At 35.8% G+C, this 72089-nt stretch overlaps 4 protein-coding genes across 10 annotated transcripts; 2 read left to right on the plus strand and 2 right to left on the minus strand.

Annotated features, from left to right (window-relative positions):
- Positions 1–1799: 1799 nt before the first annotated feature.
- Positions 1800–30711, minus strand: LOC128548435 (uncharacterized). Its single transcript, XM_053523223.1, has 5 exons — positions 30587–30711; positions 17557–19632; positions 17008–17172; positions 15599–15708; positions 1800–14234 (listed from the first exon to the last, which is right to left on the minus strand). Exons 2-5 carry the CDS (start codon positions 19586–19588, stop codon positions 13713–13715), a joined length of 2829 nt encoding a protein of 942 aa, XP_053379198.1. The 5' UTR covers positions 19589–19632; positions 30587–30711; the 3' UTR covers positions 1800–13712.
- A 1024-nt stretch (positions 30712–31735) lies between these two features.
- On the plus strand, positions 31736–48600 carry LOC123526758 (endoglucanase F-like). 6 transcript variants are annotated; one of them, XR_008367040.1, is made up of 14 exons: positions 34165–34242; positions 36074–36256; positions 36648–36762; positions 37269–37361; positions 37746–37916; positions 38813–38997; positions 39468–39627; positions 39809–39920; positions 40852–41002; positions 41636–41780; positions 42226–42391; positions 42874–43064; positions 45071–45176; positions 48570–48600. XR_008367040.1 is itself a non-coding variant. In XM_053523227.1 (13 exons), exons 1-13 carry the CDS (start codon positions 31894–31896, stop codon positions 43521–43523), a joined length of 1740 nt encoding a protein of 579 aa, XP_053379202.1. In that variant the 5' UTR covers positions 31736–31893; the 3' UTR covers positions 43524–43574. The 6 variants fall into 6 exon arrangements, 5 of the variants coding, with proteins under 5 accessions (XP_053379202.1, XP_053379200.1, XP_053379201.1 ...); XM_053523227.1 differs by lacking the exons at positions 34165–34242; positions 45071–45176; positions 48570–48600 and adding exons at positions 31736–31923; positions 43486–43574; XM_053523225.1 differs by lacking the exons at positions 34165–34242; positions 45071–45176; positions 48570–48600 and adding exons at positions 31749–31847; positions 43486–43574.
- Positions 45445–49924, minus strand: LOC123527207 (uncharacterized). The gene is made up of 2 exons (XM_045306534.2): positions 49806–49924; positions 45445–48494 (listed from the first exon to the last, which is right to left on the minus strand). Exon 2 carries the CDS (start codon positions 48472–48474, stop codon positions 47359–47361), a length of 1116 nt encoding a protein of 371 aa, XP_045162469.2. The 5' UTR covers positions 48475–48494; positions 49806–49924; the 3' UTR covers positions 45445–47358.
- Positions 49905–60290, plus strand: LOC123527206 (uncharacterized). 2 transcript variants are annotated; one of them, XM_045306531.2, is made up of 5 exons: positions 49905–50192; positions 50985–51324; positions 53356–53473; positions 55342–55534; positions 57046–60290. In XM_045306531.2, exons 1-5 carry the CDS (start codon positions 50062–50064, stop codon positions 57866–57868), a joined length of 1605 nt encoding a protein of 534 aa, XP_045162466.2. In that variant the 5' UTR covers positions 49905–50061; the 3' UTR covers positions 57869–60290. The 2 variants fall into 2 exon arrangements, with proteins under 2 accessions (XP_045162466.2, XP_045162467.2); XM_045306532.2 differs by having other exon boundaries at positions 49905–50017.
- Positions 60291–72089: the final 11799 nt, after the last annotated feature.

Below are 72089 nucleotides of genomic sequence, written 5' to 3' on the forward strand. Positions count from 1 at the left end.
TCATTGTCCTGGCAAGGTATTTGTTCATTTTCCTGGCAAGGTAATTGTTCATTGTCCTGTCAAGGAAATTGTTCACTGTCCTGGCAAGGTAATTGTTCACTGTCCTGGAAAGGTAATTGTTCATTTTCCTGGCAAGGTAATTGTTCACTGTCCTGGCAAGGTAATTGTTCACTGTCCTGGCAAGGTAATTGTTCATTTTCCTGGCAAGGTAATTGTTCACTGTCCTAGCAAGGTAATTGTTCATTTTCCTGGCAAGGTAATTGTTCACTGTCCTGGCAAGGTAATTGTTCATTTTCCTGGCAAGGTAATTGTTCACTGTCCTAGCAAGGTAATTGTTCACTTTCCTGGCAAGGTAATTGTTTATTTTCCTAGCAAGGTAACTGTTCATTGTCCTAGCAAGGTAATTGTTCACTGTCCTGGCAAGGTAATTGTTCACTGTCCTGGCAAGGTAATTGTTCATTGTCCTGGCAAGGTAACTGTTCATTGTCCTGGCAAGGTAATTGTTCATTATCCTGGCCAGGACATTGTTCATTGTCCTTGCAAGGTCATTGTTCGTTGTCCTGACAAGAAAATTTTTCATTGTCGTGGCAAGGTAATTGTTCACTGTTCTGGCAAGGTAATTGTTCATTGTCCTGGCAAGGTCATTGTTCATTATTCTGGCAAGGTAATTGTTCATTGTCCTGGCAAGGTCATTGTTCATTATTCTGGCAAGGTAATTGTTCATTGTCCTGGCAAGGTCATTGTTCATTTTTTCATTATTCTGGCAAGGTAATTGTTCATTGTCCTGGCAAGGTCATTGTTCATTATTCTGGCAAGGTCATTGTTCATTATTCTGGCAAGGTAATTGTTTATTGTCCTGGCAAGGTGTTTGTTCACTGTTCTGGCAAGGTAACTGTTCATTGTCCTGGCAAGGTCATTGTTCATTATTCTGGCAAGGTAATTGTTTATTGTCCTGGCAAGGTCATTGTTCATTTTTTCATTATTCTGGCAAAGTAATTGTTCATTGTCCTGGCAAGGTCATTGTTCATTATTCTGGCAAGGTCATTGTTCATCATTCTGGCAAGGTAATTGTTTATTGTCCTGGCAAGGTGTTTGTTCACTGTTCTGGCAAGGTAACTGTTCATTGTCCTGGCAAGGTCATTGTTCATTATTCTGGCAAGGTAATTGTTTATTGTCCTGGCAAGGTCATTGTTTATTGTCCTTGCAAGGTCACTGTTATGGCCCTTAATACTCGTGTAGTTTTTTTTTCTATTCCATTTTCTTTCTTTTTGAGTCAGATCTGATATGGTATGTATGTAATAATTTAAGTAAGGATTGAGACAATGGGGTCAAACTGACATCCATTTTGAAAATAAGGTCATTTTTGTAGACAGGTAATGCCTTTTCAAGGGTAAAACCTCCGTTCCACTCGGCAAGGGAAACCAAGTAACTGAATCTGCTTGTTTGATACCAGCAAGGTGTCGTGGCAAGGTGACTGTTTATTGACCTTGAGGTTGATTGTTCACTATTCCTGCAAAGTGACTGTTCATTGGGCCAGGCAAGGCAATTTTCATTGTACTGGCAAGGTGTTTGCCCATTGTCTAGCAAGACATGTGCTCATTATGTCCTGGCAAGGCCATTTTCATTTACCTGGCAAAATGTTCCTGTTTGTATATTCTCGAAAGAAAGTATGTCCAGTCAGATGCCCTCTGCCTCCCAATTCATCTGCAAGTTTGTAATGCTTGGAATAAGGCAGTTCTGCTAGTACAGAATCTAAATTCATAAGAATGTTAAACTGTTCATATCACAACTACAACAACCTGTATTACACTTGTTTTACTCTGCGCATGTACAGGTATACAACATGATAACATGATTTCTGTGTTAAATTTGCCAAACATTTATAACAATATTCTGCCATTTAAAACCAGTGAATACTACAAGTCCTACTTGGCATTTTGAACAACAAAAAGCACTGTACTTAACAATGACTAAAAAACATGATAGAATATTAAATATAAAACAATACTTCAATAAATTAAATAGATAAAAAAAGACTACATGTTATATACCATAAATGTTCACCAATATTTAATGTCTTTTACAAACAAAAGCTATACAGGTAATGTCTCGTTAAAAAAGATATATGTTGAAAAGGCAGAAAGGTGTGGTGTCACATGACTGGCCAATAAAAGTCATAAATGCTCACCAATATTTAATGTCTTTACAAACAAAAGCTATAATGTCTTGTTAAAAAAACATATGTTGAAAAGGCAGAAAGGTGTGGTGTCACATGACTGGACAAAAAGAGTATCAAATTATGGAAGAAGACCTTGCAGTAGTAATTTTTTTTTAATTTATTTTATTTGGGTTTTACGGGGCACCAACACAGTTTAGAAAGTTTGAATACAATCCGACAAAACATCAAAACATTTATGAGTACATGAAAAGAAGTCCCATACCTCTAATAAAGAACAATCAACAAGAGGGCCATGATGGCCCTATATCGCTCACCTGTTATCATTGCACTTGAGGACAAGAAGGTCCTCAGAAAAAATATCTAAGTCCAAAGGACATTAACAACAAAGGGAAGAAATTTAACCAAAAAGAAAAAAAATTCTTACAAGGTACAGATATGTCAAAATACACCTACAAATTGGAGGTACCATCCATGTTGTACCACAGAAAAGTGGTCTCGGTTTTTCCTTATGGCCAATAATAAAAAAGTTACTAAAAATAAGCCATTTATAGTAACGTAAAAGGGAAGTAATTAAAAACAAAAAAAATTATTGTAAGTGAAGAAAAGAAGGATCTGCCGAATAAATCTGTTGACATAAATGAAATTTCAGATCAGTATCTTCATTAGTTACGAAGATATACCCATTTTAATTTGAAATAAAGGGAGGTAATTTGACATAAAATCAGTCCATAGTTATCTACCCTGACTGGCTCAGTCCAACTAATGACAATAATGAAATTTCAAATAAGTACTATAAGTACTTACTGATATAAATCCATTCTGATTACAATCAGGGGAGGTAATCAGATATAAAATAACTCTGAACCTACGCTTGGATCTGATTTGTCATGGAATCAAAGAATTATTGTTGTTGAAGTTATTTTGGAAGTTTGTATCAAATAAAACCATAAATGAAGTCTCTATATGGCTGCAAAAGCCAAACTAGCCAATTTTGGACCTTTAAGGGGCCATAACTCTGGAACCCATGAAGAAATCTGGCCAGTTCAAGAAAAGAACCAAGATCTTGTGGTGATACAAGTTGTGTGCAAGTTTGGTTAAAATCGAATCATAAATGAAGCTGCTACTGTGCAGACAAGGTCAAAATAGCTAACTTTGGCCCTTTCAGGGGCCATAACTCTGGAACCCATAATGGAATCTCGCCAGTTCCAGAAAGAAAACCAAGATCTTATGATGATACAAGTTGTATGCCAGTTTGGTTAAAATCAAATCATAAATGAAGCTGCTATTGTGCAGACAAGGTCAAAATAGCTCATTTTGGCCCTTTCAGGGGCCATAACTCTGGAACCCATAATTGAATCTGGCCAGTTCAAGAAAGGAACCGAGATCTTATGATGATACAAGTTGTGTGCCAGTTTGGTAAAAATCAAATCATAAATAAAGCTGCTGCTGTGCAGACAAGGTCAAAATTGCTAATTTTGGCCCTTTCAGGGGCCATAACTCTGGAACCCATAACGGAATCTGGCCAGTTCAAGAAAGGAACCGAGATCTTATGGTGATACAAGTTGTGTGCAAGTTTGGTAAAAATCAAATCATAAATGAAGCTGCTATTATGCAGACAAGGTCAAAATAGCTGATTCTGGCCCTTTCAGGGGCCATAACTTTGGAACCCATAATGGGATCTGGCCAGTTCAAGAAAGGAACCGAGATCTTATGGTAATACAAGTTGGGTGCATGTTTGGTTAAAATAAAATCATAAATGAAACCTCTATCGTGCAGACAAGAAATTGTGGACGGACGACGGACGAAGGGCGATCACAAAAGCTCACCCTGTCACTATGTGACAGGTGAGCTAAAAAGAACTGGCAGACTGATGCACAAATGTGACTCGACAATTATCTGTACCACTTTTTAACAAAATACGACAAGAAACACAAAGACAGAAATCTAAGACCCACAACTGCATAAAAATCAGTTTATTATAAATGAATATATCTTTATTTTGAAAAAAAAGACCTGATATTGATAATTCCTTGGCTACCATGTTTAAAAAAAAATCAGCTGTGTTCTCAAAAAAATACATATACATATAGTTAAGGCCAGTAACTCTGACAAAGATCAGCTGACCAGAATATGCCATAAAACAAATCTAAACAAAATCAATGAAGTTCTAAATGAATCAAACAGATATTCTGATGACAGGCAAAATGCCTGATACTGATCATTCCTTTCACAAGTGCTCAAAACGATTCAAACCACAGAAGTTACCTGGAAATGGAATGTGTGTACACCTTACAGACTGACATAAAAATGGACAACACAAATAACAGGTAAAGCCCCCTTCCTTGATTTTTAGTGACAAAATAAAGTATCTAGACGTAATCCACTCTCCGGTTAAAAGAAGCAAATCGTAGAAAGAACAATTTCACTTTATATGAGAGTACATGTATAATTATTAAGTAAAGACATGATTTACTGCAGTTGCTCGGTGACTAAATATGAGGGTAAAGACAACATATTCACTGTCTGATTCATACACACTTATAAAATCTGGAAAAACTTAAATGAATACAATATTTAATGTAATACAAACATAAATAACCTGAAAATGCACATTTCTCAAAGTTTCTTCTTATCAAATGGTATTACACTATTACCATTTCTATCAGGAGGCAAATGCAGAAAGTGCGAAGCTACATATCTATAAAACTGACTTTTAATGACCAAGACACGACTAATAAAATTCAGAGAGAGAGAGAGTTGTGCTCCTCTCGTAAGGTACCATAACTGCCAGAGAAAGAACTAAAGTTGTTTGCATGCCCCAGTGACAGCCTGTTAGAGATAACTATATATGTTACCAACTGTCCTTGCAATTGCAAGTGATTTAACAGTTTTTGATTAATGCAAATAATGATTGACCTCCCATCTAAAAAAAGGAAAACAAAGGATCAACTACTGACCACATTTAATCCTCATAAAAAGTTGAATGTGATTCCCATCATTTTAATCAGTAATGTCAATATGACACTGAACTTCTGACCCCACACACAACAGGGGTCATCTACTGACCACGGGTAGTCTTCCCAATAAGCTCAACTTAAGGGCAATATGTACATGTAACTGCATTCTCTGGCTTTTGACTGACCTCAACCGAATGGTCTACTCAAGAGACCTAAACGAAGCAATATATTCCTGTTCTACATAAAAGAAAGCTCAACCTAGGAGTCCAGCTCCAACGAAGTCAAGTCTTAAAACGAATGACTTTCCAAATTCTAGTTGTCCGTCGTTACAACTTGTACATATAAAATCTATGCACTAATTCAAAGGTTTCTAAATAAAATATTCAAATAAAATGGCATTTACACAAAACAATAAGATTTAATATTGCATACACAATAAATATAATATATACAGAGCATATATCAACTTTTAAACAAAATATACAAAACAATGAACCTAACGACAAAAAAAAAAATATAACATTTTAGTTTTAAAAATAATGACAAAACACAATATCCTGGTATGTGCTTCATCTACTGCAAGTTTCTCAGTTTTATAGAGATTAAAGAAGACCAGTTATTTAGTGTATTCATGCCATAATTTGTATGACATTCCCTGTCTGCTACCTATCCTAAAAGAAAATCTATACAGTGCAACCTCTGTAGAGCAACACCCTTTAGGAGATACAAATATTGACTGTTATGTAGAGGTTGTTGTTCTGGAGAGGTAAATTTGATAATATATTTCAGCTTAGGGATATTTTGATCATGTTGTTATAGAGGGTTTTGGTTAAGAGAGGGCCGCTCTGGAGAGGTTGTACTGTATTTCTGAAAGTTATTTTAAATCATTTTTTAAGTAACAGTAAATATTTTGATTTAACATACATAGTAGTAACCCAATTGCTGTAACAGCTCTATTTTAGTAAATATATAGAGGATATTTGTTTGTTTTGAGTGAATATGGAATATATCTTACTGAGAAGTGAGAAAATTTCAAATATTTTCACGAGCACGTAGCTCGAGTGAAAATGTGAAAATTTTCTCACTTCGAGGTGAGATATATTCCATATTCACGAAAAACAAACAAATTTCCTTTTTACCTTATGCTCAATTACGTTGAGAAATGCATTTTGCAACTGTTTTAATCTCAGCGCGGGAAACAAACGCGCGTAAACAGACATGACGTCAGACGTGCTGTGACGTTATAAAGACGCATGCAACATAAAGTTCCATTTTGTTTTATATTTTGCTGCGTAACAGTATGAAATTCTCTTTCAGTAAAATAATTTGAATCGAGAAATATATTATAAAGAACAAAGTGCGACTATACTTTTCATCCTGTTTTAAGCAAATAATTTAAAATTCATACACAATGTATGAGGGGGCGGAGCTCATATCTCTCACAGTGTGAAAATAAAGATTTCATATTTTCACAGTGTGAGCGATGAGATATGAAAATATTTAACTGATAGAATACGGTATTTCATTAGTTAGCATAAAATAAATTATTGTAAATGTACAAAATAACAAGAGCTGTCTGTAAGACAGCAAACTCTACAATTTGGCAATTTGACAGTAAAATGAATTTATGTCTAAATTCAAAAAAAAAAAATTAAGTATGAAAGGGGCATAATTTGGTCAAAAATACAAATCAGTTATGGGGATTGTTACCACACATGCAGATGATTGATGATAAAGATACATTTTAAGTTTCAACTCATTTATCTTATATTGTACTAAAGTTATATCCAGAAAGCGAAGATTTCCAAAAAACTTTAAGAACAAAAGGGTCATAATTCTGTCAAAAATACAATTAGAGATATGGGGATTGCAACCACACATGCAGATGATGATTATAAAGAAATATTTTTAATTTCAAGTCATTATCTTTTAAAGTACCAAAGATATGTCTATAAACGAAGCTTTTGAAAAAATTCAACATGAAAATAATTCCAAGTATAGCAACTTGGTGACCTTGACCTTGGATATAATGGGCCCAGCCCCTGAACATACTTTGTTTGTATGCTGGACAATGTTTATGTGAACTTACAGTAAGATACAAGCAATAGTAACAAACATACGACAGAAAAACAAAGGTTGCCGAAAAACTTTAACCAAGAAAGTGACACGCCGACTCCGGGGCGAGTAGAATAGCACCCCTATCTTCCGAATAGTGGAACTAAAAATGAAAGAGCCGGATACTTCTATATAATCAGCTGATATCTGGTACACATGTTTTAATACAAACACCAGATTCTTGTTGCATTTCAACATTCCTTAATTTTGATTTGTGGGAAAGATTCACACGCCCTGAATCTGTTTGCTATAACATTTGATTTTTCTGTCGCTTTCGGACCGAAACACAACTTCCTTATGAATTTTCACTATAACTGCTTTTGTTGTAGCTGTTGATACCAGGTATTGTAACAAAATAGAAATGGGAAAAAGTCAGTGACTAAAAAAAATGTTCTTTATATCTGTGTTTTCACTTAAACTGCATTAACTATACCCCAGTTTTACCGTGCTCTTGTTAGAAATATAAGGCTATAATATTATGTACAAAAGCATGTAAATGAATTTGAAATGAAAATTCAAAGCACATTTCTGTATTTGTAAAACTGCATACCGAAAATAATTTTAAAAAAATTAAAACAAAGTTAAAACATTTCAATTAAATCAATGTAAACATTATCATGCACACAGAAACCATTTATTTGCACAATAATCTGCCTTTATTTATGGTTGAAAAATTAATGAAACAAAAGCTGTTCATGAAACATGTATGCCCAGCATTGTGGCTTGTCCCGTTTTCAGTCCCCCGAGATCACTCTGACCTTGACCTTTAGCAAAATGACTCCCAAACAATAAAAGAGGTCATCAACTGACCATAAGCCATTATCCTATGAAAACTGACCATCGTGAAACCTGAGCTTCTCTAGTTATTATCATGAAACCAAATGGTAAACCGACCGACCCACAGGTGGACAATAAGCAACAAATGAACCCCTGTTCTGGGCAAAACTACAGCATAATTCAAACATACTAGAATTTGAAAATCTCTTAAGTCTCAACAAAATCTAAGACAAACCTAACAAATTAAAATTTACAAAGACAGTAACCTAATGTTCTATTTATCCTAACTTCTGATTTTAAATCATTTTTTTAAAGTAAAATTTACCACAAACTAGGTATGTGTCTGCCTTATAATAAATTGCACATTTTTCAAAAAACAAAATCTTTTCTACCTACAAAATTTGTAACTAAAAAAATTACACAATATCAAACAACTGTTTAGGACATGAAAAGAAGTCCAAATATATTACCTGTATTCTATATGAGAAAATAGACATTGAATATCAAGAAACAGAATAGAATAGAATAGAAGTGTCAGAAAACAAGATTCTTATATAGTGCCCTGGCCTATGTAAAATAATTTTCTATAATACAAAGTAAGTTACACCAATATTTCATGCATATGTTAACATAATGCATACTATACTTTAGATGTCACTACTAGATGACTTCTTCTTATTTAAATGGCCAGTCCATAGTTTGTACTACTGACCCCTCTAAATTCAACACTTTCTAACTGCGCTAGTAAGCCAAAAATTTAAAAATAAAACTATGAAAGATAATTTCCCAGTTTGGATCTCTGGCAACAGCTTTGACTACTGACTGGACAATCATCTTACAGTCAGGGGTGTAACTGTTTCAAGTTATCGCAGTTTATAACCCATTTGAGTTATTGCTTAAACTTTATTAACTTGTTTCAGTTATCATAAAATATTACAAAGCCCTGCTGTGCCAATTCTTCATTTTGAATGAGACTAATGCAATTATTTCCTGAATCCTTGACCTTTTATCTTTCCAGCTATGCAGTAAAATTTTTTACACAAGGCTGATCAAGTTTTACGCAAATGTTTTAAGGTTATAAAACTCTTAATGCTTATCCGGTCATGCTCACACTAAAAGAGAATTTGATCAACCAGTTTGCTAATAATTTCACTTTAAAGGTCACTTTGTGAGAACAGCAAAAAGACTTTTTTTGAATAACTTACCCGAGTTAACTATATTTTATAACTAATACAGGTTATAAAATGCTTGAAAAAGTAACTGAAATAGGTTACATAACTTAAAACAGTTACACCCCTGACTGGTAAAATACACATATCTTTGGGTTTTACTTTGTTTGAAAAATATGTTTAATAGTCTATACATTTCCATTTGCGTCTATAACTAGTGAAAGATTTTAATATGTTATGTGGTTATTTTTCATTTCTTCTGTAAAATCCTTATCATTTAAGAAATGACTTTTTTTTTTCAGAGTAAATTCATGGATTTGTCGTTTCTATTCTGTCATTCATTTGGCATGAACTGTGGAAAAAAGAAATTCATGTCTAACATTTACATTATATTTTCTTTCCATTTGTAAACAAGGTTATATTATAAATTGCACACATTTTGTTGCATATAACATTTAAAATCAGCCATTCTGTTCTAAGAAACATTCTTCCTGACTGTAAGCAGACATTGTCTAAACAGCAGCAAGTTATCACTAAGCAGGGCCTAAAGTTCTTTTTGCTGTTCATACAAAATGAACGTTATAATTTTCAACGGAAAAGAATAAGGTGAATGTAAATGTAAATAAGTTTTGGCTGGATGTAGCAGAAATTCTACAAAAGCAATACTAGAAGATTAAAACAAGAGGGCCAAGATGGCCCTAGGTCGATCACCTGAGAAACACATCATAACAGTGTAAACATGTTTCCCAGATGACCCATATTTGAACTTGGCCTAGATTTCATCAAGGCAATCATTCTGACTAAATTTTATAAATATCCAGTGTAAAATGCAGCCCCCATTGCATAAACAAGAGGACCATGATGGTCCTGAATCGCTCACCTCTTCCCACATGACCCAGTTTTGAGTATGACGTCGTTTTTTCTATTATTTGACATAGTGACCTAGTTTTTGAGCTCATGTGACCCAGTTTTGAAATTGACCTAGATATTATCAAGATAAAAATTCTGACCAATTTTCATGAAGATCCATTGAAAAATATGGTCTCTAGAGAGGTCACAAGGTTTTTCTATTATTTGACCTAGTTTTCGAAGATATGTGACCCTGTTTTGAACTTAACCTAGATATCAAGGTGAACATTCTCACTAATTTTCATGAAGATCTCATGAAAAATATGGCCTCTAGAGAGGTCACGAGGTTTTTCTATTTTTATACCTACTGGCCTAGTTTCTGACCGCACGTGACCCAGTTTCGAAACTGACCTAGATATCATCAAGGTGAAAATTCAGATCAATTTTCATGAAGATCCTTGAAAAATATGGCCTCTAGAGAGGTCAAAAGATTTTTCTAATTTTAGACCTACTGACCTAGTTTTTGACCGCAGTTGACCCAGTTTCAAATCTGACCTAGATATCATCAAGATGAACATTCAGACCAACTTTCATACAGATCCCATGAAAAGTATGGCCTCTAGAGAGGTCACAAGGTTTTTTTATTATCTGACCTACTGACCTAGTTTTTTAAGGCACGTGACAAAGTTTCAAACCTGACCTAGATATCATCAAGGTGAACATTCTGACCAATTTTCATAAAGATCCATTCAAGGGTATGGCCTCTAGAGAGGTCACAAGGTTTTTCTATTTCAAGACCTACTGACCTAGTTTTTGATCGCAGTTGACCCAGTTTTCAAACCTGACCTATATATCATCAAGATAAACATTCAGACCAACTTTCATACAGATCCCATGAAAAATATGGCCTCTAGAGAGGTCACAACGTTTTTTCATTATTTGACCTACTGACCTACTTTTTCAAGGCACGTGACCCACTTTCGAACTTGACCTAGATATATGATCAAGATAAACATTCTGACCAATTTTTATGGAGATACATTCACAAGTATGGCCTCTAGAGAGGTCACAAGGTTTTTCTATTTTTAGACCTACTGACCTAGTTTTTGACTGCACATGACCCAGTTTCGAACTTGACCTAGATATCATCAAGATGAACATTCAGACCAACTTTCATACAGATCCCATGAAAAATATGGCCTCTAGAGAGGTCACAAGGTTTTTCTATTATTTGACCTACTGACCTAGTTTTTGAAGGCACGTGACCCACTTTCGAACTTGACCTAGACATCATCAAGATGAACATTCAGACCAATTTTCATACAGATCCCATGAAAAATATGGCCTCTAGAGAGGTCACAAGGTTTTTCTATTATTTGACCTAATGACCTAGTTTTTGATGGCACGTGACCCACTTTCGAACTTGACCTAGATATCATCAAGGTGAACATTCTGACCAATTTTCATGATGATCTCATGAAATATATGGCCTCTAGAGAGGTCACACGGTTTTTCTATTTTTAGACCTACTGACCTAGTTTTTGATGGCACGTGACCCAGTTTCGAAGATGACCTAGATATCATCAAGGTGAACGTTCTGACCAATTTTCATGAAGATCTTGTGAAATATATGGCCTCTAGAGAGGTCACAAGGTTTTTCTATTTTTAGACCTTCTGACCTAGTTTTTGAAGGCACGTGACCCAGTTTCGAAGATGACCTAGATATCATCAAGGTGAACGTTCTGACCAATTTTCATTAAGATCTTGTGAAATATATGGCCTCTAGAGAGGTCACAAGGTTTTTCTATTTTTAGACCTACTGACCTAGTTTTTGAAGGCACGTGACCCATTTCGAACTTGACCTAGATATCATCAAGATGAACATTCTGACCAACTTTCATAAAGATCCCACAAAAAGTACGACCTCCAGAGTGGTCACAAGCAAAAGTTTACAGACGGACGGACGGTTAGACGGACGCACGGACTGACGGACGACAGACGCTGCGTGATCACAAAAGCTCACCTTGTCACTATGTGACAGGTGAGCTAACAAGGTTTTTCTTTAATTTGACCAAGTGACCTAGTTTTTGACCCTAGATGACCCATATTCAAACTCAACCTTGATTTCATCCAAACAAATACTCTGATCAAATGTCATGAAGATCCGGTGTAAAATGCAGCCCCTACTGCACACACAAGGTTTTCCTTTGATTTGACCTAGTGGCCTAGTTTTTGATCCAAGATGACCCACATTCAAACTTGACCTAGATTTCATCAAGGTAATCATTCTGACCAAAATTCATGAAGATCAATTGAAAAATACAGCCTCTATCACATACACAAGGTTTTTCTTTAATTTGACCTAGTGACCTAATTTTTGACCACAGATGACCCATTTTCAAACTTGGCCTAGATTTCATCAAGGTAATCATTCTGACAAAATTTCATGAAGATCAGTTGAAAAATACAGCCTCTTTCGCATAGACAAGGTTTTTCTTTGATCTGACCTGGTGACATAGTTTTTGATCCCAGATGACCCGTTTTCGAAACTGACTAGATTTCATCAAGGTAATCATTCTGACAAAATTTCATGAAGATCAGTTGAAAAATACAGCCTCTATCGCATACACAAGGTTTTTCTTTGATTTGACCTGGTGACCTAGTTTTTGACCCCAGATGACCCATTTGCGAACTTGGCCTAGATTTCATCAAGGTTATCATTCTGACCAAAATTCATGAAGATCAATTGAAAAATACAGCCTCTATCGCATACACAAGGTTTTTCTTTAATTTGACCTAGTGACCTAGTTTTTGACCCTAGATGACCCATTTTCGAACTTGGCCTAGATTTCATCAAGATAATCATTCTGACCAAAATTCATGAAGATCAATTGAAAAATACAGCCTCTATCGCATACACAAGGTTTTTCTTTAATTTGACCTAGTTTTTGACCCCAGATGACCCATTTTCAAACTTGGCCTAGATTTCATCGAGGTAATCATTCTGACAAAATTTCATGAAGATCAGTTGAAAAATACAGCCTCTATTGCATATACAAGGTTTTTCTTTGATTTGACCTAATGACCTAGTTTTTGACCCCAGATAACCCATTTTCAAACTTGGCCTGGACTTCATCAAGGTTATCACTCTGACAAAAATTCATGAAAATCAATTGAAAAATACAGCCTCTATCACATACACAAGGTTTTTCTTTAATTTGACCTAGTGACCTAGTTTTTGACCCAAGATGACCCATTTTCGAACTTGGCCTAGATTTCATCAAGGTAATTATTCTGACCAAAATTCATGAAGATCAATTGAAAAATACAGCCTCTATGGCATACACAAGGTTTTTCTTTGATTTGACCTAGTGACCTAGTTTTTGACCCCAGATGACCCATTTTCGAACTTGGCCTGGATTTCATCAAGGTAATCATTCTGACCAATTTCATGAAGATCAGTTGAAAAATACAGCCTCCATCACATACACAAGCTAAATGTTGACAGACTACAGACAGACGCCGGACATTGAGCGATCACAAAAACTCCCCCGAGCATTGCATTACTCAGGTGAGCTAAAAATATGAGTATGACTAACATGTAAAATATTCCACTATACTCTCTTATAACTTTAACAACTATATATATTCTAAACTAGGTATTTTTCAAAGTTGATCAAAAGCTGTTGTTTGAAGTCTGTCGAAGTTTTGTTGAAAAGCTGCTGTACCTTGTATATCATCGATACTGGCCACAGCTGCTGCCGTACTTAACGGGTCTATGGACAACCGCGCTGTATTATAATTATCCATTATCATTGATGACGAAGCAGCAAAACTGATCACATCCATCGGTTTTATCTCCGCCATTGACAAATATGGCATACTCGAGATCTGACTAGCAGACGGTACAGACACCTGCGTTGGTAATCCGGGATCTTCTTCATGGTGAACTTTCTCATATAACTGATGGAAATCAATATCTGGTTCACTATCATAGTCGTAACCAGAAGCCATGTTGTTTTTATTCTTCTTCTTCAGTTTGATACCATGACTCTCTATATGAAGTTTCATACGATCTGTTCGTGATGTCTGATACTCGCACTGTTTACATTTGAACAGTTTTTCCTTCAAATGAATCCTCTCGTGCCGCAATAATTTACCTCTCACGACAAATGATTTTCCACACACCTGTGAAATTAACAATATCTCGTAAACATAATTTATTTCAGGCAATTACATACAAGAGTTAGGAAATTAATAAATGTTAAAAGATTTAGGTTATCATGCAGATTTAAGTTACTAATTCTTAAACCCCAAATATTGGTATCTTTGAAGACTAAAAATCTAACCTGAAGTTCTAAGTAAAAAGGGCTCATTGTTCATGAAATACTGGTGCGAGAGTTATGGCCTTGAATCATACCACGTCGGTGATGATGAGGAACACTTTAAATATTAAGGTTTAGCAGTATATCACAAAATAACAGATCTGTTTAGTAAGTGAACAGCACCTTAACGCACAACTTATCTGTCCAATACATGCTTTACTGTTCTGTCCCACACAGTTGAATACTTAAAATATTCTTAATGAGTTGTCCCCCTTTGAATAAGAATGTCATTTGTAAAGAAATAAATGTAAACAATTGTCAAAAACGATGTTTTACCTAGTTATGTAAAGTTTAAACACTCGCACGATGTTGCAAATGCATCAAAACGAAGACATGTAACAGCTTTTTCAAAATGGTGAGTTTTTAAAGGCGCTGAACTGTCCAGAAGTGTGGCCCCTTCATGCAGTCCCTTTCCGGAATTCAATACATACATGAATAAATTGACAATGGTTTTGTTGAATAATATAAATGTTTTATATGCTGTTAAATTTTCATGTAAAACAACGCTTTCTTTCTATGATTTGATGACGTTCGAACTTTTTTCTCCTAAATATGGACCTATACCTTAAGCGAATCCATAAATTAATAACAGAGATAAAATGAAAGTGCATCAAAACTTTAGATAAGCTGTGGAAGCTGATGCAGAGGCAAGTAGGAGAGTTCTCCATATATTTTGTAGTCCAGTTAAAAATTATCTTCACTTTTTTGAACAGGTAATTCATAAAAAAAACTAGAGATGCTTTTGAGAAAAGCTCATGTCTCCCACAACTGCCTAATCATCTAAATAGTAAGTCAGTCTTTATATACCGTTTACTTAATCCACATGTGCATGCGCTTTCTTGACACCAAAAGGACACCTATACTACTAGTAGTATTGGCGCCGGTTTAGGGGTAAAACTGCGCAAGAAATCTGAGTATTTTGGTTAATCAAGGGTCATAATTCCCAAGTGCCTAGGCCGATTTGGCTAGTTATCGAACTTGGCCGAGCAGTTATTGGCAGACACATTTTGTTGAAGTTTGGTGAAGATCGGATGAGAAATGTTTGATTTAGAGTGCGGACAAGCTTTGTGACAGACAGACAGACACACACACAGACAGACACACAGACTGGAGTAAATCAATATGTCTCCCACACCATTGTGTGGTGGGAGACATAACTCTGCCTACCTGACAGATATGATTACGTATGTTGAGATGTGAGTTCATATGCTGCGTCATATGCGCTGACTTAGGTGTGGAGTAGTTACAGTTCGGGAATGTACATCGCTTTACGTCTCCTGAAAAAGGCAATTATAGAATGATACACAATTTTAAATATTGAAATACATGTATGTAAAAAAATTTCCTTCTATGAAAACCTACTTTAAAGGACAAGGAAAGCCGATAAGTTAATTTCATAGGACAGCCATACTCAAGTCTTTCATAACGCTGAAAGAATTTTTAAAATGGGACCACTATTGAAAAAGATATGGCAGTTCGAAATTTAAGAAAATTACTGATCATGGAGGCAGCCATTTTGTGTGTTTATGACATCATTTACACACTGCTGAATTCTTTTTTAGCAAATAACCCTTTAAATAGATTAATTTTACATGTTTCTTCAGTGTAAGATGTAAATCATGATAATTTCTTTCATTATAGCTGGAAAAATTAGAGAAAATATTTTATAGAAATAAATAAATTCAATTCAAATATGTGTCTAGCAATTTAATAAATCTGCCTTTTTCTTTTTTTGTTGCCATGGAAACAAAATGGCCACCATTTTGATCAAATATTTAAATGCTCATAACTTCCTCATTTTTAAGTTGATTTTAAAAATTCTTTCACTTCTTTAAATGATTACAGAAATCCCAGCAGATGGAAAATTAACATCAAAACAACATTGCCTTTCCCTTTAATACTGTGCAAAGTGCCTTTTATCTTAAAACTTCAGTTTTCTAAAATAATACAATACAATCAGTTTGTATGTCTCCCTCAGAAACACTAGAATCACTTTTACATTTGTACCTCATGCATTCCACAAGTGCAATGTTTTCAGATAATTCCACATATAATAAAGCTGTGGACATTTTTTCTCTACATATAGACCTGGCAATCATTAAAAGCACCAAAAATGCACTTTCATAAACAAAATAACTGGGATATAACAATATGCGTTGTAAATCTGGTAGCAAAGGTATAAAACAGTCTTATATCTGTGTATGAGGTAAAAAACATTAATTTACATGTGTAACAGGAAGAAATATCTTTGTCTAAAGTAGATTTTTTTTTCTCTGTGTGAGGTTGAAAACAGTTTAATATTTGTGTGCAAGGTAGAAACAGCAATATATCTGTGAATGAAGTAGAAAACAGTGTTACACATACTGTGCATGAGGTAAAGAACATGTATGTTAGGTAGAAAACAGTATTATGCATACTGTGCATGACTTAGAAAAGTTTTGTCTTGGTAAGAGACAGAAGAGACAGAAAACCATATTTTTTTTGTTGTTTATTTTTTTGTGGGGGGGGGGGGTTTAACATAAAAAAACAATATTATACCTCTTTACCAGTGTGCCAAGTTAAAAAACAATGTATACCTGTGTGTATTTTCCTGTGAGATATAAGGTGTGACTGATGTTTGGTCGAAAACCCACACAAGTCACACAGATAAGGCTTGTTATCAAAGTGTATCGCCCTGTGTTGCTGCATTACACCCTTTGTGCCAAACTTTTTGAAGCAAACATCACACTCAAACTGACGTCCTGAAATACCAAAATATTCTATAGTCATCCAAAATCTATTCTCGCAATAATGCTCTACATCCTATGTAACACATTCCTGTAAAGTTTGTCTTACAAAAAATGCCCATCTAACTTTAAGAAGAAGTACTAAACATACCGGTATATGTATCTACCCGGCCTCTCTATTAATTCAATATATAAATGCCTTCCTCATGATATTTGTTGTATATTCAATTAAAATCAATTAAATAATCCTTTACTTTGCTTAAATCCTACTTTACACACTTGCTCACGTCATACATTAGAAAGTAACCTAAAACAGATAAAGCTCATGGCTCAAGAAATAAAAAATCTTTTAAATAGGATTTTTATAACTTAACATATTTCATTATAAACATGTATTACCTTCATGCAATTTCTTATGACAGCTCAGCTGGTTGTATGTTGCGAAAGACTTCATGCAGAAATCACACTGATATGGCTTCTGTTTCATATGTGACATGTGGTGGCGCACAAAGAGGCCCAGCCTCAAGAACCTCATGGTGCAAGGCTCAACATCACAAACAAATGGAGCCTTTGGGAAATGATCCTTCAAATGTTGGCACAGATCCCTCATTTCCCTGGCTGTAAAATCACATTTCCAGCATCTCAAATTAACATTTATCATGTGAACACGCTCAACGTGTTTTTCAAGAACATCTGGTGCTTTAGCAGTGAAGTCGCAGTTCTCGTATGTGCAATGTACCCTTTGTAGACTAGATTCTGATAACTTTCTTGACTGTCTTGGTGCTACAGCTTTTTTAGGCTTACTGGCCTTGACATGACTTTTTGTATTTCTACCCTTTTTTAGTATACCCCTTTTTAAAGTGATTTTTAACCTTGTTTTCTTTATTTCAGATTTTTCAAGTTCACCTTCATCATCTATGTGTTCACCTTCAGGTTCATTTATTTCATTCTCCCCTTTACCAGGTTCAGTTGTATTTCCTAAGATATAGTCAACTGTGTTTTCTTCTTTTTCATCAACTCTAAACAACACTTCAGTCTCCTTTGCATCGTTAGTACCATTTACTTCACCCATCTGCTCGATATTTTTGTCTTCCTCTGGTTCCTTCAAAGCAAATTTCCTCGATTTTCTCCTTCTCTCTTTTGGCTCCTTGTTAGCATTTTTTACTGGTAATTTCCTTGGAAGACTTTTCCTCCTATGTTTGACACTTAACTGAGAATTTTCTATAGCAGTAGTATCAACTTGTACACCTTCAAGCATTGCTGAACTTGCAGCCACTTCCGTATCAATATCACAAGTCTTTTTCAGATCTTCCAGGTTACATGCCTCTGCGCTTAGTTCTTTACTTTCTGGAGAGGTAACTGAAGCTTGGAATGCTGACAGATCAAATTCAAAATCAGTATTTACTGCAGCATCTTTTGTGTCTTTTGGCATCTGTTTGGTTACTTTATTAAGCACTTGGCTGATAGTGATTGGTGCAAGCTCTTGGTGATACTGACCAGCAGCAAGGAAAGCATTTGGGTGAGTGAGATCTTCTAACATGTGTGAGTAGATAGAGAATAAGCGAGGATAGGCTGTTATAAATGGCCCAAGATGATGACCTATAGCTGAGACTAGACTGTGTAGAAGCTGAAACAGGCAAAACTCATTTGTTGTGAAAATATTCTGTGTACAGCTTATCTGAATAAGAAGGTCATTCACTGAATGGGTCCAGTTTACAAGATCAAATAAGTACAAAAGGTATTTGTCCCGCTCTGGAATGTTGAATCCAACCCAGCTAATTATCAAAGAGAACTTCACTTCTTGTTTAACGCTGCCCATCTTCCCTGAGATTAAGAAAGTCCTGAAGTCAGGAGGCTGTAGGTTCAATAGATCAGTCTGTTCTATTACTGTAGCAATATTTGTTTCTATGAAATCCACTACGATTTCTTCCAAAACTTTAAGATCATACTTTAAACTCATAAAATATTTGGTTACAAAATCCTGCAGGCAGACACTTTTTTGAAGGTAACTTTCACAAGCTGCGACTAAACCGTCAATCATTAGTCCCCTTCCAAGTTCCAACAGTGGTAGTACATTAGTTTCATTTGGCGAGCACAGTCCTGAGTACATGTATTCTAAACAGTCCGAAAAAGCTTTGTCATGTTCGAACTGAATAAGAAGTTCCGAAGTTGCATCATCTTGTCCTACCAACAAACTAGCTAACTTAGGACTCCATGCAGCCACAATAACTCTATGAACACTAAACTGAGCACCGTTAACATGCAGTTTCAGGTTGCAGAATATGTCTTCATCTCTAAGTTTCTTCAAATTAGAGAGAACACTGAAAACATCATGAGTTTCTTTGTTAGAGGTCACACCAAATTTATGACTAGGTATGGGCAGGCCGCTCTGGTTTCTCATAAAAGATTCATCAGTAAGGTTCCATGCCATTTTCACTTAATTTTCTCCTAAGATTTTCGGTCTCACCACTTTTCCTGAAAGAACAGAATAAAATTAAAATCAATTTGATACAATTATCTTTTAAAGATCCGCAAATAATAATTATAGGTTATTAGCTTTGTATCGGGAAATATGCACGAGTTCTTCAGCGGAAATATTGCGCGACTTTAGGAGCGCAATATTCTTCCGCTGAAGAACGAGTGCATATTTCACGATGCAAAGATAATAACCTTTTTATTACATACGCATCTACACGTATAAATATAATGGAAATATCATAAATTTGTTCAATAGCCTGAATAGGATTGACAATACTGTACTAAAAAGAAAAACATAGTGCAACAACAAACACTGAATTACGTCACCCACCCAATATGAAATTCAGGCGTCAGTGTATGGAAAAATATTGACGTTCCGGTACCAGTGTAACTTAACGGGGAATAGAAACGAGTATGTAATAATACCTTATATATTCCCCCTGAGTTATAAATCAAAGCTAGGTCACACTGTAAAAGAGGCAAGTGTATGAACAAAAACATATTTTGAGATAATTTTTCATATGGGCAATTTGAAAAACCAATATAGTGGAGGAAATTTCCGACGAAATTTTCATCGCTGCCAAAGCTTTACATACTATAGCTTTAAATGACTATTATGTCACAAATTGGCCATAAATTTAAAAAACAACAACAAGAGATCACAGAGTGATCTTGGCGCCCACCAATGAGCCATTTTTGAATGTTTCCAAATTTCAAGACTAGCTCAAGGTCAAAATCAAGGTCAAATTTCATTTCGGTTCCCAACACTGTGCATGTGGTCCATGCCTGTGGTCCAAAGTAGGTCACTAGATCAATTTCAAGGTCAAATTTCATTTCGGTACACAAAACTATGCATGTGTTTCAAATCTGAAGGCTGTAGCTTGAGAAATGTGCAAGTAGGTACTAGGTAACAATCAATGTCAAATTTCAATTCAGAACACAAAACTACGCATGTGGTCCAAATTTGAAGCCTGTAGCTTCAGAAATGTGAAAGTAGGTCACTAGGTCAATCTCAAGGTCAAAGTTCATTTCGGTACAAAAAACTATGCATGTGGTCCAAATTTGAAGGCTGTAGCTTGAGAAATGTGAAAGTAGGTCACTAGGTCAAAATCAAGGTCAAATTTCATTTTGGAACACAGAACTATGCAGCCATGTGGTCCAAATTTGAAGCCTGTACCTTCAAAAATGTGAAAGTAGGTCACTTGGTCAATATCAAGGTCAAAGTTTGTTTCGGTACACAAATCTATGCATGTGGTCCAAATTTGAAGGCTGTAGCTACAGAAATGTGAAAGAAGGCCACTAGGTCAAGATCAAGGTCAACTCATGTCAAGGTTCATCTTGCCACACAAAACTATACATGTGGTCTAAATTTGAATGTTGTAGGTTATGGACAAGAAGATTTTCAAAGTTTTTCCCTATAATATGAGTCTATATGATCCATGTGACCCCTGGGGCGGGGCCATATTTGACCCTAGGGGAATGATTTGAATAAACTTGGTAGAGAACCACTAGATGATGCTACATTACAAATATCAAAGCCCTAGGCTTTGTGGTTTGGACCAGAAGATTTTCAAAGTTTTTCCCTATATAAGTCTATGTAAACTATGTGACCCCAGGCCAGGGCCATATTTGACCCTAGGGCAATAATTTGAACAATCTTAGTAGATGACCACTAGATGATCTCGCATACAAAATATCAAAGCCCTAGGCCCTGTGGTTTTGGACAAGAGGTTTTTCAAAGTTTTTCCCTATATAAGTCTTTATAAAACATGTGTCCCCCAGGGCGGGGCCATATTTGACCCCAGGGAAATAATTTGAACAATCTTTGTAGAGGACCACTAGATGATACTACATACCAAATATCAAAGCCCTAGGCCCTGTGGTTTTGGACAAGAAGATTCTCAAAGTTTTTCCCTATATAAATCTATGTAATTTATAAAAATAAACAAAGGGCCATTACTCACTCAAAAACTGTTGAACCAGTCTGATTTTCAGGGGGACACAACTAGGGTACCAATGCATCATTCTGACAAAGTTTGGTCAAAATATCCCCAGTAGTTTCTGAGGAGATGCAATAACGAGAAATAACGGAAGGATGGACGGAAGAATGACGGATGCAGTGATTTGAATAGCCCACCATCTGATGATGGTGGGCTAAAAAAAACTTACATGTATCAAAAGGGGATTCAATGCCTCATTGTTTGATGTAAAAGTTATCAAATCATTTCCAAAATTACGAATTTTCTGGTAATTTAATTGGTACGTTTTCCGCATCTACACAGAATTATGTGCAAGCCATAAAACCAGTAACTTTACATGACTGTGTATTGGCAATCGGTAATCGCAAAGTACCTTCTCATTTGAAACGGGCTAGAAGAAAATTATCATTCTCCTGTAAGATTAATGAAGTGTCTGGGTTTCTCCGTTCAATCATATTTTCACTGTCCTCATTCTATTTTGAAGCCTGGCATTATAAATATATTTTAAAATGTCAGGTTAGTATTATGTTTTATGGTGTAAAAGTTGATTTAATCAACACCAAATTTAATTAAATCGACACCTTTAATAAAGGTTAAATCTTAATTCATCCTTGTAAGATTTAACAAGAGCTCGCAGAACAAGAAATGCCCCTCTTGATGCATTCAGTACTTGCACAAGGAACAGAAATGACTTGGTCTCTGTGTTCTTGGTCAACATGACCCCGACCTTTGTCCTACTGACCTAAAAATCAATAGGGGTCATCTGCTGGTCATGATCAACCTCCCTATTAAGTTTCGTCATTTTAGGCCTTCTCAAGTTATCATCTCGCCTCAGTCACAATCAAATGCATTTTTTTGTTTCACTTGGGGTCAAAAATAAAAGTTTGTAAAACTCTTTTATTTTGAAATGTTAATTTACCATATACCTTGGTTCTACAAAAACAATGGTAGTTGTCGTTGTCTGATAGTTCGACAATATTTTTTTTTCGATATTAAGATGAATCTTCAGGGAAAAAATAAAACAGACATGACCATTTTTAAAGGACCGTTTTATTCAAATAACTCTTTGAGACCCAACAAAATTGTTACCACATGATAAGGTACATAAAAGTAATGCAGAAAACCCAAAAAAAACTAATAAATTACACAAAGATTTGTAGTTATTATCTTCTTTTGAAGTTCAAAATTCTAGAAATTTTTGTTTTCTACTTGCTTTCAGTTTTTGCATACCTTTTGAAATGCATTTATTCAACTCAAATATGTTATTTTCTAAAAATTCAGTCATTTCTCTTTAAATAATGGTCTCATTTTTGTGATTACGACTATGTTTGGCAGAGATATCGCAATTTTAAAATGAAAGCCGAAATTTACCCAAAAAGTCTACGGACAAGACATCATCGCCAAGTGCTTTCTACATAGGTATTAGAAGACAGTCTTTTAGTTCTGTTGAACTTTTTATGTTTAAAATGACCAAGAACAAGTAAATAACAAACAAATTTATGAAAAGAAGTATAATTGACGGTCTTCGGAATGTGTCTTCGAATAATTGAAGGATTTGAACAACTGTGACTAAATCAAAATGTCATTATGTGACAAGTTCTGTGCTATTGCTTACATAAATTAGGACTAATTGTTTTCATATTTCACTATATACTAAAAATAATGATACTTGGAAGGATCCTCACTGAAATAGGCTGTTAAAAATCTCCTTCAGCTTGGTGTCTACGGACAAGACATTTGATCATAATTTCTGTCTAAAAGACAGATAAGAGTAATAATGTTTCTGATCAATGCTCATGCATTTAATGGGCTGAAGAACTGACCTTGCAGCCTGTTATGTACACCATTTAGACTATGTTTATTTATCTGTAATAACTTTTAACCTCAACTAAACAAAATAAACCACAATCTTCCTGAAATTGGATGGTGGAAGAAACCACCTGACTAGACTTTGTTGAGGCAAATATATTTACATGCTGTTATCAACCATATCAGTCAAGAAATGGTAAAAAAGTATAAACACAAAGTTTAACATGAAGAACTCTATGAGTTCATCTAAACATGTTCATTAAAGTAGAAACATTAAAAAAGTAGGAAGAACTTGTTAAACTTATAGCTCACGAACAACAGCTTAAAAAGATTACAACTGTGTCTTAAATGGAAAACTAATGAAACAAACTCCCTTGCTGACTGCTTAAATAGCTGTATGTTGTAAAATACTCATGACATTTATTCTGTGAGATCCATTTATGTTATAACTCATACTAATATTTTAAGTAGTCCTGCAAAATAAAATTCCTGTGAATTTTAACCTGTTTACAGAATAATTAAATGTTCACTGTGATAAGTTTTTATCACTTAGTTTTGAGTCAGCTAATGACTTACATATTATGCTTTTTTCTTAAAATTTCCAAGATACATTATCTTTTTCTAGCCAGTAATATTTTTGATTAATATTGACCTTTTTCCATTATGTAAGATAGTATGACTGGAGACAAAGTTTTTTAACTGTCTTTTTATCACATTTACTTCTTTTTTTCATGTTATCACCTATATTAATATTATTTTCTTAAAAAAAATACTGGAACAAATGTTATTAAATCAAATCGTAAATCAAACTATGATTTCAAAATTCTAGACCTCTGCCTCTGATGCATGTGGGGAAGTTGGCAGTTACTTGCAGAGAACATGTTTGTACAGTACAGAATCAATTAACAATTGTTAAGTTACATAACTGAAATTCTGTTTAAAAAGGGCATTAAAACCCCCAAAAACAAACAAATCTAAATAGCTCTCATTTTTGAAAGGGAGAAAGCTGCTAGGAGACTACGTTAATCACATAGTAAATTGCTTGTAATTTCTTTTTTAAGATGTTTTAAACTGCTTCAATTTTATGTGATTTCAGTCAGTTACAGAATAAAAGTTGATCGGCAAATGAATAGAATGAAATCTTGAAAACCAATCACCATTATATCTTGGCCCTGAAGAGCACAGAAATATGCCATATTGAGTGGATTATAACAAAATGTTTAAGTTGAAAGTGGACAGCCCACACCATGTCTAACAATAGATCATACTCCACTAGAATATGACCAAATGTCAAATGATTTTGCTTCTATCTTCTCATTCCTTCTGTTTTACTACTAACTTGTAAAAGATTGGGGTTTTTTTGCATTTCAGAGTCTCTTGATTTATTTCAAAGAACTCTTGATATATTTCTAAGGTCCATTGCTGGATTTTATTGAAAACAGAAAATATATTGAATAGTATTTGCGTAATGTCTTGTCCGTAGACACCATCATTGCATGCCTTGTTTTTGCCATAACAAAGGGAGGGTTAGAAAGAAATGTATTATTCCTTTTTTGATAGCTTTTAACATATATATAAGTCATGTATAAGATTAAAACATATTCTATATCCATTGTACTTCTCAGATTCAGATTGTACACACAAGAATAAATGGGTAACATTTTGCATTTGGAAGAAGTAAGTTTCATTAGAAATATATTTATTCTATATTTTGTATAAACATTAAGTGTGGTGTATCATTGAAACTTGATAAATAGCTCCAGTATGATTTTATAAATGATATTTGTCAAAAAACCTTCGTTTCTTTAGTGTCTACGGACAAGACATGTGTCTACGGACAAGACATTTTGCAATTCAACAACTATTTATATCTATATAACCCAGTTTAATTCCGTCTAATGTTTATCAACTTAGACACTATCCTAGCAGCTTTCATAGCAACAGTGATTAAACTCTAATATTGCATCCTTCACAAAGAAAATAGGTGTCTACGGACAGGACAAAAAAATTGGCGCATTTATCATTGTCTGTTCAGAGTCAAACTTGAGGAGATAAGAAACTTCCACCTGAAAGAATGCTATTATTTTCAGAAGAAGGTAGACTGAAGTTCACACAGAGACAAATAAGACAGTAAAAAAAGAATTATTTTGTAATGAAATCACATATCTGATATGAGGAAGAGTAAAAAGGCAAAATATATAACAAAACGGTCATGTCAGTCTTCAGTACATAGCTTCTGTTGTGGGTGACATAGACAGTTGAAATAACTTGCAGCTGAAAGAAGACGAATTTTCCTGTAAACCAAACAGCACAAAAAGGTCTTGTTGGTTCAGGTTTTATTTAAAATGAAAAGACAAAAAGCACATTTTTTAAGGTGAAACAATATAACGCTGAATGTTGGCCTTTTTTCTGTTATTGGACAGCATGGCGTTCGTTTTATATGTACATCAGCTACCTGATAGTAGTTTTACCTGCAACTGGGTAGTGATATGTAACTCCTGAAGTGCTGAAGACAGAATATATAAACATGCACTTTTAAATTTGGGTGTATAACATGGAGCACCTAAAAAGTATGCATTTGATTGTGACTGAGGCGTCTGGAAATGGTTTAACTGTTCCTGGTCAGTGACCTTGACCTTTGACCTCAAAATCAAAAGGGGTCATGCGGGTCATGATCAACACCCTATAAAGTTTCGTGATCCTAGGCCCAAGTGTTCTCAAGTTATCTGTTTATCGTCTGGAAATGGTTTACTGTTCAATTTCACTGTGAACTTGACCATGATTGATCTACTGACCTCAAAATCAATAGGGGTCATCTGCTGTTCATGACCGACCTCCTTATCAACTTTTATGATCCTAGGCCCAAGCGTTCTAGAGTTATCATCTGGAAATGGTTTCACTGTTCTGGGTCTCTGTGACCTTGACCGTAACTTACTGATCTCAAATTCAATAGGGGTCATTTGCTGGTCATGACCAACCTCCCTATCAACTTTCATGATCCTAAGCCAAAGCGTTCTTGAGTTATCATCCAGAAACGGATTGGTCTACGGGCAGACAGACCAACCGACATCTGCAAAACAATATACCCCATCTTCTTCGAAGGGGGCATAATAACAGGTGTCATAAACCTTAATTAGTCAATACAAAATGAGTTAAAATAAAAATAACAGGGATTTTTTCTCCCTGGCAGTATATCAGAGAATTTTTATATAACAGGCCTTAGATCATAATAGTAGGACAACTGCATAAATTTATGGTATCAAGTGATTTTTTCTAAGTAACAACGATTTTGAAATAATTAACCTTTAGCCTGCTAAACTTCTAAAATGGACTGGTCCATCATTCAATTTGAGCAGTACCACTTATTATCAAAGGGGTGTTAACTGAAAATTTACTGTCTGAATAGCAAACAGTGCAGACCATGTTTATCCTGCACGGATGTGCAGGCTGACATTGGTCTGCACTGGCTGCAAAGGCAAAATCAATTGCCACAATCAGGCTAAGGGTTAATGGCTTAAAAATTATAATTATATACGCAAGAACTTATATTCCATTTGACACCGTAAAACGTTTCATTGAAATAATTTTTGACTCAATGTATAAAAAGTATAAAATTTCAACTTTATTCCTTTGATTTCCAAACTAAATGTAAATTGACATTGATATTAACAGACAAATATAAAAGATGCGAGTTTAGTGAATGGCAACCATCTTGAGCATTTGGAAAAAAATCAGCTTAAGAAATTTCTTAGAATCATTATATGTGATTCATTGTTGTTGCTTTTAAATAGAGTAGTTGGTCTGGTTGTTCAAGATTCCAACAAAAAGATTTTCTCTGAGAAATAATAGAAACAACCACTACAAGTACTATAGGCCAAAAAGTTTTTATAAACAATTAAATAAAATAATGTGATGTCATCAGGTATTTGATGTGATCTATATTCCTCGAGTTGCCCTCATATTTGCGTAACTCTTTTAAAAATGTATTTATCTCATGTTTTTGTAAGTATATGTGCAAACTGAGAAAATGTTGAATAAAATTGGAAACTTGGAAAACATTATCCGAAACGCCGATGAACATGATGAACTTACAATACACTTCTACCAGACCATTTAAACGTTTTGACATGTTAATAAATCAGTAATTTCCCGTGTAATCTGGCAAAAACTTTAAAAATATATACCATAGGGACCACAGATAATAAATTCAACTAAATTAACAAAGTATTACTATTATGGTTTGTTTTAATGGAAAAATCATCACAATCCATACCACTAGTTTAATCGCTACAGGTCGCTAGGTTCTACTTTCACCTCCGCTACTTGTATTATCGGCTGCTATGGAAGTGACGTCATGCCAACCTGATCAATCCTCCATTATTTTGGTCCTTTGAAGTTTTGACGTTTAAACTGCCATGTCACAAATACAAAACAATCTAAACATCAAATTATACGTCTAGGGTACAGGTCCGTACCTCTAGAATCAGATTCTAGATGTACCAATCCATACCCCTAGACACTTCCTATGTTACATTATATTATCCAAAAGGACGCTCATATCCGAAAATGTAATACTTAAGTTTTTGGAAGTGTCTATTGGCACGACCGTCATGCTGATTATTTTTCTTATCCGCACGGCGGTCGTGCCGGTTAGTATTCTTATCCGCACGACGGGTGTTTCGGTAGCATTTCTAATTTTGGCGTAAGCTGTAACAGCATCACGTTCATTGTTTAAGATATCAAATCAATAGACTTTGATCGGATATTAAAACAACCATTATTAGTAAAAATAATTGAATAATCATCCATTGCAAATAAATCAAAAGAATGCAAAGGACACATATTCTTGCATAATTTATAATACACTGGGACCCCGTTATAACGCTGTCATCGGGGTCCAAGGTTCGAGAGCCGCGGATCTAGCGGGGTTAAATTTATAACGCGGGTTGATCGTATCAGCGGTAAATGCAATACCCCACCCATCGGTAATGTATTAGACGTATTTTGGACGCTGTTTTATGTTAATAAGAAATAAGAATCGTATAAACGGGACATTTATTTACCTTAAATGCTACTGAAAAATACATTAAAAGAATTATAACGCTGTGTCATCTTCTCATTTTGTCGTGATTCTAAAAGAAAGTTGAAATTGTTTATCCCGGAAGTAAACATGTATAACGCTGTGTGAGGAATGCGCTGTCATGGGAATTACATACGCACTGCAATTGCAGTGGGGGTTTATGTAACTAAAAGAGAAAAAACGCGGACAGTCTTAAAAAAAATAATTTTGAATACATGAAGAAAATCGATAAATAAGATAGAAAATTGTTAAATCGCCGTCGTTAATATACGATATTAAAAAGGGAGAACATTCTCAATATGGCTTTCAGTGCGTCGAATCTTCGCAAATTCCGACGCACCGAGAATGATCATTATGAAAAACGGCTGCATTTTATTACAGAACTGGGCCTGTTGTTCGGTTTTTATTCACTCGAGTGTTAATGTCATCCACTTAATTGGTGCAAACTTAAACGGTTTGATAGTTGACTGACCGATCTTCCACGCTTGTTAATGCAAACAATCTAATTTTGACACGGTACTGATTGCCTAATTGTCACAGGTCTACATGTATTGAAACTTTAACAAAGGCGATACGCAAACAAGTAAGCTAGCAGACGATTATTGATAAAAATCAATAATCGTCACAGTTGTCATGGAAAGGTGTTAAGGTACACGTACATGTTGTTTTAACGCTGGTTATGATCAAATTAAATAACATCCGCGGATTTTTTTTTTTTGATTTTTTTTTACCCTCTAAAATTTGGGAGCCAAGACGATACAGCGTTATAACGAATACCGCGGTATATCGAGAAGCGTTATAACGGGTTTCGAGTGTAGTTAGTTAGCATACCTTCATGCAGTTATTTTACTTGTCATGTTATGTTTTTAATTCAATAAATTGTGCGTAAGTGATTCAACATAATGCGGGTAGGTTAGGGCTGTCATTGATTGGGTCTTTGTCATATCGACGATACTGATATATCGGAAGACAGATATCGACGATACATCGATATATCGATTATTAAGTTAGTGTAACAACCTATTTGTTCATGTACATGCTATATACCTTCTTGTTAATGTTATTTTTAGTTTAATTGCATGCTTTTCATGTGTTTTATTTGAATTTATATATTTCCCCATACAGGTAGTGCCGACTAGTTGGAAAAGACTGCTACGGGACAAGTTTAGACATGACCTTTATTGACAACTTACGTTACTTAAGGTGCATTTTTGCAGGCAGAAAAGTTGTTTTAGAGGGTCTGTAGTCTTTTTTCTCTGTGTAAAACATCGATTTTCAAAAATGGGAATCGATAATCAATCGACCAAAAAATATCGTTGATACATCGATATTGTTTCTATCTATGACAGCCCTAGGGTAGGTGCATGCTAAAATTGTACTTTATGGAGATCTGAAAAGGCTTTCAAAAACTTGTTTTCGGTAACATGCTTAAAAAAATAGGGTGGGTAGATCTAGATCAGATTTTTTTTTAAGTGAGACTTTTCGGAAATTACTTTTGTGTCAAAATGAATACAAATAAGGGGGTTATGTCTTTAGAGCGTCAGTAAGTTGATTTCTCATTTCACTGACCATGTTCAAAGCATAAAAACTGCAGTTTTGTTAAAAAGTTGAAAAAAAAAATCTCCAAGGAAAAAAGGGAAAACCTCAGAAAAGATTAACTAAATTTCACATATATGTATTTTTAGTTGTATCAGTAACAAAAATAATCGACATGACTTTCCAGTTATGTCAGCAGATCGTTGTGTGAATAACGAAAATAATCGGCATGACCGTCGTGCCAATAACGAAAATAATCTGCACGACAGTTGTGCGGATAAGGAAAATTATCGGCAAGACCGTCGTGCTGATAGCCTCAGCCTAAGTTTTTTCTAAACTGAAATGAACCAGAAGTTACACCCAATTTAACAAAATAATCCGTTTATACTGAAAATTATAAGAAATCAAAATGCTGAAATATGCATCGAGATATTAGAATAATCAGAAACTAAAGACGATACCCCTGATTTTCACGTTTGACACATTTTTTTGGCAAAATCGTTCATCATTGCTCATCAAACGTGACATTTACAATTATTTTACACACCTCGCATTAAATGTATTAATTCTAAAGTTGACAACAGTTTGAACTTTAGTAGGAAAACGAATACAAGGAGCATTTTCTTTTCCAAATTTATTGATTTCTGTTTGCATCGCTTGTTGTTGTTGTCTTCGAAGGGAGATAATTCTTTTTGAAAAGGTATTCAACGACCATCTTCTGAGGCTGCGGACCATCATCTACATCTACATCTGTACATCTACATCTACTGTGTACTGACCAATAATCAATTCTGATTATAACTGGGAGGCGCTTTGTCTGGGAAAGATCAGTTAAAAGATGAGCAAGCTCAGGTGCAAAATTAAAAAGAACTACAATTACTAAAAAAAAACAACATAGATATAGATTAGAAGGTTACAGTTGCCAGCCTCTCAGTGAATAGAATCAAAGTGGGGCTGGACTGTATATATAAGGGGAGACCATTCCAGGAACGAATTGTTCTTGGAAAAAAGAAGTTTGAATGGTATTGCGTGTGAGATTGTGTGATCAAGTAGTTCAGGCTCCTTGTAGGTGTGAGGTGGTTATGGTCAACTGCAATAAGACTGTACCTTATTTTAAAAAGTATAATAAGGGAATTTTTAACGCGGCATTGTTCAAGGGATTGCCAGTTGAGATCATTAAGCATTTGGGTGACACTGCTTGTTTGACCATAGTTGTTACATACGTATCAAGCTGCAGATCGTTGTACTCGTTCAATTTTGTATGTGAGGGATTTTTGCCAAGGGTGCCATATAGTGGAACAGTAGTCAAGCTGTGGGCAGACATATATAGGTGTTGTAAACTGTTTCTTTTACTTTTCTGTTGTTTGTTTTGACATTTCTTTTGATGAATCTAAGTAAATTATTTGTTTTCGATGTAATGTTATCAATGCGTTTTGACCAACTGAGATCTTTACTTAGTGTAACGCCCAGGTATTTAGCAGCTTCTGTAGTTTTTAGTGATATATTATGGAATGTATAATTGTATATGATAGGTTTTTTTCTTTCGAGTAATCCTCAACACCTCACACTTATCTGAACTGAACTCCATTGACCAGTCCTCTTCCCAGGCTTCTAGGGAATGAAGATCATTTTGCAGGGATTAAGAATCAAAAGATGATTTAACCGTCAGATAGACAATAGTGTCATCTGCAAAAAGCCGTGACTTACTTTTGATGGTCTCTGGGAGGTCATTTATGTAGGCTAGGAAGAGACAAGGGCCAATGACTGATCCTTGTGGAATCCCGGAAAGAACAGGAAGTTCATCTGAGGTGAAGCCTTCCACAACTATATATACTCTTTGGGTATCGAGCTTTAATGCATCAATTTATGGTGGTCAGTCATAAGGTAAGTTTCATGCCGCAACATTCAAAATAAAACTCTTTGAAAGAAAATTATCGTTTCTATAGATAATTTAATATGGAAAATTCAATAGAGACAGGACTTCTATATCCACCGTGATATAATGATCAAGTTTGACAGCATGCTACAGATACATGTAGATGAAGTCTAACGAATAGATCTGGCGTATTAAGCTAGAAAACAAAAGAAAATCAGTGGCTGAATATGTACCTACTATTGACCCGGTATATGGTTAGGGACCACCAATTGTCTTCCCATACTTACATTATAACATTATGGCGTGTACGGCCTTCCATAAATCGAAATATGTATATCTAAGTACATTTTTTTCATGAACTATCTTAGTTCTACCAAAATATCGGACGAAAAACATATGAATAGTAATACTTTATTTAAGTAATTTTCGTGTGAATGAGATGACCCCTTGTTTACATCGTTGGCATGGCGAGAGAAATTCGGTTGATAAAACTTTTTTTCAATACACATACAATGTAGCAAATTTTGTCAAAATGTATAATAAAATACTGTAAATGCAGTAAAAAATTGAAAAAAAATCCCTTCTTGGGTTTGTTTACATGATCGACTGACCAGTCAGAACGCACAGATGCTACCTTATTCCCAGGAATACACTTACCTCATTCCCTGTACTCTTTTGAATTGGTGGTCTCTGACCATATACCAAAGTGATACGCTTTTCAATATGTGTGTATTTAAGTATTTATAATCGCCACCGGTAAAATCCATATGGTCAGAGACGTCCATTTCAAAAAAGTAAAACTTACTGGGAATAAGGTAAGTAAAAATTACTGGGAATAAGGTAATATACATTTGTCCGTTCTGATTGGTCAGTCATGTAAACAAACCCAAGAAGTGAAATTAGCATTCCGTGTGTTACTGAAACACCCTAACACTGAACTCTTACCCCAATTTTAGTAATTCTTATTTTGAGGAGCGGGGTACTGGATTCATAATCCCTAATTTCGTAGTAAGGCAGTGTTACATCATTTTAGGTGCAGAGATGTCCGTACACAGATACGGCTAGAAGACTGACTCCCGCCACGTGCACGTGCGGAATTTGGCTCCTTATGAGCACCTTCTAGTGTTGTATCCATGTATGATAAATACGGTGCGACCAAAGCTCTAAGAAACTATGGAAATAGTGACATAGTCTTGCAGAATGCGGGAGCGCGCACGATAACATTTATACTTAGACCTCGACAGGTTTCGGGCAGAGGGATCACGGTCAGCTACTAATTAAGTGTCAACTCATGAACGGCCGTATCCCGATAATTTTAGCCGATTGAGCAAGGCTGAACATTACAGGCAAGTATTGCTCTTGTGACGAGGAAAATGTTGTAGGGTAGTGTATAAGGGTGCACTTATACTTCCTTGCTATTGAGCTAGCTTTTATAGCGTCCCCTTAGGTGTGAGAGGTCTCGGGTTCAATTCCCGGTCAGGACTGAAGTATTTTCAGTCTGTTACATTGGCGGTCAACTTAAATAACTCAGAAAGAGATATGAATGGGCACATTGGAACGTCCCACGTACAGAGGTTCAAACTGCTGTAATTCGGGGACGAATTCTAAAATGGAGGGGGTGTATGTAGGAGGGTAGGTAGATACTTCCTGGCTATTGAGCTAGCGACGTGGTAGAGTGTCCGCCTTAGGTGTGAGAGGTCCCGGGTTCAGTTCCCGGTCAGGGCTGATTGAAGTATTTTCAGAATAGTGTATTTAAAGATGTATTCTGCTCATCTTTCATTGAAATATTTCATATTTAGATATTTACTTCAAATGCAGATAATCCTCATCAAATATATTCAGCTTTACTAAATCTATAAATAAATTGTCTATATTGAGCTACATTCATAATCAAATGTCATGTAGTAACAGCTGATTGTGTAAAAAAACTTCCAGTTTTTTATGATAGTACACATTTATACTGCTTTCAGCTGTACATATATACATTGTGTACTATTATTAACCAAATTCACCAGTGTTAATACACATAAATTTGTCTATTCTATGTTTACATAAACTACTGGTAGTATTTTTTTCATGTTTTCAAATATGAAATTTGGGTCTAGTATACCTTTAAGTTTTAAAGAGAGACATAAATAAAGCTCAACAAACGAAGCTACACAGAATACAATTCAAGTTATATATCGCCGTGTGATTACATTATGATATATTTCTATGTCGCTCACATGGCCATTTTCAAAATAGAGATGTAATATGTAATTAAAATGTCTTATCTGGACATTATGTCTCCTAACAAAGATAGAACAACATTTGTTATGAACCCAATGGTGAGTTACTATTTTAACTTAAATCTTTATATAGAACATAGTTTAGTTAGCAAACCTTTCAGGTCAAAAACCAGGTAACCAGATTTTATATAAAATTTGAAGTTCTGCATTGCACAGAGCTGCAGTGTGTTGTGGAAAGCTTTAGTAAGTGCATCTTATTTGGTGGAGCTATTATTATCTTAAATGAATATTAATATTGTTTAAAACTTTTTAAAAACTGAATACTTAGCATAACGTGCATATAAATGTATGAGTGCATCTTTCCGAGCAAACAGAGTTTTTGCACTTCTATCACATTGCTGTAGTTAAAAATAAACAGTAATATTTCTAATTGTTATTCGTTACATTAAAAAGGGATCTTCTAGCATTAGTATTTCTAAGCGAGCGAAATGCCCAGTAGCAAGACGCCAGACTATGAAATCAGTGGTCGTGACCGAGCCTACACTTCACTTAAAATGACAAAAATACATTAACATCTGGATAAGAAGTTCGTGCATGAGGACTAGAAAAGCTGTCCAATCTTGCCCTAATCCTCCGCCTGAAATTCATTTCCGATTGAGACTACAAAAAATTGAACTCTAATTAGTTTTCCAACAACTGGTTATGTCCGTATGAACATCAAAACTGCAATCTTGTGAAAAAATAAGTTGTGTGGTCAGTTTAAACAAACTTGGTATAATTCGATCTACACGATTCCAAAATATTTCAATTACAGGATATTTGAAACACATCACTGTTTTGGGCATCACCCGAATATTGCTGTTTGGCATTTCAAATTATTTCATTTTCAAATTTGAATAAGTCAGTAGTTCTAAGACTAATTGACTTATTAAATTTTCAGTTTTGGTATTCATGTTACAATGCATTTACTGTAAGAGTTAGAATTCACACAATTCACTGTGTGTGAATCAGTATATCAATCGTTTCATCGTGTCCTGCTAAGCGAGACATAGATATTTATCTTATCTTGATATCTTTTATTACCTTATCTTATATTTACACTGTTCGCTAAATCGATGGAAAGGGGAATCGCAAAATATATCAGGTACAGAATGTCAAATCACCCTTTTCTGGATCTGATACAAGTGAGGGGCTGGCGGGTGCACGCGTACGGGTGTGTGAATCAATATATCAATCGTTTCATCGTGTCCTGCTATTAAAGCGAGACATATATATTATCTTATCTTGATATCTTTTATTATCTTATCTTATATTTACACTATTTACTAAATCGATGGAAAGGGGAATCGCAAAATATATCAGGTACAGAATGTCAAATCACCCTTTTCTGGATCAGATATCACCCTTTTCTGGATTACAAATGAGGGGCTGGCGGGTGCACGCGTACGGGTGTGTGAATCAATATATCAACTGTTTCATCGTGTCCTGCTAAGCGAGACATAGATATTATCTTATCTTGATATCTTTTATTATCTTATCTTATATTTACACTATTTATTAAATCGATGGAAAGGGGTATTGCAAAATATATCAGGTACAGAATGTCAAATCACCCTTTTCTGGAACAGATATAAGTGAGGGGCTGGCGGGTGCACGCGGTGTATGGGGTAGGGTAAAAATTGCGAAATGATGCTTATGTCGCATGCATCTCATCTTACTGTCTCATGCACCCTACGCCTAGAACTACTATCTACAAAAAGAAAAATTCAGAAAGTTAAGAGTTTCAGGATTTTGCGTTTTGGTCAAGACAGAATAATCTTAAACATTTTACCATCAAATTTCTGCTATAGAGGTTTTATTCCAAGATGTATAATCTATTTCGGGTTTATTTGACGACATACACATATCGTTCCACATCATTCGTTTACAGGTTATGAGTACCGTTATTCTGCTGATATGCCTGTTTGGCTTTACTTCCGGATCCTCGGTCCAGATGGATGTTCTGGATAACTGGGACGGAAGAATCCACGCCAAGTTTTCTGTACCGATCACTGAGGAGACAAACGGATGGGAATTGATTGTGAATTTCTCTGTACCTGTTGGTAAAATTGACGTACGTCCGTAATACCATAAATGAAGCTCTTACGAGCATTATTTAGACATAGCCGTAAATGATTTCTTAAATGGCTTATGTTTTGTAGGTATTCACAGAACCAATTTCCTTCGGCGATTTTACAATGTTTGGCCATTCTTCTGACCAAACACAATTAACATTAATTCATCTTGGTCAAGTTTAAATGTCATTTAAAGTTGAAAGGGAAGCATGTATTTCTCTATATTCTGTAAGTTTTTTTTATTTGCTTATAAAAGTTTAAATTACTTTCAATTCACTTCCTAACCAGACTTCTATCGTTAATACGACAAAAAATGATTTTTTCCATGACACACTCATCTGATTTTTCCGAGACTTTAAACACCTGTTGTATATCAATTTACTTTACTAGGAATGGATGGGGGATTTTGTGGCCCACTCTGCGGACAACCAGATGTTCACTCTGGTTAACAAACCCCACAATGGTATATTGCATCCTGGGGACACGCTCAAAGTAGAAATGTTCAGTACGTAGGCACATCTGTGTATTTGTATTTCTTACAGCTCAGTTGTAACGAAATCATGTGGCAGAGTATCACCAAACTTAGTGGCTGATTTCTGCCATCAATAGAACAAATATCATATTTGGCGAATTAGCGCGCTAATTTGTCTTTTTGGCGTGTTCGAAGGGCGTCAACACGCCAGAACAACATAGCAGAAATCAACCGATATACAAAATCTATTGTAAGATTCGAATTATATCGCCATAACCGCCTGTATCTGATGACTCCAGCGCGGGTTTCAAACGTCTTTCTTATAAAGTTTTATTGATAGGACCAGCTTCATTTTGAGCAGCTGTTAAAGAAACCCTTTCTTGCTAGTTGTTTCATTTCTGACATAAACTCACTCAAACCAAGCATTCTGTTATTTTGTTTCTTTCAATCTCTCCTGTTAAAGACAGTTCACATCGGGGTTTCGATCCTGAACTTATTTCCGAGGCAATATATCTATATGATGTTTTATACGATTGCAGTTAACTATCCAGGCAGCACACCACCAACAGCCACTGCAGAGTTTATCAATCTTGGCCATGACAACTTTATACCTCCCACAGCTAAACCTGACTGTAAGTTCTTCATAATTACGAATTGTTTTAAATTTTTAATTGTAACAACAAAGCATTTAAAAGCTCGTAAACTTGCTTATACTTCAAATTGAACATTAGTGTCAAATATTTGTTTATTTTAGACTCTTTTAAAAAAAATATTTGCCTTTTGAAATCCAGTTTCAGTAAAAAGATACTATTTATAGACTATTAAACGAAAATGTTTAAAAGCTAATATTGAAATAAGAATTAACAAAAATATGTTTCAGGGAGTACATACAATTTGATCTTGTTGCATTTTGCTAAAACACAAAAAAATGCACTTAGTTAATACAATTTGTATTAATTATTCTACATAAAATTGAATCGTCCGAAATTCTAATTACCCGAAAACGTAATTTCCAGTGAATGATACCAAATACGATCTTAATGAAGTTCTGGAGAAATCAATACTGTTCTATGAAGCTCAAAGGTCAGGCAAGTTGCCAGCAGACAACCGTATCCCTTGGCGCGGGGATTCCGCCCTCCAGGACAGGGGAGACAATGGGGAGGATCTAACTGGGGGCTGGTATGATGGTGAGTCCACAAAAATACAAAAAAAAAGCTTGCGTTTCATTGCGAAAGGTAGATTTTTGGGGCGGGTTTACCCGCTACCAAACTTCTGACAATCATAGAATCTTTATTATTTATTCCTAATTACATCAAAAGAATGTTCATGTGCTACACAAAATAGCCCCATTCATGAACATTGTGGATGCATCATCAATGATCAAGCAGTCCTAATTTACTTTTTGTACTTTTTGCAGAGTCACGAGAGCGGCGTGAATTTTACTGAATTGAAATATTACTTGTGCAATATTTTTGTTAGACACGTGTGCGACCGCGTTCAAAAATAGCAAAAAGCAACGTTATCAAAGTTCACATGTATACGAGTACGTTGCTTGTATCACATGTTTCAATAACATACAACGTATTACATCGTGGTACTTTTATCGCAAAATAACCATTACTTCGCGATGAAAAGTACATTTTACTCTTATGATTTACGGCCACCGCATAACTGGTGGTTAAGCATGGTTGTGTAAAATGTGTTGCGAATGAAGGAGAAACGTGTAATGAGGCCTAAGTAGGGGTTCCGTCACGGCCAGCATCTGCTCGTTATGAACACGAAGGGCGAAGTGCGAAAGTACAATGACGGTAGTGCGACAGTACAATGGTATGGTGACAGTCCTAACGAAACATCGAACCTAAGTGATGTTTCGGCGCTGTAGAATTGCGTATTGGTAAATCTGGTAGAGAAAAAAATGACTTCATAAAATATGTCTACAGTAGTAGATATGTGTATGGGTTTTTTTATTTACTAAGAAGTAAATAATGTTAGAAGGAAGATACAAAAACATGTACATGCCTCTGCAAGGAGGTTTTAGCTTGTAAGAATGTTTTCTTATGTAAAATATATACATATTATACAGCCGGTGATCATATAAAGTTCAACTTTCCAATGGCGTTCTCCGTGACGTCACTAGCCTGGGGACTGCTGGAGTTCAAGGACGCATACTACGATGCCGGAGAGTTAGATCACATGTACGACTCTATCAAATGGCCGTTAGATTACCTAATGAAATGCCATGTGTCACCTAATGTCTACTATGTTCAGGTATATTTCATGATTATTTAAGTTCAGTTTGCTTTGAAACAATATTTTTTGTTTGTTATAATGACATGAAAAAGGAAAATATTGATATATGCGTGTCTGATTGGTCAATATGTCATTAAATATAAAAAAAAATATTTTAGATATTAAAATATCAAATATAACCTATTATAAATTATTAAGATATAAACAATTTCTGAAAATATGCAGATTTGAACTGGTATCATTTAAAATTTATTGTTTGTTCCCACATTAAATAATATAAAAAAACACACAAACATTTTTACAGTGTTTCAAGAAAACAGACTAGAAACCAAAACTTCTTTGAAAATCATGTAGGTCTATATGATTAAGATATATATGCCAAACAAAACAATAATTCCGATAACTGCCGTAAAACTGACTTTTAAGCAAAAGATATGTAAAAGGTACACACATACACATAAATTTAAACTTTATACCTACACTAAAAGGTCGGAGAAGCTGGCAAGGACCACTCATTTTGGGGTCGTCCAGAGGATATGACAATGGACAGGCCAGCTTACAAAATTGATGAATCACACCCGGGAAGCGACATCGCAGCAGAAACAGCGGCCGCCTTTGCGGCAAGCTATATGGTCTTTAAAAGCAAAAGTAAGTGTTCAAAGAAGTACCAGTGGAAAGCCTAACTGACCATACGCGTGGATTGATTTTTTTTTTACTTAAAATAACGTGAATGAGAATTTTCCCGGAATATTTTTTTAATGCTTGATGATTTAGTTTCAAAGGCGTTATTCAGGTAAAAAATATTTTTGAAATCCTGATTAATTTTCAGACGCGACATATGCTGCAGAATTATTGCGCCATGCCAAGGAACTTTATGCATTCGCGGAGGCGCATCCCGGAAAATACTCTGATAGCGTTAACGCGGCTGCCGGCTTCTACAGGTATGTTTGTTCTTGCATTGCAGGTATACGTATCATCAGAACAAAATTTTATAATGCTATTTGCTTATCTCAGACAATCAAAATATTCTATACATATTTTGTAAAACATAAGGTCATTTTTTTGTGTGATAGGTGTTTAACCTTTAACCTGTTGGCAGTAAGTGATATCGCCAGACCAAGATTAGCCTGCACGTCCGTGCAGGCTGATCATATGCTGCGCTGTACGCTATTCAGTCAGTAAATTTTCAGTGAACACCCCTTCGAAAAATAAAATGGTATTGCTCAAATTAAATAATGGACCAGTCCATTTCATAAATTTAGCAGGCTAAAGGTGAATTGTTTTGGGGAAAAATGGCTCAATATGTAAAACATTGATTAATCATAATCTGATTCAGTCTTTGGAAATAGAAACATTTGTAACCGTGTTGAGCTATATCACGATCCTCCAGATCAGTTTATTAAAGTAGTGGACCCGTAATGACAATCAGCAATTTCCGTGCAATAACGTATTTTCCATATATGTGATTTCGGCATCCTTCGGCTATTTTGTCCTAACACCCCGGGAATGCCGAAATCGCAAACGGAGAATACACAAGCAAACTGACATTGTCGATTATATTCACGGGTCCACTACCTTAAGTTCAGATAACCACTTTAATGACGTTGAGCTCGGTCACATTCAGCCGCACCTGATGATGATAATAGTTTGCAATTTGAACTCGAAGACATTCATCTTTAACTTTCGTTTTATGTGTAAAAAGTTTTGACAACTTTCAGAAAAATACCAGTTGTAGGAAATACACTATGGTACGTCGATTTATGCTATAGAAAACCGTACTTACATATAATGTATCAAATATGAAATATTGTGAAGGTAAAATATTTAATTCGAGGATCAACTAAAAGAAGCAATTTTCTTTATCATTCATAGATCGTTTGATGAGACAGATGAGATGTGTTGGGGAGGAGCTTGGATGTATCTGGCCACTAAAGACCCCCATTACTTGCAAGTAGCCGAGTCTTTCTACACACCAGGCGCAGCCTGGGGACAGTCCTGGGACGAGAAAAATTCTGGATGCATGGTGAGGACAGTACTGAAATACTTCCTTTCCCATGTCCCTATCCGACAAAAAATTTCGCATATGTGCGTACCAAAAATATTACATCACTATCAAGACATTTATCTTAAATGGTTTATACCGTATAAAGTTGCATGTTAAACAGAATTTTTGTCTGATATAGGTTACAGGACACTAAATAGCTGTTCTTCTTTATTCTTTATAAAATTGACATATTTCCAATGGCCGCAGCACCATCATTACCCATTTAAAATGTCTGTAACTTACATTTTCTTGAATAATATTGTCAGTGCTGAATAAAAATCAAAAGAAAAATGGGGGTCATGTTTGATGCAAGAAAAATATTTTCAGTCAAACACACAAACTACAAAATCAGCTAAAAAAAGAGACCCCTAACTGTAGTGGTGGTGTATGATCTAAGTTTCCATGATAAATTCTGTCATGTTATTATTTCATTATGAAAATGCTACCTACATGTCAGTCATAAATCTGTATGTGATTTCAGCAAAAAGTATGCAAAGAAAATAAGGAAAATAGCTCTACAGAGCAAACAAACTGAGGATTTTTTTGAATCCGCCATTATGCGATACCATTTTTTCCGCGCCATTTTCCTAATTAGTGTCTGTATGCCTATAGGTTCTCCTGTATAAAGTGACCCACAAAGACATTTATCTGCAAGACATTGAAGCCACATTCACTGACTGGATGCCTGGTGGTTCAATACCCTACACACCGAAAGGTCTTGCTTTTAGAAGTCAATGGGGGAGCAACAGATATGCTGGTAAAGAGCTTTAATTTAACTTGTCACATTTCTTTATCAAATTTGTACCAAATGCGGAAGATGATGTTCAACATTAAAGTTATTTCAGTATTGGACCATTTGCTGGAGCACCAAGAACATTTTCTTACAGTAATAAAAAGCCGGAATTTCTATAACCTTGTTATGTCGCTTGCACAGATATTGAAATGTTTGATAACTTGTTAGTTTTCAGAAAGATCCTTTGAAAAAGTTGGCTAGTGGAATAGTTAGTTCCGACCTCATAGAAACCAGACAAAAAAGACAAGATAAATGGAATTTTTATTTCTTCTCTCGTGTTTAATTTCGGGAACTGACACAACAACACGAAATCTACAAACAGTCACATCTACCCCACCAACGAAATAAAAATATATCACACTATTATCGTCTAAATATATACAGCAATTATATACGTCTGACTTTTTAGCTAATATGGCACTGATCGCAATAATGGCTTCCATGCAAGGCGTTCATCCGGAAGTATACCGGAAGTGGGCGGAGTCTCAGATAGATTATATATTAGGGGATACTGGACGTAGCTTTGTCGTCGGGTTTGGTACGAATCCTCCGGAGCAGCCACATCATAGAGGAAGGTAAAATCTCTATAGTTCAGTGTTCTGAAATGTGTGAACACAATTTGTTATTTCTGACTTTTAAAAGGAAAAAGGTAACAATCATTGATGGCGTTGAAGAGAGGTCAGGTCTGACGAGTGTTCATATATATCTTTGTATTGTTTAAATACAATGTATCTACACTTTTGGGAAATATTCTGCACGCCTCACCTTCGTTAAACGCACCGCATGCGGATTTATTGTAATTGCTGTTGATAGACTATTGATTTATCGTGATTCACTAGCTCAATGAATATTCAAAAAGTTGCAAAAACCTGGGTTTTTTACGTCTTCCAAATACTAGTAATATCTTGCGATCAAACGGAAAAATAAACGTAGTCTCAATGAGTCTGTGATACGTCATTTTTTTTCCAGAAATGCATATTTTATCAAATGTGTGACATATTATGACAGCTAACTCCGTCCTAAAATCTTAACATGATTTCCTGCTTTTCTATTACAGTTCTTGTCCAATGAAGCCAGCTCCGTGCGCTTCATTCCAAATGAATTTGGACGCTCCCAACCCTCATGTTCTGTATGGGGCCGTTGTAGGTGGTCCTGGCAAGAATGATGACTACACAGACAAGAGGACGGACTATGTGACAAATGAAGTGGCCTGTGATTACAATGCTGGTTTTCAGTCAGCTGTGGCGGGTATGATCTAAATAACCTCCGTTATTTCTCATGAGGCAAAAGTGACATAAATTATTTTGCAGCTTATCTTCACTTGTTGCGCTTTCTCAAACTGAAGGGGAACGAGGTGACATGTCTGTCTTGTTCGTCCGTATGTAAATCCTGATGGACACCTATTGCATGGAAATGCACCGCCAATGAGTTGTGAGTGTGTCTATACCGTTCGTAGACTGTTTATAGAGTGTATTTACATTTTAGAAGTCGCCTGTGTCCAATTGACGCATTTGTAGTTTTCCATTTTTTTTTGCGTCTGTTGAATGTTTCATACATATTGCAAATAATCTATATAACGAGCTAATAACTAACGAAAGAGACAGACCTTTCCTTCACAATTTTGCAAGTCATACTTTCCTTGCTCATTGGGTTTATATTTTAATTTCAGGTTTGAAAGCTTTACACATGAGAGGGGAAATGAAATGATCCTGTGATGATCTACGTTTTTCTATGTTAGAATAAAGAGTCGTTGTTCAATATTTTCTTGATTTTTATAAATTTTATACAGATGGTTATGAAAAAAGGCAGGGACTGATTGTCCAACAGAACTGTGTTTGCTGTTATTAGTAGCTTTTATGGCTACTTAGTTCGAGTTTAGACTTCGCAAGTTCGATACCTGGACAAGACGAATGCGATCCGTTACAATTTAACTACATTTGTACAGTTATTCCTAACGGATTCGTGTGGTATGGTGGAATTGTAAACGAGCTAGCCCGTCGCCATTTCGTCAAAATAGTTAATACTGTTGAAATGGCGTTATTAACCACATTTGTATCAAACAAACCGGATTTTAAATGACGTGCATGTATCCATTGATAAGTACATGAAACGTGTGCCAGATCCGTGTAAATTTTGTAATAACTCTTTTCGTGACGAAGGTAAATTTTATTTACCGTCGTTTTGTAAAACAACGAACATTTTGTTTGAATTTTCTTCTCGTGGTTTGTGACAAGCCACACTGGGCCATTATTGACCTTACATAATTATAAGAATGATTCAAAATATAAATTTTATGAGGTTTATTTAGTAATAAAATGTAGACACAATATGTATGTATCATTTTTGTATGGTATTGTTGTGGGGGTAGTCGGCATGATTTAACCTATTTTATTCAAATAACTGCTTAAACGGGGCATAATTCAAGTAACTGTTTAAACAGGGTAACTGGGTTAGACCATCATAATTCAAGATATGAACTTGGACGTGTATGCTAAAACTCGTTTTCGTTTATAAACATGCATTATGTAAAATGGTACGGATAAAATAAGGAACGACTGTATATCTGGTGTCGCTGTGGACCACTATACAGAGAGAACTAATATCATAAGAAGTCAAATATTAATTCTTTTATTTCAGTTTGCCACTTTTTATTTTGACATTTTATCTATAATTATCACTATAACAAAATATTTGGACCCGAATTTGGAGACCAGTCACAGAATGTCAACTTCACATACAGATACCGGAGACAGACACGTCACACTTTGATACCAGAAACACTCAGATATCGGAGATATGAAAACTGGTCTCCAAACTCAGTATGGTAATCTCCAAACTTAAAATCTGTGTGACAGGCGGACCGTAGACTGGTCTGCAAACATAAAATCTGTGTGACCGCCGCACCGTAGACTGGTCTCCAAAGTTAAAATCTGTGTCAAAGACAGTTATTAAATATAGAGAAAGATAAACTATTATGTAATTTTGACCCTGAACAACAAACTTTGTAACATTCATACATGTTACTACCTCAGTCATTAAAAGCTAAATTAATCACTTAAGCATTCATTACATGTAGGTTTTAACGCAATTTGTAGTTTTTTTTTTTTTTTTTTTTTTTTTTTTTTTTTTTTTTTTTTTAGAACAGAAGTAGTCAACGTAAACCAGTCACTCTTGCCGAAACGAAATACAAGACTGAAACCAGACAGTTTGACTATGATTAAAAGCTTGCCATTATAGTTCTAACTTCCTTCCAGGTATTAGCCGATCTTACCGAAATGAAACGTAAAAGCGGCATCTTGGAAAGAGGCAGTATAAATGACGACTTGTATTAAAGCTCAGAAGTATAAAGCACTGCATAAGGTATGAGATTTTGCAACTAAGACATAACCAAGCTAAATCAAATACCAAATAAAATTTTGAATACTTCTAAAACCATTTTTTAAAACAAATAATGCATTATAAAACCAAAGCTTTCAAAAACAAACCGTTCGATTCGCATGTAATGTTAAAATAAAATTTAACGCGAATTACCTATCCATCTACTTCTCTGAATATATATAAATCAGCGTAATTAAAGCAAACTGTACGTCAATTAAGAGGTAAAAATAACTGAAAATAAAGCCCAAAACCAAATAAAAACATTACTTTATTTCCAACAAAAGCTGTATTTTCAAAACACCTTATATACTCATACACAAGCAAATTTATTATAAAAGAGTTGGTGAGCGACATCATAGATATAAAAATTTGTAAAACAACATGTCTCTGTGAAAAATATAGTTACGTACAACTCTATTACAAATTGAAAAATGGCACCGACAATTTCTGTAGTAAAAATATGCCATGACATTATTTTTTTCGTTTAGATATTGTTTAAGACACAATATTTATTACTGTACATGTTTACCCATAGGGCATGGAATGATGTTACAAAATATGAAAAAATCTACATGATGCCATTTCGATTTCGTGAGCTTATGATATGAAATATGTGTACGAACAACACTTTAAACAATGTATATCTAAATAGTACATGCGATTTCTGTTTACAAGCATCTTTCACGGGATTTCAACGGTTTCAGTTACCTACACACATGTTGTACAAGAAAAAATGCGAGTAATTTTAGTACAAATTAAACATAGGTAGGGCGCCATTCAATTTTCGTTTGTAGTTCTTCGTTCATAAAGTGATAAACAAACACAATTGAGACCGATATCAGTTGGTTCAAAAGGTGTAATATGTATAAAAGGTGATTTTGCTCGTACAGACCTAACATGATGAAAGTGCGAACATCTGTGTCACACCGCCTACCTGTATATCGATTATATAAGTTTCATTAAAGCCTTGTTTAGTTCTATTATAGCCGCTATCACAAATATTTGCTCGATGTGTCATTTTGCCAATATCTGATTTCACATCATGTTTATTCAGTCATTTTACCTTATCTTACATAAAAACAACTGATCGCATACGGGTTTCTTGAAAAATCGGTTTTAAGGTTACTTGAAAAATCACCAGACTTAAATGCTGTCATAAGAGCTCCTACATCAAGCTTCGATTGGTGTGTGACGTAGTCTTGCACTTAAAGTCTAAGTCCTTGTAAAACATATCCGCGGATGAATTTAAAATGGGACTATAATTACAGTATTTGGTATCGCATAAACATTAATATATGTCAACATGTATCAGGTTATCTTAAATACAGATTAAATGGGTTCAAGGTCTTACTGCGTGAAATGAAAGTTTGCGATTTGAGAAAAATACCCAATGTTAAGACATAAAAAATAATTATCAAATGAGACCGAGACCGGCTATTTCACAATTTCTATTTGCTTACTTTTTTGTCATGTTTTGAAATGAAAGAAAAACATAACCATTTTCGTCGCTGTCACAGAATACATGTCAATGATTACTGAGCTATCTGAGAAAGAAGACAAAAATGGACGAGATCAAAAACGAACGATAGGCTAAAATGGCGCCAAACAATGCAGTCAAAATTAATTTATGAATATGATTTTAAAAAAATACTGAACGTAACTTGTGTGATTAAAACACCACACATACATACATCACACAAAATACGCAAAATAACTAATCTAACATTTGTGTCATTAAAATAGTTAATGATAGCAATTGTGAAAAAAATATCATTGAATCATACATTATATAAATCATATGAATCATCCAAAAACTTGATTTGCTTGTTTATGATTATTTGGCTCTCTTCATATGTAAATTAAATACGGATTTTTTTTATTCGTCATGCAAATTAATGACAACAAAAACCACAATACAATAGATGAAACATTATGCAAGATTTACATCATTTTAAATTTTAGCATAGATTACTATTTTCTCAAGGCACAATAACTGCTCGGCACTTTTCTGTAAACAATGTACGACGGGCAGTTTTTTTTATAAACAATTTCAACAACATGCGTATTTTTGTTTTAAGAAGAACACATAAGTATCCCACTTCTTTTCAAACTTTTGAACTGTGGAACTATTCCTCTGACAAACACAATGGTGTAGGACCCGACTTTAGATTCGAACTTCCGGGAAGAAGTAGGGAATCAGCTGATACTGTGCGGATCCATATAGCGCGTTTATCAGTCTGTCCTGACGAACTGCCCTCGTTGACAAATGCATCAGAAGTGACCGTTTGGCGCTTCTAACGTAACGCGGTTCATAGCACATATCAAACATTTTCTGATAAAAATCTATTTCAAGCACGTAGTTCTCGTACAAATGGTCACACAGATCTAGGAGATCAAGAACATCCAGCAGATACGTGTATGATTTCCTGATCGAGTCTTTAAGGCACACAACACTACATGTACTCTGTCCCCAATCGGATTCATGTGCCTTGGGAAGCGTGTCCGGAGATAGCATAGATTCGCTATCTGCTGGTTTAAACTTTTCGAATCTCAATACTGTGTCTACAATATCCTGTAACTTTAAGCAGTCTTTTTCTGCATCATCAGTTCTACATGGATTTTCTAAATCTTTGTTTTCGGCCGCTGCTTTACATTTTTCACAAGTTATGTCAGTGAAATTACTACATTTAAAGCATCCTGTAGACAAGGCACCAATTTCGTTGGAGTCGCCAGATAGTAGAATATCGATAGAACAAACATCTGTTCCACAGTCTTTAGTTTCGATGTCTTTATTGCTTTCATCATCACTGTCAACAATATTCAAGTCTTTTCCAGATATTTGAAGAAAGTCACTGTTATTTCTTCGATGTGTCTTTTTATTTCGTTCTTTATTATCACCATTAAAGTCCAGGTTATCGCCGTTTAAATCGTTAAATTCTTCATCGTTGTACCTACTTCGATTGCCATCATCCGCATCTTTTATAGAAAACTGAATGTCACCGTCTCCGTTGATTTCCAAACTTGTCGGCGCCTGTTCTTGTGGCAAGAGCAAAGTGACTGGTTTGGTCTGATTCTTAATTTTTAAGAGAATATCTATATCCGAGCCATTTTCGTTATCAATGCTGGCTGACCGAATGCACAATTTCCCGTTCCCTTTAACATGCAACAGAAGTCCGCCATTAGAACTATTCACTGGAATCTTCTGCGGCAGGGCCTCAACGTTAACAAAACTGACATGCTTCTTGTTCGAATCCTGGTGTTTTTCTTTGCCTGCCGCCATCTAGAGTACTAACATTTTATCTGCAATCAGAAAAAATGGAAAATTTTATTTTCATGCACAATGTCACCATAATTTGTACTTGATCAATTTTTCAGTGGGTGATAGCAATGCAGTTTCTAGAATGACTAAGGACAGAGTTTAACTATCTTATATATCAGACTAGTAACGTTCTACTAACTGACTTCTAACTCGTACGATTTTGGATACAGTTGGGTTGTTGACTTTGTGAAACCCGGAAGAAAGATGTCACTGCACAATAAATAGATGAGTATATAAAGGCTGTATACTATTTTCACTCAGTCATTATAACCAAAGCGAAGCTCCGGTAAAGAAATCGTGCTAGATTAACGTTTGATACACAAAATACCGTTTTAGCGGTTACAAAACATATTATTTTCAATGAGTAATTTTGATACAGACCCCGAGCTTTGCAGAAAATACCGACCCATGAGGCCAATGACCCTTCCGAGAAATAATTAATTAAATTATTAATAATTTTCAAAGTTTGCAAACAACATAGATATCGATTTAAGTAATTATATACCAATATCAGGTGCTAATTTTAAGATGTACCTGAAAGAAATTTATATTTTCATTTTTATTCCACAAATTTTAGTCCGGAAACATACACATATATAAAATTGTATGATACATATATAGTCTGACTCCATAATCGATAAATAAGGAATTCGTGATTAAGACGATTATTGATTTGCTACTCTGGGAGTCATTAATGCACTAATGGGATATGTATGTTTTTTATTTAAGGTGCGCATCGCCACTTTTTAATGACAAACGTTTTGTAAGTAAAAACTAAAAAAAATATATGCAAATGTGGTATATTTAAATGTCTACGTCCCCGTGAGAGGTTTGACGACAGATCTCTATTTTTGATTCTTTGGAGCTCATTGCATATTATAACCATTCTTATGTTAAGTTCATCTGTATCAGTGTCACTTGTTCGCCAAAAATATTTAAATACGTTAAGAAATATTGTTTTATCCAAAGACAAAGGCCATGAAAGGGCAACAAGGGGTATTCATTAAAATTTTGCTGATTTGCACTTAAGTCTTAAGACAGACTGCTTCAGTTTATTTCAATTATCCTCTCGGACGTTGGGTACCATGCTTGCAGACATATTTACGTAAACAAATATTTTCAAATTTATCCAAAATTGATTATTCAGACAACCGGGACCTCGTGTCAAATTTTAGTGAATCATTCAAATTATAAGGGGATTCCCCTATGTAGATATAATATCTATTCATATTTGTACCCTTCAATAAGTTTTATATACAAAATGCAAAACAAGAAATATATAAATAACTTACCGGTTTCAATAATGCAGTTTTATCCGCTTATAGTAAATTTGTCCAGGTAATGAAAATTTGTAAACACCGCAATGATTGAAACTACATTTGTTGGGCGACACCTGTATGACTCATTGTCGTTATAAATAGCCAGGTAAGGTGAAGGTCATTTTGGCTAGCGAGATGTAACGCTTTGCCTTTTGATGTTTGTGTAATATTTATTGATTTTTATGGTTAGTTATTGTGTAATTTTATTAATAATATATTAAGTAAATTGATGTGGACATTTAAACTGAATGTACATAACATTACGGATTTTCCACACGCCATATTTGTTCAACATAATATATATCAGGTACATAGGAAATCGAAAGTAAAGTTCTTTGTGCAGCTTAAAGGCCATCAAAGGTAAGTCTCGTTTATTAAATTGTTCAAATTGTTAGTGTTGTTGATGCTATGTACACGGATATTGACTGGCGACTCGTGTTTAAATTCAAGTTTAAAAGTTGATTTCCCAATATTATTCCTTCCGCCTCTTGACAACATACATGTATACAATATACTTAATTAGTACATATATCACAGTGTATGAGAACTGTGAAGTCAGATCGGGACTCGAATCCGGGGCCTTGAATACCATTCCAATGCTCTACTGACCGCGTACACACTTTCTCCCAATTCTATCATGAAGTTCCATATATTGTTCGTCCGCGATTTTTCTTTTGAATAGAACCTCGAAGCGTATACATTCATGGACCCTTTGTCGCCAAATGTCACAGGATGAGTGGCCGGAACATAAACCGGGGTCTCAGACTACAGTTTTCGATGCTTTACCAACCAGCTGAGCCATTAGGCCACTTACACATTTTCTCCACAATTCATATGCCGAGAAACATTTATAATACATGTACAAAACATTTTAAAGAATGATACACGTTTATCCAACATAGTGTGATGCTCATCCTGCTTATATTTAATTTTAATTAGGTCTAAGCTCTTCTTGTGGGGCGTGCTTCTGAAAATCAGTCTGAATAAATAATATAAATAATAATGTATGAATAATAATAATAGTACTACATAAAATTGGATTTCAATACATGTACACATACGTATATTGTAAATCATTGTTTATAAAACATTCGCATGTAATAATAATAATAATAATAAATAAATGAATAATAATAACGAATTTCATTGCAGTCTTCACATTGCACGTGTGGCATTAACAACAAACATGTTTCATGAAGTGAAGGGGAAAAATATAACCTTTGACAAAAATAGAACCACAGCCACCTGGAGCCCCGTCCAGTCTGGGGGACTACTGTTCACAGAGAGACCTTTGACAGCCACTGAGCCTGTTACCTTAACGTTGCAAGGTACAGGTGCGATAGAACTTGGCATTACACAAATAGATCCGGCGACGTTACTAGGCAAAGTGCCCGAATCAGCCAGTAATTTAGAGAAATATCATTTCTTGAATGATGTAAAGATCCACAAACGGACATGTACAATGTGTATAAGACTCGACGACAAAACTCAGGTAAGAAAGGAGTTATTCTCTCACCTTAATTCACACACTGTACCTGGGGCGAGCTATTGCGATCAGTCACCGTCCGTCCGTCTCTCTCTCTCTCTCTCTGTCTACAGTTTTCTCAAACGACATCTCTTCTGAAACAGTCTGATGGCAGGAGATGAACTTGGCCTGGATCCTCAACCAGAATTGTTCGAATGAGGGCACAGAGTCACTTTTAGGGACCACTAGACCTTAAATTAGAAAAAAAACTTTAAACACCTTCTTCTCCTGAACCACTTGTTGGATCTTCATCAAACGTGGTCTGAAAATTAATTGTCTGGCTGGCTTTAAGGGCCGCTAGAGGTAAGAGTAAGTGTTTTTTTCTAGCCCATTTGGGACCGAAATTGGGCCCCAATCCCAATGGCAAATAGTATGTTTTTTTCCCAATTTCAAAGCTAAAATTCCCAAAGTTAAATTTATTAATTTTTTTTTCAACTTTTTCAAACAAGTCTTAAACCTTAAACATTTGAAACACAAGACAGTTTGCTAAATTAATGCATAATGATAGATTATGGCCATTTTCTTTCTTAAATGTGACATTTTAATAGAAGATGTGACTTTTAACAATTCCCAGAAATATCTTTATCGAACTTTGTCTGTAGAAATGTTATAAAGTATTGTATTAAATTTAAGTGGGGGCACTTGTCTCCTTTAAGGGGCCATTAGAGCTAGAAACAGAGATCTCTTTAAATGACTTTTCCCCTTGAACCGCACGGTGAATCTTTATTAAACTTGGTCTATTCAGTCATCACAAAGTACTCTCAAGTGGAGTTGCTCGGCTCCTTTTAAGGATGTACGAGCGTTTTTTTTTCAGGATATCCGCCATTTTGAAAAATGTTTCTTCAAATATTGCCTTCCAACAAAAGTGTTGCCGAAAACTAATGCTAAATCATTAAAATATGGCTAATAAAGTTCCATTTAAGCAAACAGATTCTGCTTTTTGCGAAAAAAAAATTTCACCCTTATTTTTGGCTGGCATTTGTCTAAAATTGACGTAAGTTTTACAACGGGGTAGGGTAGGTAATTTCAAATATCTATGGAAATAGATCAGGTTTCGTTTGGATATTTTCCTGACTGATACATATACTGATAAGCTATAATTGGAATAAAAAAATTCAAGATATCTCTTTATTTTATCTGGAAAATATAAATTAAATAAAAAAGAACACAAAATACCAAATTCACCAGTTTTTGACAGTATTTTCTTAATAAATCTCTTAGATGCACGGTGACCCCTACTTTTTTTCTTTCCATTTTAAAGCATTTTTGTGCATCATTAAAGCTGCAAAATATTTTTAAAATCTTACCGTCAGAATTTTTTTTGTAGATCTAAATACATTTTTTCCATTGAAAATAAAGTGGGTGGGGCAATTATGTCAAAATGTAAAAATGAAAGAGATTTGTTTGTGACATTTATGCTTATATAATACTGACATCACCTTGTATTCATACTAACCTGTAAGACATGAAATCCCTATAACATTAAATGGGATATTATATGTTTTATAAAGTACAACCATTTTTTCAATTTTACAAAATTTCAGAAATGCTTAAACAGTGGGTGTAGAAAATGCCCTATAAAATTAAAACGAGTTCGGTGACCTATGTTTTTTCTTCTCTTGTTTGTCTTGGAAACTAATGTTCTTCAAGCTCACAGAGTATGAAAACATTCTTAACGTTAGAAAAAATTCGATCGTACATCCTTAAGGGACATTAGAGCTAAAATAGTAGAAGAAAATCTGGCTAAATATCTGACACCTGCATACCCTGAAATCATCGTCTCTTTTGACCTTTTACCAAAATTGTTAACACCAAGTTGATTTGTTTGAGAAGATGTTTCCATGATATAATTATTTTTGAACAGTGGAATTCAAGTGAGCGATTCAGGACCGTTATAACATTCTTGTCTAATAATATAGGACTGCTTACCGGGAAAAACATTCAGCTACAAAGATATAGAAGGCATCTCACTCATAATTGTGTATGTAAAATTTTCAGGAGGTAATCTCGAGTTACGGTGGCGGGGAGTATAAACAGGGCATTGACTCGAATATTCTTTACTGGCTTGTTGCTGATGTGAAATACGGGGCTGTTGACATGAAACTGGACAACACAGGTATAGTCAAAGATATTTACTGGCAAAATTTGAAAATACGAACAATTACTTTATAGTATCTAGGTGAACATAAATCCAGTAGTGTGTGTTATGTTTAAAATAGTGGGGCCTCCGTGGCCGAGAGGTTGACTTGCCCCTCACCGATGTGGGTTCGAGCCTCACTCGGAGCGTTGAATTCTTCATGTGAGGAAGCCACCCAGCTGGCTTACGGAAGGTCGGTGGTTCTACCCAATTGCCCGCCCGTGATGGGTGCACCTCGGATCTTCTTCCACCATCGATGAGGTTTAATGTATAAAAATAAACTTTTTTTAGCGAAAGATCCGCATTGGGTAATTGTTAAACCAAATATAACTTTAACCATAATTATAAATGTCTTTAGGGGTATTAAATGTCACGGTGTGACTTCATGTATATGGTCCGATATATGCGTCTTACTACTTCCTGATCTAATTTATGCAAGACTGAATTTGAAACTTGTTTCAAACTCTATTTAAATATCCTTTTTTATCTTTGTTTGTTTTTAGGATCGTTCAGAAAAATCGTACAGCCGTTATTAAATAGTTTAACATTTAAAAAACGTTCACATTAATAAACAAGTCTGATTGAAATCTGAAGCATAATTATTCAATAAAAACTTTGCATTTCTAACCTGTTCTCATAAAATTCCAAGTTAAAACACATCTTGGTCTTCCGTGGTCCGTGTACTTTCCAACGAATTAACAGTTTTCAAACGTCATCTTTTCCCTGGATCAAGAACCTTTGACTCTCGGTTTTTTTTCAAGATACCACAATGGCGAAGTGCAAGATCACGACGGTGGTACTGTGGGAAAAAGTCGTGCTTCAGTATCGTGATCTCGCGCTTCGTTATCGTGGTTTCGGCCTCCACCAGCATGACCTCGTGATTCGCCGTCGTGAACTAGAGCTTCGCGCATGGTCAATATAAGAAAGGACGCGTAGACCCTAACGGAACACCATACTTTTCTTGTTTACAGATAATCTTTTGGACATGTATACATTGAGAATAGATTTATTTTCATTTATGGCACTATCAAACTTAATGGTTACATCACATATTCTTAAAAATACCCTAGCTGCAGTGTCAGTTACAGAACCGTAATAGGATTCGCTTTTGTTTGTCTTTTCAAAATACCCTTTCTATCAAAATACCCCATCTATCAACTTTACTTCCTATTAGATTTGTCTGTTACTATATTTGGAAACGTGACATACTTTTGTTTAACTTTGTATTTTTCTATATAAAAGACATTTACGTAAGGCTCAATGTTTCGATAAAATTAGGTTGTATAAACAGGTTTACAGGACAAGTGAAAACACGATAGGTGTTTGACAGCTGCCGGCCGATCATAGGTTTGCGCTTCGAGCATGCCCCTAATTCTTATGTATGTACATGTGTCCTTATTTCCACAGAAGTATATGTTATATTTAAAGTAATGTAATATAATCTGACATAAGTTTTCTTTGTTTTAAGATAAAATAGGGCTTTTTTATTTTTAGGTCGTCTGATTTTTGACCACGAGGTATTGTCGTCACTTGGTCGTCGGCGTCGGTGTCGGCGTTGGTTGAACATTTTGTTTAGGTCCGCCTTGTCTAAAAAAAACTATAAGAGTTACAGCTTTGCAACTTCGCACACTTGTTTTTCATCATTAGATGAATATGTAGGCCAAGAACCATAACTTTATTTTGCATTTTGTCAGAATTATTGCCCTTTTTGTACTTAAAAATTTTAAACTATAACTCTTTTATATACTGTCCAGCACTTGCAGACGAGCGAAGGCACCCGTAGGCGGTGCTCTTGTTTAAAGAAGCAATGGGTACATGTTGCAATAAAATTGTTTCCTATGTTGTAGACTCGCAGAATCTGCGGCACCAGTTTTCTGAATCCTGTGGCGGTAACATGAAGAGACTGAACGATCCATCAGCAGCTACAAGTCAGGTGAAAAGTCCCGCTGCCCTTTGTTTTTATTCGGAACCTATTACAACCCGGAAACAGTATGTGCTACATTGTACACCAAAGGCTTACCAAGGGACTATACCTGGAAGGTAAATATACTAGATAGGAGTGATCCACAATCTTGAAAGACAGACCGTTTTTTTTGTATTCCCAGGCGATGTCGCAGTTTTGATGCTTATCCGAGCAAGATTTAGCCGAATTAAATTCATTTTGGTAAAATGAGACTCGAAGTCTATTGTCATAATGTGTGTACAAGAATCTTTTATGCAAATGACGTCTCAAAGCGCGTCATTTATTTCTATTACACTTCTTGAATTGTTTCCAAGCGCAATATACCGTATACAATTAGAGGTAAAATAAAAAATTCCCGGTCGCTTATCTTAATAGGTGGAGTGGCCTCCGTGGCCGAGTGATTAAAGGCCGCTGATTTCTAATCACTTGCCCCTCAGAGGTTTTGGTACGTTCCTTGTTTTGGGCGTAGAATTCTTCTTGTAAGGCTTACGGAAGGTCGGTGGTCCAACCCAGATGCCCGCCATGCCCGAAAAAATGCCTAGATGGAGAGTGTGTGTACATATGGGGCTTCTGTCACAAACGCAAGTTGGAAAAGTCATATGACCAAAACAATGTCGGTGTGGAACCTAACAAAAATAAAACGACTGCTTAGAAATAGAACACCTTGCTCGAAATCGGGAGGTTGATGGTTATAGTCCCGGACGAGCCATATGAACTCCGTGATTTCTATCTGAAAAAAAAACAACAATGAAAGCTAATTAGGTAAACTGACCGACGGTAGTAAAGATATAAAAACAAACAATAGCGCACTTAATTGAGACTGCTTGTTTGAATGTGAAACAAAGACTTAAAAATGGTACCTTGTCTTTCCCTATTCCATCCCCTCGGTGCGATGGATACCAACAGGCTTGTTTTGTTGGGTTTAACGTCGCACTGACACAATTATAGGTAATATGACGATTTTCCAGCTTTGATGGTTGAGGAAGACCCCCAAGTGCTCCTCCGTGCATTATTTCATCACGGGCGGGCACCTTGGTAGAACCACCGACCTTCCGTAAGCCAGCTGGATGGCCTCCTCACATGAAGAATTCAACACCCCGAGTGTGGCTCGAACCCACATCCGTGAGAGGCAAGTGATTTGAAGTCCGCGACCTTAACCACATGTGATATATGTAAGTTGTAGAACTTGTGTCACATTTGACCTTTAATGAAGTAATATAAACGTATTTTAGTCAAAAGTTTGTTTTCAGATTGTTAAAAGAACCATGGACGTGCAATAATTAAATGAGCCGTGCCATGAGAAAACCAACATAGTGGGTTTGCGACCAGCATAGATCCAGACCAGCCTGCGCATCCGCGCAGTCTGATCAGGATCCATGCTGTTCGCTTTTAAAGCCTATTGGAATTGGAGAAACTGTTAGCGAACAGCATGGATCCTGACCAGACTGCGCGGATGCGCAGGCTGGTCTGGATCCATGCTGGTCGCAAACCCACTATGTTGGTTTTCTCATGACACGGCTCAAATACTAACTTATACGTATGTAAGGTGGTGATCAGGAAATTACTGGTATTTCTTTTTAAATTTCAGATATTATGTAGTAATGAGGTACACGAAGCAGACACCTAATGAATTCCAGCAACAAAATGAAGAAAAGTTTGACATTTTAAAACAGACTGAGAGTCTATCTAATTCCAGACCAGACTGGCACCAGATTGAAAAGTTTGAGAAAGACGATTGTACAGGAAATCCTATTATAGTAGAATTCACTGGGGACTCATTTCTCTACAAAACGGCGTCGGGTAAACGCAGTAAGCAAAACTGCCGGACAAATACTGACTCTGGTGTGTGGCTAGTGTATGAACTATACGGCGTAACCGCCAGACTAGAAATAATCAATGTTTCAGACAGGCATGGTTATGGCAGTAATATTGGTGAATCTCTTACTGAAGGCGGAAATTTGGCAGTACCAAGTATTCCGGAAGAAACAGAAGCCGATTTGGAAAATATACCAGTAGAGAATTTAGAGGAATGTTTACCAGGTGTTTCAGGGTCGTCTCGTAACACTCATCCTCGACCTGTGAGTCATCCCAATACAATTGCACGTGGTATAAGTAATATAGAGGACCCGGTGTCACTGGATAAACCAATCCGGAAGAACTTTACCAAGCTTAGAGACACGTTTATTGTGAATGAATTTATTGACTATATGTTTGAAAACGATATGATTACACGTCAGGAATTTGAACAATTTGAACAGACGAGTCAGCAAGATAAGACAAAGGCTACAAAGAAGGTTTTAATGAATTTATCAGCTCGACCAGTCAGTAAAAAGTTCATGTTAATGGCATTAGAAAATACAAAACAGCAGTTTTTGATTCCATATTTTTTTCCAGATGAAGAAAAGGAATGAGAAATCATATATAACAGACACTTTTGAAATTATCTAGTTATGATTCCAATTTTTATTGCTTTAATCAGGTCACATGGTACTCTTTCTCGGACATTGTAAACATCGCTCAGCGAATACTTAAGTCGTCATCCATGCACAATGCCTTTTAAATGTTTAATGTTTAATTCTGTAATGTTTTAATTTGGTTGGAATTATGAGAATCAATTTCTGTGAGAATCAATTTATTTTTACTTACAGAAGTAAGTGCGTGATGTAAACTGTAAAACACTTGTAAGTTTGACATGAAAAAATCTGCACACTTAATGAATTTGCAGCTTTTATAAATATTTTACGCTGAAAGAAGCTGATTCAGTTCTGTAAGATTATATTCCCCTAGATCGTATTCAAATTGTTTTTTCTCGATTGCTGTCGTTATTAGTCCCCTACTGGTTGAAAACCAGTTTCGGGGACTATAGGAATGCGCTTTTCCGTCATTCCGTCCGTCCGTCCGTCCGCAATTTCGTGTCCGGTCCATAACTCTGTCATCCATGAAGGGATTTTAATATTACTTGGCACAAATGTTCCCCATGATGAGACGACGTGTCATGCGCAAAACCCGGACCCCTAGCTCAAAGGTCAAGGTCACAATTTGAGGTCAAAGGTCAACAGGGCTTTTTTCCTGTCCGGTCCATAACTCTCCCATCCATGAAGGGATTTTAATATTACTTGGCATAAATGTTCCCCATGATGAGACGACGTGTCATGCGCAAAACCCGGACCCCTAGCTCAAAGGTCAAGGTCACAGTTGGAGGTCAAAGGTCAACAGGGCTTTTTTCCTGTCCGGTCCATAACTCTCCCATCCATGAAGAGATTTTAATATTACTTGGCACAAATGTTCCCCATGAGAAGACGACGTGTCATGCGCAAAACCTAGACACCTAGCTTAAAGGTCAAGGTCACAATTTGAGGTCAAAGGTCAACAAGGCTTTTTTCCTGTCCGGTCCATAACTCTCCCATCTATGAAGGGATTTTAATATTACTTGGCACAAATGTACCTCATAATAAGACGATGTGTCATGCACAACTTTCAAACCCCTAGCTCAAAGGTCAAGGTCACACTTAGCAGTCAAATGTTAACATAGCATGAACAGGGTCTGTTTCGTGTCCGGTCCATAACTCTGACATTCATTAAGGAATTTTAATATCACTTAGCACAAGTGTTCCCCATGATGAGATGACGTGTCGTGCGCAAATCCGAGACCCCTAGCTCAAAGGTCAAGGTCACAATTGGGGGTCAAAGGTCAATAAGGTTTTTTCCCTGTCCGATCCAGAACTCTGTCATCCATCAAGGGATTACAATATTACTTGGCATAAATGTTTCCCATGATGAGACGACGTGTCATGCGCAACACCCAGTACCCTAGCTTAAAGGTCAAGGTCACACTTTGAGATCAAAGGTCAAGAGGATTTTTTTCCTGTCCGGTCTATAACTTTGTCATGCAAAGCAGGATTTAGATATCAGTTGGCACAAATATTCCCCTGGATGAGACAACATGTCATGTGCAAGAACCAGGTCCCTAGGTCTAAGGTCAAGGTCATATTTAGAGGTCAAAGGTCAAATTCAAGAATGACTTTGTACGGAACATTTCTTCTTCATGCATGGAGGGATTTTGATGTAACTTGGACCAAATGTTCACCACCATGAGGCACCCTTGTTTTTAGAATTACGTCCCTTTGTTGTTACTATAAATAGATTTTATTGTAACTTTTTTATTACTGGCGGTAGAGAAAAATCGAGACCACTTTTCTGTGGTACAGCATGCATGTTACATCCAATTTTTAGGTGTATTTTGACCTATCTCTACCTGGTAAAGAGTTTCTTGTGGACTTAAATTATATAGATTTTTTTTTTTTTTTTTTTTTTTAAAGATTAATTTCCCTTTGTTGTTACTATAAATAACTTACATGATAACATTTTTATAATCAGCCAAAAAAATTCAATATGAAAACAACTATAGGTTTTTATATATATAAATTTTAATCCAAGTGTTTTGTTATAGCATATTGTATATATAGTACAATATTGTTTATACAACATTGACAGATATCAGTTCATTATGTTATACTGCAGTAGAGAAAATTAGGTGCCTTCCAGTAGGGGACTTTGTATTGCATGGCAATACTTCATTCACTTGTTTTACGATGTGACAAAGGCTAGAGTATACTTATTTAGGAATACCCGGATAATTTTTTATATCAAAATGTGATTTTAGTTTTACTTGTATATATATCTATAAATCTACAACGCAAGTTCATTTTTTTTTCAGCCTTCGATATCTTATATACCCATTTTACAATAGTTTATGTAGAGTCCTTTGTCTGAGAAAAATGGTTTCCGACTGGGCATGTTCCTATTCTTCTTATAAGACTTATTTCAGTTATTGGTGCCCGCCCACTTAGCTCATTTGGAAGAGCAAATACTAGTATCTACGGATCGCGGGGTCGCGAGTTCGATCCCAGGGCGAGGCGTATACATGTTATCTGTGACGATTTGTTAAAAGACATTGTGTCTGAAATCATTCGTACTCCACCTCTGTTTTAATGTCGAGGAGTTGTTAGTTACTTGCGGAGAAAGTTTTGTACTGATACAGAATCCAGGAACTCTGGTTAGGCTAAATGCCTGAAATAGATCTACAGTAACTGCTGAAAAACGACATTAAACCCCCCCCCCCACCCCCCCCCACAAAAATCAATTATTGTGTTAAAATGAAATAGACCCATATGGTTCTGGGACGATCTGTGTATGAAAAAAATTGGAACCACTGCCTTACCCTTGCATTATCGTAAGAGGCGACTAATAGGGTCTTAACACTTGGTTTTGCTGTAACTCTGTGATTCCAGCAGGTATGCAAATTTTGATTCCATACCTCATGTTTTTATTTCGATGTAAATGAGATGTGAAACCAAAATTTGTAGTCCTGTTTGGCGCCATATAACCTATACTGTGTTGGTGCGCCGTAAAACCCAAATAAATAAGTAAATTAAAATGAAATAAAGGATCTGGCGAAGTTGAAATATGTATACGACAGTGGTTGCCATACACTATTTCAGTTGTATGTTTAAAATTTATGTTTCTCAAATAATCCAGTTTAGATATTTATATATATAATACGAAGTATTTAATTGTAGACTTAATAGATCATGCTTAGTTATCACATGCTTGATGTCGGAATGAAGTGACGCAGTGTCATAGTTTTAACAGGATCACAATTTACTGTACCGATAAGGGGAGGTAACACTCACTGTGTGGAGTTTGTAATGTTTTAACATTTTGACATTGACGTCGTTTTAACCAGAATACTTTGGTCGAACTGACTCGGTCTTTAATAAGTAAAGAATGAAAACAGTTCGTTATTGCAGCATAAAAGGCTAACATGTGATTTAAAGAATGTTACATTATGTGTCTCTCCACATTAAATTTACACTATTTGTTAAGCTCAATTCATAGATCTAAAATTAAATGTCCTCTATGACTGGATTTTCTGTAATTTAGAATTTCGTTAAACTTGATCTTCAGCTTTCGTATAATTTTCGATGATTTTGAAGGTCATGTTGTTTCACAGGGACATATTTATTTATATACATGTGTAAAACGTGCCTATGTAAAGTTCATTATTCATTTTCTTTTTGCTGTATTACTTTGCAAATTTTAAACTTTGAAACATAGCATTACTTCGAGTTCTGGACATAATCATATTAGGATGGACTTAATCCTATAAGGCTGGACATAATCATATAAGGCTGGACTTTATCATATAAGGATGGACTTTATCATATAAGGATGGACTTTATCATATAAGGATGGACTTAATCATATAAGGCTGGACTTTAACATATAAGGATGGACTTTATCATATAAGGATGGACTTTATCATATAAGGATGGACTTTATCATATAAGGCTGGACTTAATCATATAAGGATGGACTTTATCATATAAGGCTGGACTTTATCATATAAGGATGGACTTTATCATATAGGTCTGGACTTAATCATATAAGGCTGGACTTAATCATATAAGGATGGACTTTATCATATAAATCATATAAGGCTGGACTTTATCATATAAGGCTGGACTTTATCATATAAGGCTGGACTTAATCATATAAGGATGGACTTAATCGTATAAGGCTGGACTTAATCGTATAAGGCTGGACTTTATCGTATAAGGATGGACTTAATCGTATAAGGATGGACTTAATCGTATAAGGCTGGACTTTATCGTATAAGGCTGGACTTTATCATATAAGGCTGGACTTTATCATATAAGGCTGGACTTAATCATATAAGGATGGACTTTATCATATAAGGCTGGACTTTATCATATTAGACTAGATTTAATCGTATAAGGCTGGACTCAGTCATATAAGAGGCTGGACTTAATCATATAAGATAAGGCTGGACTTAATCATATAAGATAAGGCTGGACTTAATCATATAAGACTGGACTTAATCATATAAGATAAGGCTGGACTTAATCATATAAGATAAGGCTGGACTTAATCATATAAGACTGGACTTAATCATATAAGACTGGTCTTAATCATATAAGGTAAGGCTGGACTTAATCATATAAGATAAGGCTGGACTTAATCATATAAGATAAGGCTGGACTTAATCATATAAGACTGGACTTAATCATATAAGACTGGTCTTAATCATATAAGGTAAGGCTGGACTTAATCATATAAGATAAGGCTGGACTTAGTCATATACGGCTGCACTTAATCATATAAGATAAGGCTGGACTTAGTCATATAAGGCTGCACTTGATCATATAAGATAAGGCTGGACTTAATCATATAAGATAAGGCTGGACTTAATCATATAAGATAAGGCTGGACTTTATCATATAAGATAAGGCTGGACTTTATCATATAAGATAAGGCTGGACTTAATCATATAAGACTGGACTTAATCGTATAAGGCTGGACTCAGTCATATAAGGCATGAGCTAGTTTCATAGTTTTCAGTCATAAATTAGAAATTCTATGTACCACTGTAGAGATATATTTCAATCGGAATGTTATTACTATATAATTCTTTTAGTACAGTTGTTCACAGATATTTCGCTTATGTTTATATGTGGGACCTCCTTTACCTACTGGTTACGGTCATTGACTTCAAATAACTTTCTCCTCACCTCAGAGGGTTCTAGCTACTTCGTGGCCAAGTGGTCAAAGTCGCTGACTTCGAATCACTTGCCTCTCTACGATGTGGGTTCGAGCCTCGCTCGGGGCGTTGGATTCTTCATATGAGGAAGCCATCCAGCTGCCTCACGGAAGGTCGATGGTTCTACTCAGGAGCCGGTCCATTATGAAATAATGCACGGAGGGGCACCTGGGGTCTTCCTCCACCATCAGTGCTGGAAAGTAGTCATATGACCCCAACAAAAAGCTTGCTCCTCTCCTGACGTCATGTAAGGAGGTCATACAGCCGGCGTATGACTGGCCAGTGGTTCTACCCAGGTGCCCTCTCCTGTCAGTATTATGCCTGGAGTGGTACCTGAGGGTATTTTTTCTTCACAATACATAGCTTAAAACTTGCCGTATGACCTGTCTCTTGTCAGTGTGGGCTTGTAATGGTGTAAGTTACTCATATACAGCATTGTTTCCTTGAACACGGGCATTTCGGAAGTCTTTGTTACAATCTGACTAAAGTACTTGATCTTCTAAACGAAGATCTGAGAACGACCCATTCACATTCGTCTTCTGTATATTTTGGATTTCCAGTTTTGCTATTTTTATTTTATCCAATCAGACGACATGTTCGAATGTCAAAGAGTAAGAAAAATGTGCAGTTATTCCAGGGCTCGAACCCAGGACCCCTCGCTTACAAAGCAAGTGGCCTACCGATTGAGCTAACCGGCTATCTGATACATTATGACATAAGAATTGTAAATATCAAAAGTCAAGGCTACAGGTAGATTTGCAAGATGTTGTAAGTTAGGCTCTGATTGGCTAGCGAAAGGGTCGTCAGAACGAGGCAATGAATAGGTCGTTCTCAGATCCTATGCGTAGCGTAATAGGATATGTACTTTAGTCAGATTGTCTTTGTTATACATTGTATTTTGTTATTATATTAAAATTATTGAAAATCATTACAGTTGTGTTGCTACAATGTTTGCTACAACTTTTGTGATTTCTACTGGGATTGACAGGCGAGTGGGGATTGGCAGGCGAATGTAATTGGAATTGACAGGCGAAGGGGAGTGGCAGGCGAAGGGGATTGGGATTGACAGGCGAATAGGCATTTGCAGGCGGATGGCATTGGGATTGACAGGCGAATGGGGATTGGCAGGCGAAGAGAATTTGGATTGACAGGCGATGGGGATTGGCAGTCGAAGGGGATTGGGATTGGCAGGCGAAGGTAATTGGGCTTGACTGGCCAGTGATTGACAGGCGATGGGGATTGGCAGGCGAAGGGGATTGGGATTGACAGGTGAAAGAGGTTGGGATTGACAGTCGAAGGGTACTGGGATTGACAGTCGAAGGGGACTTTGATTGGCAGGCGAAGGGGATTGGGATTGACATGCGAAGAGGATTTGGATTGAGATGCGAATTGTGAACGGGATAGGTAGGCGAATGGGGATTGTCAGGCAAAGTGTATTGAATTGACAGGCGAATGGGGATTGGCAGGCGAAATGGACTGGGGCCGACAGGCGAATGTGATTTGAATTGCCAGGAGAAGGGGATTAAAAGGCGAAAGGGATTTTGGATCGACATGCGAAGGGGATTGGTATTGACAGGTGAAAGGGATAAGCAGGCATATTATAATGTAATGTCCAAACAATAGTACCAGTTTCATGAAATAATTTAAACCACAGAAGTGCACATGTACAAAATATGACAGAACCTGTCGGGGGAACAGAAATACTCGACTATTCTAAAACATTGCTGTTAAACAAAGTTGAAATAAAAACAGGGACAAAACAAGTACAAAGTTGAATCACATCACAAAACTCAAAGGGCAGCAACTCTCGACTGTTTAAAAGCCCTGTCACTAAAAAAATGAAACATCATTCTAGCATAAAACTGCTGTCATTGTCACTTTTCGGGGGTGTTTTAATAGGAGAGAAAACGTGTGTTAACAGAGAGATTCTCGCGCTCGCGTGCTGTTATAACACCTTTTTATATTATGTACGTGCCGTAGCAAAGCGTAAACGTATTACGGCCCCAAAACGGATAATTCAAAATTAAATGACGTCAACGTGAAAAGAACAACGTAGACTTTACCGCGCATTCAAGGAAATTTAATGACGTTGAGGGACAGTATATTCATTTACTTGTTTTTTACGCGTTTTATGCTAGATTAGCGTTAGCACACATGTTCTTTTCGTGTTATAACATCTTCAGAATCCTTCGGGTACCAACCAATCCCTCGGGATTCTGCAAATGTTATAACACGAAAAAACATGCGTTATCCCTACAAAAACAAATACAAAATTGAACCACAGAACTGTCATTGGACAGGAACTTTCGGCTGTTTAAAAAGCCCTGTCACTAAAACAGTTGAAATAACATAAAAAAGACAAAACAAGTACAAATTAGTATCACAGACCTTTTCTGTCTCTAAGTATGATTCACATAAGAAACACTATAGTGAAAGGTCCATAACTTTGACAGAAACATTAGCCTTGCGTGTCAGAATATCACAGGTAACAAGTGGGCGAAGTTCCATTCCATTCCCATAAGTGGCTACTGAGATACCAACTTAAATACAAGAACTTTACTAAATATTGTTTAGTTGAAAAAGGAATAGCTTTGCAAAAATACGAAACAGAGTTATAGAATCCATAAAGAGCATATCTACAGAAACATGGAGGGGACATGGATTTCATGTCCAGAAATGAGACCGTGTTTTGAAGAGTATTGTCCCTTGATTATACTTCAATAACTAAATAAATGTTGTAATATGAGTATAAATATGAGAATATATCATTTAAGTATACCATGTAATGCTTAAAATCTGTCATTTCCTACAGAAATCAATGGAACTCGGGATCAAAATTAGTTACTTATTTCAAACGCTTAGGGAAGCAAGAAGATAATAATTTATCCTGTCACTTGCAGTATTTTCGACCCGATATCAGGGTGCCGTATATCTTTCTTGATATACCGTCAGTTGATCATGTGACCAGTGATATACGGTCAGTTGATCATGTGACCTTATGATCGATATTGTTGTCATAAGAAATTTTGCAACGAAACCATCATCATTGTGTTGGAAATGTCCGAACTAAGAAAATGAGTGGTCAAATAATGAGTTTTTATTCAAAAACGAAGAAGTTATTGCGATTTTGCCGGTAATCACGTCATTATATAAGTGACGTCATTACGAATATGACGTCATTAAAGCGGTTGTCGCACACTTATTTTTGTAAAATAAATTGCCAAATATCGGAAAATGAAGTAATGACAAGATAAATAGAATAATAGGTTAGTGCCTAAGATGGAGAAAGTTTATCTGGCTCGGCTCCGGACGTTATCAGGTTCGCCTTCGGCTCACCCGATAACCTCCTCCACCTCGCCAGATAAACTTTCTCATCTACGGCACTAACCTATTATTCTCTATTTATTTTACTAAAAATTATATTGAAAGAAAATGTAAATATTGCAGATTACTTCAATAACTTAATACATATTGTCAGATAATGCTTTTGATGTCATTTGACATGTTAAAGATTTTTCCGTTCTATATTTCAGTAGGCGTAAATTGATACGATACACCCGATAAGCTGTTTTCAAAGGAGACAATTTCGCCATTTAGCTAGCAAATTGGCTTAGATTTCAAAGTATGTTTTATTTTACCTCGTGGCCACGAGATATAACTAAGATAAAAACAACAACAACAAAAAAACAACAATTTCTTAATTCGTGGCCACGAAATATAAGTAAAAAAAAAACAAAAAAAAAAACGATTTTTGCTAATTCGTGGCCCCGAATTATAACTAAGAAAAAATACGTATTAGCAAAAATCGTTTTACGTTTCTTTTTAGTTATATTTCGTGGCCACGAATTAGCAGAAAATTTCTTACTTAAAAATACATATTATAGAGCGTCAAAGAAACAAGACAGCATACTAATACATACATGTACATTCCACTATGGGTATCTTAGTTATTCAATAATTCACTCAATACAGAACGGCAACCCTGGCAAAACATACTGTCCACTATGGGTACGCTGGCTATAAATACAAGTCACTATGGGTATCATGGGTATACAGAAAGGCCTATCTAGATATTCTGTGCATACAGACAGGTCATACTGGCTACCCCAGTATAATACTGGCAAATATTGGTATACTGAATGTACAGACAGGAATTTCTGGGTATTTTGAACATACAGAAGGGCCAACCGAGTTTCCTTGCTTTAGACAGGTAACTCTGGATATTCTGGGTATACAGGCATGTCATCCTGGCTAAACTGTAGTATATATAGGCTACTAAGGGTATCTTCGATTTACATACACACCATTCTGTGAATCTTTGATACATAGACATGCCATCATGGCTATACATTCAGGTAACTTTGGATGGCGAGCTACCTATGTATCTAAGGTATAGAGACAGGCCACTCTGTGTATATAGCCTGGATATACAAACATGTCATCGTGGCCATATATACTGGCCATTATGGATATCCCGGGATTACATTATAAGCCTTTCTGGGTCAAAAACCTGGGTATAAAGGCACACTATCGTTTGCTATACACTAGGCCAGTATATGCGTTGAGTATGCTTGGTATATAGACAGGTCACCTGAGTGCATCATAGGTAGGCCACCTTGAGTATCCTGGGTATACATGGGTATCCTTGGTATCCTGTCAGGTCTTTTTGGCTAAAAATACAGGCCATTATTGGATCCTGGGTACCGCTATTTATAAATTTGCTATACATAAAGACCACTCTGGGTATACTAGGTATAAATACAGGTTATCCTGGTTATATATTTGGAAAACTATGGGAATCCTAGGTGTACAAACAGGCCTCTCGTCGTATCCATTGTAAACATACAGGCTGTCAGGGCCATATATGTATGCATCGATAGCGCAATGTAATGGATCTAAGTTTGCATGTATACAAAGGATACCACGGGTGACATGTATGACTGTATTCCTATAATACCCAAAGTAACATATCATATACTAATGTGAATTGCAAGACGAAATATGACAGTTCAAGGTGCAAATGTTACCGATCTAACTGGGTTTGCATGTTTGAATGTGCATGCGAGGCTATTTATATACCAACTGTAGAAATGTACATGGCAACAAGGACAATAAAGTTCTGACATTTTTAAAACAATGTCTTCTGGTATTGTGTATAGAGAAAATACTATGAGCAGGATTGAACTGTGTGAACTACGTTGTGCAGTATTTGAATAAGTGTTACATACTAATTATAAATATTCTTAATGCATGAAATGTTTTTAAAACAAGCTTTACTTGGACATTTATAAAACAGATAAGATTCTTCTCAATGGTTAAGAACAGATATAAATAACGTTTTAAATGCATATTTGATGTATTTTAATTAATATTCATGAGTATGCAAATAAGCTCAAAAACTCATAATATTCATGAAGAACGTTATTACATTAAAAACTAAGAATTGGTTTTGTTTTTCTTTATTTAGAAAACTTACAAAGAGAATGGGAAAAAGATTCTCTCATACACATGAAATCACCGTTATTGGCCCGGGAGTATAATATTACCGGATAAAATTCTTTCTATATTGAATATTTTATTTCAATAATACATTGCCTAAAGTGTATTTTTCACGCTTTGTTTTACAACACTGAAATGCATATTTGATTTTCAATCTTAGCCAAATGTTATTTATAATATTCTGCAAGCGTTGAAAAACAAAACTTATAGATGAGTGAATGTCACATTTTTTCTAAAATATCAGATGTCTCCAGACAGAACTTGAAAAAAAAAAGACAACAATAACAACAAAACATGCATACTTATTACATAAAATACACTGTTTTCTTCCGTTCTCATTTATTAATACACTTGTAAGGTAGACCGACTTTCCGATAAACAATGACCTTTGTTTATTGGAACCATACTGTGACAGTCATTAGCCCCCAACTCTGCTAATGACGACTGACATCCATAGGCCACTGCAGTCATCTTTACTTATAGAAGGTAGCTCATTAAGATATAGATCAGCACACAGTACAAATGATGCATCTTAATTTTAAATCTGACCTTCTGAAAAGCTACAACAACCACATACAATTTACATTATCACATAACCTAATTAATTGCAATCAATTAGTTTTGATAATAAGTTATAAATAAACTGGCATAGTTATAATTCAGCCGATATAAACAACGAGATTCTTTAGGCAGTCAACTGTAAGATATACTTTTTTCTTTTTAAAAGATGTTAGAGAACATGTGGAGCGAATTTCATTTGGAATTGAATTCTAAACATTTGCACCATTGTAACAAAAGGTTTTCTTTTACCATAATTTGTATATCTAGAAAACCTGGAATTGTGATAGTCACGTATGATGGCATGTTTGCTTGTTTCTTAAGGCGATGAAATAAAGCTGCAAGTCACGGTTAGATTTATTGTTAGTCGCCACTGGTATGGGTGATTTCTCCAGACGATTGTAAAGTGATATCAGCAGGAGGATTGTGAAAGGTAACAGAAGACCCCCCCCCCCCCCCCCCCCCCCCCACCACCCCCAGCCGCGCCAATGTCTTAAGTTTACCTAGTTCTCTCGTTCTTCAGCGTGTCAAAATGAAACACGCATACACGGGGTTTATATCTCAACGTTGGTAATTTTCAGTTGGGTGGACGTTTAGTCGTACTCATGACCCCCCGTTGCGTTGTCAGATAGTGTAACCACTCCACTGTGTACGCTCTTGCAGACACGGGTTCGAACAGCACTAACACACCAGTGCTAGATTTCCCACGAGATCATACTCGAGAATAGTTAAGACACATCGAGCAATATTATGTTTTCTACAGCCGTAGGTCAGAAGCATTAACTTACTTGAATGAGAACTATATTTGAGCCGCACCACTGGAAAAACTAACAAACTGCATTTGTAACCAGCATAGATCCAGACCAGCCTGCACAGCCGCGCAGTCTAGTCACGATCTATGTTCGCTTTCAAAGCCTATTGCAATTATAAAAACATTTAGTGAACAGTATCATCTACGCAGTCTGGTCTTGATCCATGCTGGTCGCAAATGCACTATGTTGGTTTTCTCAAGGTGCTGCTCATTTGGTCATTCTGTGAAGCATTGTTGAGGTATCGCATGTGTGAAAGAATCGACATTGCTGCACCTAAGCAGTCTCGCTTACCAGAAGTCTATCACGGTGTCCTAGCTGCACCTAAGCAGTCTCGCTTACCAGAAGTCTATCACGGTGTCCTAGCTGCACCTAAGCAGTCTCGCTTACCAGAAGTCTATCACGGTGTCCTAGCTGCACCTAAGCAGTCTCGCTTACCAGAAGTCTATCACGGTGTCCTAGCTGTACCTAAGCAGTCTCGCTTACCAGAAGTCTATCACGGTGTCCTAGCTGCACCTAAGCAGTCTCGCTTACCAGAAGTCTATCACGGTGTCCTAGCTGTACCTAAGCAATACAAGCTTAACATGCTTAACACGTACAAACTTTATCAACATGTGTCTCAAAAGCTGCACATCGATTCCTTAGAATCCAAAGGCAGTATATGGGTTTTCAAATACATAAAGAGTTTGTTTTCATTTCAAAGTGGCTAGTCAAGAATGTTTCCGTCTAGCCAAAAATAAATTATATAAACATTTGTTAAATAAAGATATCTATAATAAAATGCTGTCTATTAGACTTACAAAGTCTGCTGAGATCAAATAATCTGTAATAATATTAATTTCTTCATACTGAGTGACACTTATATTTTCTAAGAAAACCATTTTCTCTCTAGGCTCATGTTAGAGACAGGGGCAAGAGATATTGTAAATTTTTTCAGAAAGTGGTATCAGAGAGGATTGATTTTATGACCGGGTGCTTTACATTGAAAGACTCTAACGACTGATGCCGGTCTAGCTGTCTATATGCTACACGTGATTTAGATATCCTAAAATAGAAAACGCGAGAACTGAATTAGGATGTGATTTCAGTTTTCTCATATTTAGTTTGAAAAGTTCCTACAAAGACCTTGTGAATTAATATTTCAAAATGAGTTTCAAAACCATGTTTTCATGGCGAAGCTGACAAAAGTAACCATGTTTATATAAATGTATCAAGTGTTATCACGAATTTATGGGAAAGACTAAACAATTCTCGAATGCGTGCTTGAAACAGAAAAACCTGCGAAACTGCAAACAAAGTAAGTCTATATTGTTTTAGTGTCTCCAAACTCTCGTTTTTCTAGCACCATATAGACAGTATAAGTTCAGTTGATACAAACAAAAAAAACAAGAAAATATCAAACAGGATGCCAGCACCAAAAACGTAGCTCTCAAACGAAACCCGACCCGACGCTGACCACACACCCACAACCACCACACACCACACACACATGCAACACATAAGAAAACGAACAACACACACGCACACAAGCCAACACATAAGACGAACGAACAAACAAAGGAACACAGTGGGGCCGCCTTGAACGGTCAGTGGCAAAACCAAACCCAAACATTCAACCATACGGAGTGTTACATCACTATTTCGTATATAAATGCTAATATGCATAAATATATATACTAGTATTGTTGCTGTATAGATTTTTTTTTCAAAATGCAAATTATTTCGTGCGTACTTTACTTCTTCGTTTTTCTCATTCTTGCGAAAACACGATGTGAAGAAATCAACGATGTAAGAAATTCTCTCATCAAACTGTTAGAGCTACAAATGGATTGCTGTTCAGAATTATCACTATGCACAATAAAGTCTCCAAGAAACGTGAGCTTAAAACAGCTGCCTGCAACGTGCTGTAAAACTTGTTCGTGTGATGTTGACTGTCCAACACTTGGAAATTGTTGCCCGGACTTCCAAATTGCTGACGTCATAGGTGACAATGTGTCAAGCAATATTTCTGAACTTTTCGAACGATTACAGGACATAAACTCAATATTTAAACAACGGTTACAAAAGCTTGGCGTTGCATCACTTGGCGAATCATTTGAGGCTGAAGGAAACCTGGATTGTGTAAGAACGAAAGCAGATAAAATA

The sequence above is a fragment of the Mercenaria mercenaria genome, chromosome 14 (assembly GCF_021730395.1).
Source record: "Mercenaria mercenaria strain notata chromosome 14, MADL_Memer_1, whole genome shotgun sequence".
Lineage (NCBI taxonomy): Eukaryota > Metazoa > Mollusca > Bivalvia > Venerida > Veneridae > Mercenaria > Mercenaria mercenaria.

Bases quoted from the DNA above. Each gene is read 5' to 3' on its own strand.
- LOC128548435 (XM_053523223.1), bottom strand. From the start codon at position 19,588: ATGGCATGGAACCTTACTGATGAATCTTTTATGAGAAACCAGAGCGGC. The intron at 15,709-17,007 runs GTATACATTGTT...TGCCTTTTTCAG, and splicing joins TCACAGGAAAATACACACAG to GAGACGTAAAGCGATGTACA. The intron at 14,235-15,598 runs GTAGGCAGAGTT...TTAATTTCACAG, and splicing joins TACGTAATCATATCTGTCAG to GTGTGTGGAAAATCATTTGT.
- LOC123526758 (XM_053523224.1), top strand. From the start codon at position 34,180: ATGTCTTATCTGGACATTATGTCTCCTAACAAAGATAGAACAACATTT. The intron at 36,257-36,647 runs GTACGTCCGTAA...TTACTTTACTAG, and splicing joins TACCTGTTGGTAAAATTGAC to GAATGGATGGGGGATTTTGT. The intron at 39,628-39,808 runs GTAAGTGTTCAA...ATTAATTTTCAG, and splicing joins TATGGTCTTTAAAAGCAAAA to ACGCGACATATGCTGCAGAA.
- LOC123527206 (XM_045306531.2), top strand. From the start codon at position 50,062: ATGTGGACATTTAAACTGAATGTACATAACATTACGGATTTTCCACAC. The intron at 50,193-50,984 runs GTAAGTCTCGTT...ATTTCATTGCAG, and splicing joins CAGCTTAAAGGCCATCAAAG to TCTTCACATTGCACGTGTGG. The intron at 55,535-57,045 runs GTAAATATACTA...TTTAAATTTCAG, and splicing joins CAAGGGACTATACCTGGAAG to ATATTATGTAGTAATGAGGT.
- LOC123527207 (XM_045306534.2), bottom strand. From the start codon at position 48,474: ATGGCGGCAGGCAAAGAAAAACACCAGGATTCGAACAAGAAGCATGTC.